The 71,274-nt window shown below is 45.2% G+C and overlaps 3 protein-coding genes, 4 non-coding genes and 1 pseudogene across 7 annotated transcripts in view; 7 read left to right on the forward strand and 1 right to left on the reverse strand.

Moving 5' to 3' along the window:
* The first annotated feature begins 1,101 nt into the window (after positions 1–1,101).
* Positions 1,102–1,175, forward strand: TRNAT-AGU (transfer RNA threonine (anticodon AGU)). Its single transcript has one exon. It is a non-coding gene; the product is annotated as a tRNA-Thr (tRNA).
* A 6,155-nt stretch (positions 1,176–7,330) lies between these two features.
* Positions 7,331–18,828, forward strand: LOC144103620 (uncharacterized). The gene is made up of 7 exons (XM_077636288.1): positions 7,331–7,484; positions 9,271–9,533; positions 10,572–10,765; positions 12,926–13,184; positions 16,361–16,432; positions 16,812–16,901; positions 18,626–18,828. Exons 1-7 carry the CDS (start codon positions 7,331–7,333, stop codon positions 18,713–18,715), a joined length of 1,122 nt encoding a protein of 373 aa, XP_077492414.1. The 3' UTR covers positions 18,716–18,828.
* A 1,508-nt stretch (positions 18,829–20,336) lies between these two features.
* TRNAT-AGU (transfer RNA threonine (anticodon AGU)) lies at positions 20,337–20,410 on the forward strand. Its single transcript has one exon. It is a non-coding gene; the product is annotated as a tRNA-Thr (tRNA).
* A 2,140-nt stretch (positions 20,411–22,550) lies between these two features.
* LOC144104208 (zonadhesin-like) lies at positions 22,551–30,093 on the forward strand. Its single transcript, XM_077637081.1, has 3 exons — positions 22,551–22,787; positions 25,577–25,892; positions 29,829–30,093. Exons 1-3 carry the CDS (start codon positions 22,724–22,726, stop codon positions 30,070–30,072), a joined length of 624 nt encoding a protein of 207 aa, XP_077493207.1. The 5' UTR covers positions 22,551–22,723; the 3' UTR covers positions 30,073–30,093.
* A 4,962-nt stretch (positions 30,094–35,055) lies between these two features.
* Positions 35,056–35,129, forward strand: TRNAT-AGU (transfer RNA threonine (anticodon AGU)). Its single transcript has one exon. It is a non-coding gene; the product is annotated as a tRNA-Thr (tRNA).
* A 566-nt stretch (positions 35,130–35,695) lies between these two features.
* Positions 35,696–35,768, reverse strand: TRNAA-AGC (transfer RNA alanine (anticodon AGC)). The gene has a single exon. It is a non-coding gene; the product is annotated as a tRNA-Ala (tRNA).
* Positions 35,769–57,732: 21,964 nt separating this feature from the next.
* The window catches only part of LOC144105415 (lipase member N-like), a 25,490-nt gene continuing 11,948 nt past the window's right edge, over positions 57,733–71,274 (forward strand). The window contains exons 1-3 of the mRNA XM_077638533.1: positions 57,733–57,854; positions 59,212–59,419; positions 67,659–67,773. Coding sequence (XP_077494659.1) covers positions 57,747–57,854; positions 59,212–59,419; positions 67,659–67,773 — 431 coding nt within the window. The 5' untranslated portion in view covers positions 57,733–57,746. The remainder of the gene's footprint in view (positions 57,855–59,211; positions 59,420–67,658; positions 67,774–71,274) is intronic.
* On the forward strand, positions 60,543–60,656 carry LOC144105769 (U4 spliceosomal RNA; annotated as a pseudogene).

Consider the following 71,274-nt stretch of genomic DNA (forward strand, 5'->3'; position numbering starts at 1 on the left):
TGTGATATTACCTGGCGCATCTTAAGGTTGTTCGCGAACTTTGCAGCTGGTAGTACAGCACGGTATCACGTGTTTTGCCTTTTCTGCTGTCAGTCCCGTCTGGATGGTACATAAAACTAACCTTGAATAAGGCTTGTTATCCTTGTGCGATTGCATACATTTAAATACATTCTAACAAGGGCAACATATCAGTGAAGATGAAAGATAACAAATCTTGTGTGCTTTCGTTTCGCTGCAAGTCCCATAATGGCGGATGCTCCAAGTTAATACGGAACTTTCTCCTACAGCGATACCTTATAATGAACGAGCAGATTTGAGAACAACGCCCCCTGAGATTTCCTTCGTTGGTTCTCACATTGAATCTTAGTGATCTTCATAGTTCACCTTACACCTTACTTTGCACGCACAACTGAATGAAAACTGCGTCAAATATTGATCCGTCTGAATATTGTACAAAAAGCGCCAAGTTTCCCCCGACGAGGAAAGGCCAGCGAAAAGGTATACACGCTGCTGAAAGTACATCAGATGTCAGCAGCGCAACAGTTGGAACCGGAGAGGCTGTGAATGGTTACGTACATGGTATTGAGAAGTAAAGGAATGTTCAGCCCTAGTTAACAGTAAGGCAGAAAATTGGCAGTACTTTTATTAAGTACCGTTCATTAACGTCTTCAAAATGTGTGTTCGTCTTTACGGGGCTTAGCCGTAAAACCAGTCCATACACGCGTCAGGAAAACAGTGACCAACGTATGGCTTCTTCCGAAAAAAACACCGCAACAAATCTCGTTTTTTATTGCGGTTTTAGTTGCCCACAAACTTTCTTCGGATACCAGCAATGCGTCCCAAGAATCTTAGCGCGCTCTTTATAGGTCACGGAAGGCGATGTAAGCGCCTGACTTGCATCGACAATTACCTTACCTTATAAAATATCTTCCTTGCCATTTCTTCCTATTAGCATCCAACACTTTGCATGCGCTACGGTGTGCATATTGTACGCATACCATGAATCCGAATGGAACCAAACCGTTGTTACAATTTGCTTAAAATACAATTGGTTTTGGAGCGCCGGTTTCGAATATTGGAGAAGTCGCGCCAGTTCCCATCGGCGCCGTGGCTTAGTTGGTTAAAGCGCCTGTCTAGTAAACAGGAGATCGTGAGTTCGAATCTCGCCGGTGCCTCATTTTTTATATCGTGAGTTTTGTTCTCGTTGTTCGCTGCGAAGGGACATATTGGACTGACTTGTATTGAAGACGCGGATGTCACAGCGGCCACCTTTTTGATGTCTGTGGAGCACTGCGAAAGGCCGCGGGCGTGTATAATGGGATTGTTGCCTCTTGCTCCGGCCTGCACTCGTGAATCTATGCGGCGGAGAACAAAATGGCGCCCATGAGACAACAGGGTACGGTAGGCAGCGAAGTGATGGAAGTGGTGGGAGTATACATTTACTTAGGACCGGTAGGGACCGAAGATTCGAACCACGAGAATGAAATAGCTAGGAAAATTAAAATGGAGTGAAGTGCATTTCGAAGGTACTGAAAGTTTATGAATAGCAGTTTACCAGTACCCCTCAAGAGAAAAAATATGTAAACGGGTAACGGAGTGGATTCAAAGAGGAGATAAGCGCAGTGAAGGATTACAGAGATGGGTGTGTGGGTGAGACGAAGTTTGCGGCGCTAAGGTTAATGCAGCGGGCGCAGGAAGGGTTAATTAGCGGGGTATGAGAAAGAGGTCTTTCACCTTGATGGGACGTAATGAAGCTGATGATGACGATACGGATGATCATGTCCAACATTCTCAGAGAAACTTTTGAAAATTGAAAAATAGTAATACGCTGTTATGGAAATATTGGAGTTAATGGTTCATTTTTATGATATGCAGCAAAATCTTTCTTTTACAGTGTTCCCATCGATCGCATCGAACAGTTAAGACTGCCATAGAAAACCAATGGGGAAAGCTTTTGACCGCAGCAATAACATCAATAAAAAAAATACGAGACTGCCGTTGGGTGATCTGCGGTACTCTTCGGAACACGTGCATACTTTTATCACTCTATTATTATCAGCGTGTTTACATTTTCCAATCACGCACAAAATACTGCGCAGTTGCTGGGAAATCAATATCAATCTCTTAGTATTAAACCAGTGTAAAAACAGGCTGACCACATTGTCATCTATGATCCATTTAATTTAGATGCTAAACAAGTACTTCGAAAACATGAGGCTCTTTGTATCAGAACTAGCAATGCCTCGTAATCACTTATCCCTGAGCCAAATTTGAGAAATTCTAATCCAATTATGTTTCAACCTCTGAAATTGAAAGTGCACAAAAACTACATAACGCGGCTGTTACATTTTCTTCATTGTTTATCTGGAATACATTAACAACCGAATTAAAAACACTTAATATGTAAACAAATTTAAAGCTGACATGAGCAATTTTATTCTCTTCAGGCCTTAGGCTGCATGATTCCAGCATGTTTCACCCGCTGTTGTTCTTCAAATGGTTTACTTCGTCCATTACTCAAGTAGACGAGACGTAGCTGAATCTTTTATGCACTGTGATTTTGTATTTTGTTAGTGGTCTACGCTTTTTCCGACTTTGCTTTTAATGTGTAATTTATTTTGGCGTTCTAGATATTTCATCTCAACATGCAAATCATGTTATTACCTGAATGTATTCCGACTTGCAGAATTTACCGAGGCGAATATTTCTGCTAGCTCAGTTTATAAAACTAATTTTTTCTTTTCTGTGAAAAACAACTATGTAAGCATAATTATTGTTTTCCCTACGTGCAGAATGTCTTAGTACAGTTTACGGACTAGGGGACATCCCTCTCTATCCTTCGACGTACCTATATGTTTTGCCTCATGAAAATCCTTCGAGGGCCGGACCCCGAGAGATGGTTTGGTTTGGTTTGGTTTATGGGTTTATGGGGGTTTAACGTCCCAAAGCGACTCAGGCTATGAGGGACGCCGTAGTGAAGGGCTCCGGAAATTTCGACCACCTGGGGTTCTTTTACGTGCTCTGACATCGCACAGCACATGGGCCTCTAGAATTTCGCCTCCATCGAAATTCGACCGCTGCGGCCGGGATCGAACCCGCGTCTTTCGGGCCGGCAGCCGAGCGCCATAACCACTCAGCCACTGCGGCGGCCGAGAGATTAGTCGTCCAACTAGTGCGACGCACATGGTGAGCATCACATGATTACACCTTCGGCGATATTGCCCACTAACAAAGCGAAGCAAAAACTACCTCCCCCCCCCCCCCCCCTTCTCTCGCCCTCCCCAGGTACACACGCGCGGGCCCGCCCACACACAAAGAAAGCCCTCTTGAAGCTAGACGCCTCTACCAGATGCATGCTCCAAACCAACTCCTACACCAGTCTTCACATTCCCCAAATTTTTAATGTACAGGAGACGGAGGAAGGTAGGGACAGCAGGCCTTTCTTACGTCCTTACGTTTGCCACGCTTTACGTTTACAGTGGGGACATGACGCCGATCATTTCTTGCTGCAGCAGTGTATGAACGCATGCAGCTGTAGCAGTGCCCTACTGTAAACCGCAGCCTTATTCACAGCGCATTAGACATGCAAGGCACATCCGTACTAGGCCATCTCCGCACTATGAACCTTCGATATAGTCACAGTTCGTAATAAAAATGTCCTATACATTGAAAACCCCAGCAATTCCTGGCCGCACGTGCACATTGCCTTCTGTCTACCATCGACGAAGCAACACGCGATGTATGCCGATTGCTTCATAAACCTTCAGGCATCCTCTGTCACCGGTTCGCTGTACCTGCGCAAGCGATTGCATTTGTGTACGGTTGGTTTTCAACCTGACTTCTTTTCCTTCGGGATCTGCACTCACGCCTCGAGACTTCTTTGAATGGCGCGTTATAATGTCGCGTCATTAATTTTGATTAGTTCTAGTGGCATGAACGGCGCATAGCAAAAGTGTCGATGTTGCAATGGCTGGTTAGAGCGTCCGGCCACGTTAAAGCTCCGCACTGAGGTACTCTGTATTAGGTGGCGTGTTCTGAAAGTTTTCTTATAAACGGCTGCATGCCACTTACTCAAGGGACTAAATAGAAGGAGACTACGAGTGCTGATCTATCTTCCGACTCAACATATTTGCATTGAAGTGCAAGCTATATTTCTACGGTCACCTATTTCTCACGTGGGCTGTTTTCTAGCGTTCACCAAGGATGTCAAACGCCTGCGCCCCCTAGCGTAGACTCTAAAAATGAATACACCTGTATTAGAGTAAAAAGGAAGTATGTTGTCCTCTGCTTTAAAAAAATATGAAGTAAAAGGGGTTTACTCCCTTTTCACTCCTTTCTGTTTAGAGTGTAGATTGTCGTGCACTGCCAATAAGTTACAAAACGCAGCACACAGTACTTCCACTGCAACTTGTTTGTCCACATTCTTTTCAAAGATCGTTTGCTTGCGGTACCCACGCTGACAGGCGCATTCAGAGTTTCGATAATCTCAAGGCCACAAGCACTTTTATATGTTAGCCGCAATTCCTATGGGCCTTTAAAACAAGTTTTTTTTTTTTGGAGATGCGTAAGATGAAACCGAATTTGTAAACTGCGGCTCGATGTCGTGCATTGAAACTACATACTTTAGTATGTAATTCCCAAGGTTAATTTAATTTCCAGGCAAGCTTTGCAATGCATCACGCCTGAATATAATTCCGGCATCCTTTCCTTATTGTTATGCATGCGTTCCGAGTTAATCAAGCAGGTGTTCGACATTTATGCGCTCATTATACAGTAGCCTTGCGTAATGAGAAAGCAGACCTTCCTATTCATCACCAACTTCCCCCTGAACGTCACGTTTCAAGCAGAGAGCCAGCCGCCAGAACTTTTTATGAATACCGGAGCCAAAGTTTCCGCCAAGTGGCAGTAGCTTCGCCACACATAGGCAGAACAAAGCTAACAAGTCGCCTGGCCAGATAGGTTTCAGCACGGTGTTCGTGAAACCACGCTTCGTCTCAAGGATTAGTTTTGAATCAGCCATACGTGAAAGACGCAAGGGCGGGCCAAGGATTTTATTGTGCCATCAGAAAGGTGTTCCGATGAAGGTCTGTAAAGCACACCTTGCACTGGAGAAGTGTGATATTTGCCACTTCTTGCATTACGCGCCTCCCTTCCGACCCTTCTTCGATCTCGCTCGTTACGTGAGACGCCGCAGTGTTCAACTTATTACTTCCCCCATAGCTGCCTTTAAGAAACGAATTGAAGGTAGCTTTTCTATCTAGGTGACAGGCACAGAAACGAGCCTGTCCGTGCTGCAGTGCTAGCAGTTTGGACGGTGTACAGATGGACGTATTTGTTCTGATTACTACAAATATTCAGAACCGGCTCCAAGCGTCCCTTTTGGCTCAACAGCTTTCAATATGGCGAATTCTAACTTAGATGTTCTAAAACACTGAATTCGAATTAGCCTTAAGTTCGAATTAGCCTAAGTTCGAATTAGCCATATTAGCGCTAAGAAGTCAGCCTTGCCTTAGATGGCGTCCAGAAGATAAAGTAGACGTCAATGAAATGCCCAACTTGCTCTGCTCGTTTATGAGAGCTGTAGAACACTTAAATTAAACCCAATTGTTTTTGAATGGTTAAAAAATCTAACCCGCTACATTGAGGTTGCCATGGTGGTGGTGGTGGTGGTAGTGGTTTTATTAAAAATAATAGTAAAAAGGAAGGAAAAGATTTTTGCTAGCCCCGGCATCTGCCATCGATACTGAAGCACCTGAGCTGGGGCAGCGGAAATAAAGGACAGCAGGCAGAATGGAGAAATGAAATGAAAGAGGTGAGGGGACAGGAATAGAGGACAGGGGGAGAAGTAATATGTACAAACTATTGTACATATTACTTCTCCCCCTGTCCTCTATTCCTGTGTTAAAAGATGTTTTCTAGTCTTCATCGACTCTGTACTGCCTTTAACGGATACGTAAAAGCAACATTTACCTTGCCTGTACGCCATTTAATTAAGCACCACTTTTTTTATTCCCTTTCATGACATCAGAAATTTGAAGCGATGGAAACGTAACGGTAGGCGTACCTCCAGCAGAATGTGTTTCAGGTTGAACTGTGCCAACAAGCAGTTGGCTGGATGTCGTAGTCCCCCATACCAGCGCGCCCGAATACATTTTTTTAAGTAATCGTTGAAAAGGGTCGATTGAACTCATGTACAATAGTGAGCAATAGGATGGGGAACGGATTTTTTGCACCCAATCGCAAAATTTTTGGTTATTTATGCACTAAATTTGAGAATAATTGTTTGGATATATTGCAAGAAATGAAAAACTTGTTAAAAACAAAAAAATATGCGGAGACAATTAAGGCTCCTTAGGCGTTGGAATGCGAAATCATTACTGTCCCTGGATGCATTGTTTACACGTAATGTTTACACATGCATTAAAGGCAGTACTCTCCACCCTCTGCGCCGTTTACGGTGGTGCGATGTATTACACCCCCCCCCCCCCCTCTCATGTACACACACACACGAGCGTATGACATTTTCCGGAGCACTATACGACGAACGGTTGCATCAAAATTTTGAAACAAAGGTCTGGGGAGGCGTACAATTGACCGTGCTTACGTCGTCGGTTCGAATGCTTGTCGCAAGCTAGGCTGCAACTTGACTAGCGCATGTAATCTATATGTAACGAGAAATCATGTGACATTACCCGGCACGCTGTATGACAAACGCCTGCGTCTAAACGGTGGGAAAAATCGTCACGATAATTGACATCCCATGGAGGTCCGCCAGCGGCGAGTATATATAGATCAATGAACGTCAAATACTCGATTGTCAGAAGCGGCGTTGGTCGGCTTTCTTTATGAGTCATACGGTGGCTTGATAACGTCGCCCTATTTTTCTTGCCATCTCTGGGACTTTTTGTACCACCGAGAGCGCGCGCGCGCGCGCACACACACACACACACACACACACACACACACACACACACACACACACACACACACACACACACACACACACACACACACACACACACACACACACACACACACACACACACACACACACACACACACACACACACACACACACACACACACACACACACACACACACACACACACGCCGCCAGCTTTTCTCGTAATGGGGCTAGTATGCTTTCACGTCAAAAAATACACACAATTTTCGATCAATCACTAAATCAATGGTCAACCTCTGTTCCCTCTCATATTGCTCCTGACTGTACCTGAGCATGTGAGCAGACATTTGTTGCAGCGTCCGATGTTTTTATCCCTCATGCAGAACCATTGCAAAGACGTTTCGGCTGGGGAGAGCAGTCCGTTCATGGCCGGCTTCCGCGTCGTGGCGACATTTCACTCCCTGTTCGCTTGCAACGTGGTCAGGAACGTCCGCTCCAGAGACCTGGCTGACATCGACATTTACCAAAGGCCGAGCCTCTACGTCGGCTTTGTCACAGTCTCCTTCATCGCCTTCATCAGTAAGCGCATGTGCATATGTCACAAGCCCCTGAATCTTCAGTCGCAATGCATTCCAGGCAATCTGGACCGGTAGTTGTAGTTCGTGCAGCTGCCACCACAGGATGCACGGCGCTGAGCATGAACTCCTAGGCCGGAATTTTGAATGTTTGGTACACCCCGCTGATTTCCTATCGCCATCCAAACTTAGTCGGTGCGAGCGTAAGATGCATTATTATAAGCGAGATTATGCAACGCGTAGGGAGAGTAATCAATCAGTATCAATATCTTAGCGAGCCATTTCACGGGGGCATTTAGTTTTCTCTCATATACAAATGAAAATACTGTCATTCGGTAAAGCGGTGATCGCTATCGGCGGCCTGTCGATAGATGGCGCCAGTTAAAGATAGGCAGTGAAGTTGGCTATGAAAAGCGTCTACAAGTAGAACCATGAACGCGTCGCTAATGTTTCTGGCACAGGGCAAAGAACATTAATTAGTTTTTTATTTAATTCATTTCGTTTCGCAAGGCTGCATGTAGCTGTGCGGTCGCAGCAGTAAAATTTGCATGCAGTCTGTAATTATAGACCCCCTTTGAACATTGGGGCCCCGCATAGGACCACAGACTTAGGCAAAGAATTGCATTTATCAGCGGCTTTTGGAAATAAGCAAATTCGAACAGCATAATCCTTGCTAGGTACAGTTGAACTCGTCTTGAGTTCAACCGTCTTGAGTTCGTCTTGAGTTCAATTATTTATCCTCTTCGTCATCTTTCCGGAGAGTTCGGCAAATATTTATGCCTTTGTAAACTTATTCTCAGCGGTGAAGTAAAGAATAAAATTTAACTTTGCCATGTATCATTGTAAGTGGCTCTGTATGATGAAATTCATGATCAACCGTAGTTCATGCCCTGTTTCTTCATAAACAGTATGGCTTTAAAGGCTTTGGGCGACGAACTCTCAGAGCATGGTTTGCGTTAACTACATGCGCTGGCTTGGCCGTGAAGTCTAGGTTACCTCGTAGTTTACAATCAAAGCAGGAGTACTCCGTTGCCCTTTAAAATGCCTACATATTCGCAAGGAGGCTGCTGGCGTTCAATTACAAGCGTACGAACTTCTTTTTTTTTGTGTGCACATAAACTAAAACATGGCCGCTCTTCGGGGCACTAAATCATAGTGTAGGTCGCACATAAACATGGGTAGCTGCGAGTCGGGCGCATCTGTTCACATTACTACACCGGCGCATTCAAATGAAGCCACAAGGGACGATTGAAAAAGTGTTTCTCTATTTACACTACTGGTCTAAAAGGAAGAAAAAAAGCGATTGCTTCTCCTCCAATACGAATGAGAAGGAGGCAGACTCTAAAGAATGCTGGAGCTGTAAACTCGCGAATCCACTGGGCAAGCTGCTGAGGGAATTATGGCAGTGCAAAGAACACCGGCACAGAACACTCGCGCAAACATATACGCTATGCTCACGCGCTCAGTTGCACCAATATGTATTGTTGCTGTCCTAATCAGCCATGATAGACCCATACTCTAAAGTGGGTACGCAAAAATCCCCGCGATTGATGCATTAAGAAACCGATACTTCTAAAAAATTAAGTGCTATCACATGTTTCAAACACGAACACTCAGTGCCTTTTCCTTGCGATTAAGAGCAAAGCCCAATGTCCCATCTGTTGATTCCGTAAAAAATGTCTGTACTGTATATTCAGTGTATAGTGCGTTTCTATTTTTTTATGGGTCTGCCCCTCACACACCTTACTGCTTTTCTCGTCAGAAAAGTCGCACATCATCTCTTCCCTCAGGTGTTAGCATCCGGGTGTCTAAGGAGATGATCGAAGTGATGCTCGATGAGTCCGGCAAGTATCTGCTGTACACGGCCTACTTGATGCTCTTCCTGGTGCTTGCGGAGGTCAATGCCCTCTTCAACGGCACCCTGGCCTTCATCTGCGCCTCGCACTACGTGAAACTAATCCGAGCATGCTATGCCATCGAAGAACGAATCCCTCTGCCTCCGGAAGAGGCCAGGATGGCAGTTCGATATGCCTATGGTATGATAGCATGGCAGGTACGTTCTTTCACAGGCACTAGTACATTAACCAGTGGTCATTTATGCAACAGACATGGAAGTATTCACATTGGACAGTAAGCAAAAAACAACATTCCTTACTGAAAACGACTTGTTGGGCTAATTGGTATTTCATGCTTCTACTTCCACAGCGCAAAAATGGACAAGGCCGACAGAGGGACACTACACACAGCGCTTTTCAATGTCGCTCTGCCGTCCTTGTCCGGATGCGGGGAAGTTTGTTGGTGCTGTCAATTTATACCAATAGATCAATCAATCAATCAATCAATCAATCAATCGGTCAGTCAGTCAATCAATCAATTTTCAATATCAGCGGTTTAAACGGTGAAGTTTTCAACCTCATCAAATTCATGTTCCCCAATTTGTCGTGAGCAGCTCGGTCGGTCGTCATTGTCTTCTGGCAGAGCTCATAACCGGCCGACGCAACTTTTTTAGGGACAGAGAGGGAAAGTCTAGAAGAGCGTGCAAAGTTTCTATAGAGGTCCCAAATTTTGGATGTTAATGACTTAATAATAAAAATTACGGGGGGCACTTAAGACTTCTTACCTGATTTGGATGCGAAGGAATTGACACATCTAATCATTAGCATAAAGTCGTAAGGAAACGCACATACTAGTTTCACTCTTATTTGCCGAGAAGTAACATAGTTTTGTCGCCGATGGGTTCCCTGCTCACCTCGCAACCTGAAGGTCCTTGGTTCTATAAGCCGCATTTTCGGAACAAATGTTATTTTTTCTTCTTTGCTATAGACGTCACTATATTATGGTCTACTGCTTACGTCATGCGAGAGCATGGTGACGTCTCTGAGGAATTGCGTGCCCCGGACGGCGACGGACACCGGCTTTTGTGCTAATTGTACATATAATGCTTTCGCATTAAAAGTTCACCATAATTTTGCAAAGTTCTACTCAGAAAGAATTTAACCTGCAAGCCTTGACTGCTTCCTTCTTACGAAAATACGAGCGGCCAATGCGTTCCTTTGTGTCTGAAATCGAAAAAAAAATTCTATTTTCGCAGGTGTTCGGATCTTCATGGTCTTTCTTCTTTAATACCGGCGGAGGTCTCGATGTCGATATTCTCGGCAGTTTCGCTGAGACCTCGCCGTTCATCCACAGCCTTATTTTAGCGCTGAAACACTACGGCGTCATTCAGTTGTCTATCTGGACAATGATTCCAAGACTGTGGATGGCATACTTCGCAAGGACTCTCAGGTTTGAGACTACTGCTCACCTACACTCGAACCTCGTTATAACGGAATTGAAGGGGACAGGCGATTACTTCGTCATTGCCGTAGCATCGTTATAGCAGGCGTCTACCGAGCTTGCAAGGGGAATCGTCAGTCTTTCGTTATATACGTTATTTCGCTATAAACCGTTTCGTTGTAAAGAGGTTCGACTGTATCAAGTTCGTGTGAACGTATGAACTTTCGATGTTTTGTGTGTGCGTGATGTTTCTGTCCAGTTTTCTGCTTTCTTTCCTGTCACGGTGGTTTTATGGATATATATGTACTTTAGCTGGTTTAGTTGAATTTGTGACCTCTACTTTAGCCGCGGTGACCGCACTTCGATAGAGGTTAACGCGAGCACGCTTTCGCGTTAATGCTTGGGTATAGGTCAACGAACCAAACCTGTTCGAAACCAACCCGGCGTCTTTCCCTCAAGCGTGTGTCTGAGTACACAATGGCGTCTTAGACAACACAATGCCGATGTATGCTCTGGCTGTCTAAAGCTAATGAAACGCGGCACAAGGTGATGAAAATTTAATTTTATTTGCATCAAAGACGCATTGCTTGAAATTTGAAGGTATGATGTATAATGTGTGCACCCCTAATTATTCTGCATATATTCTGGGCCTCGTGTAACAACGGTGAAGAAATTAAGTTTTGGGTCTAATATATTCCATACACTTTATTAACGGCAGCATGTCAAATAAATTGCCCACCTGCTTGCACGCGTTTACAGTTGAGCAGCTGCGTTGGAGGGTTATGTACACTTATATTTCTGCATCTCTGCTGCCTTGCTTGTTTTCCTCACATTTTCATCGCATTATCTCATTCCTGCCGAAGCACGCGAAGTGAAGCACCCATAATTAAAGGATTAAATACTTCTCCTCTCAGCTTAACATTATAATAAGAGCTATTAGCCTCATCAGCCATTGTCAGCATTTACATGTCATTTTTAGTCTCCATGATAGAAGTTCACCATTGATTTATTGAAACATGTTTATTGTTTATTTATTTTATATATTTATTTCCTTTAGCTATTTGTTCATCCTATAAACCCTGATTAAGGCTTATGACGGGAAGGAAATAAGAGGATTACAACAAAAAACACCCCGCAGGCTATAATAGCTTAATGCACCGCTGATGTGCCACGCGGATCTTGCAACACGGAAAGAAAATCCACATAAGAAACATTACGAAACGGCACATGGTCGACAAATTAGCTCCGATTAAAATAATGATCACAACATGTTTCAGATACTTCCACACTGGACCAATGAATGAGACGACTAATTAGTTGATGTTATAGCTCCGTTCATAAGGACCTGTAAACTATCAGTTGCATGTTGTCCGTAGGGATAAATATTTATTACGCCTTGTTACCATTGCTTGCTCGGCATAAAATCTCAGAACTTCATATGTGTGTCAATCACGACGTGACAATTCAGGAACCTGTTTGTTTTTCGGTGCCTCATAAAGGAGTTACCTGAAGGCGATTGGTCGTGATCTAGAGAGGGCCATAAACTCTAGGGAAGCGTCGCCTCAAAGGTGAGTGAAAATTTTCTCTAACTATCCCAGAAAAGTAGCATTTTCATGATGGTTTTCTTCATATTAAGACTCCTCTGAAATTTCTAAAACAGGTCTCCGGTGAATCTAACTCATTTAGCGACCTTACCAAGACACATAAATATATAGAAAGCAACAAAAACACCTGTCGCCCATGTTAGCTTTGAGGTTTCGTATCTTGGTCTTAACCGCGCATAAACAAAAAATGATTACAATGCCCGCGACATCATGCAGTTTATTGCTGTTTAGTGCACGACATGACAGCAAAAAAAAAAGATACCAGATGTTCAGAGTTCAGAAGCCTTCGTCATTCTGTCGCAACTTATACCTCTGCGCCACCGCTCCGTATCCTCAGCATCAAAGTTTTGATTTGTTCAGTACTGTCAAATTTAATTTCTTTGTATCATTCCGGTTATAGAAACATGAAATTGATGTTCAAATACTATTTTGTCTTGATATCATGGGAGTAGCTTTTTCTGCCCAAGAAAAAAAAATATTATTCGGTGCTTGACATGAAAACCGCCTTACTACTCTCGTGGCCCTTATTGCCAACTGGCTCTCGTAACTCTTTCCTTTTTCGCAGAATAATAAGACACATGGACATAACGAAGTCCAACCTGGGACGCATCAAGATGGCATCCAGTCTCGCCTCGCGCATCGTCTCTTTGGGATTCATGTTCGCCTTGGTCATCAGTGCCATCAATGTCAGTGTGGCCGTCCACTGCTCCTCAACGGGGACGACGCTTAGCCCCAGGACCCGAATCTACTTCGCCGGTTGGACTCTGTTGCAGGTGGTCAACCTGCTGTGGCCCGTCCTGTCATGGCAACGGATCAAGCGCCAGGTACACTTGTCCTTGGCACGCATGTACCATTGCGATTGCTTGCTTCAAAAAGAGAAGCTAGCGACAGCAACGAAGGAGACGTCGATGTTTAGAACGCTAATGGCAGGAGGCGATTTCTTTGGGGTCAACGGTGGTATGTCGCAGCAAAAAAAGGTCCGCCTCCACATGTTGGCTAGTAGTAAGGCTGGCCAGATTAAGCTTGGGCTTATGGGTCATGTGTTCTTTAGAGTGGGTTCTGGTAAGAATTTTCTGCGAGATATAATGCATAATAAACGTAGGCTGAGTGTCGTAAGGAGTGTGTAGTCAGCATAGATGGCTCTCTAAAGGATGTGCAACCTTTTTTCATGAGCTCCAGACAGGCTTGGGGACGCTCACTGTTGTCAGCGGAGCAGTAAAGGCATCTCTTGCCCTTCATTTATGACATAGCGAAAGGTCTGTAATTTTTCTTCTGATTTCTTTTTCGGGCTTCGACTACCGCCTGTAGTCATGACTAAAAGAAAAAAACGGCTGCTGGAGGTGGGTCTTACCAACAATTGTACGATGATTCAACAGAAAGGAGAATGAGGCGGTTTCAGATCTTCCGTTCACTTTCGGACACATGCAGTCCGCGTGAGCAGTGTACTGTGACGTATGACTTCAATATGTTTTAGACCGCCAGCTCCTAAGGCGAACGTTCCCCAGCTACGGGTAGTCGTGGCTGTCAACATCAAGCATCTGCCTATTCAATTCTGATGAAACGAAGGACGCAGCAAATTTCCCAATTTTCTGTCGACACGCCAATCGCGATGTAAATGAAGGATGAAGCAGGGAGCGAAAGTAGAGAGGCAGAAAAAAAGGGCGCTGTAGTGGAGGGTTCTGGATAGATATTGACCACATGAGGTTCTTTAACATGCACCGAGCTCCAACAGAACATGGACGACATTTTGCGTTTCGCCTTTTCCAAAACTTGACCACCACGGCAGTGACTGAACCAGCGTAGAATCCGGCCGGAACGCAGGACGCGAAGAAAAAGCTGTTTGCACGATGAGAGACGCATATAGACGCATATATTATGTGCCATATACCTGGGATGAAGAAGAAGAAGAAGAAGAGAGATGCATGCCTGGTTCACAGCGTTCTTCTTCATCGTGGCCTCCGCCTTTCACTGATTCCTTAAATCCTTCACGGCACAGGCCAGGTGCAAATCTAGTAAGAGACTGCTCCGGGTCCTTTTATTTCCTTAGAAAAATATACTAAGAACCCAGATAGAGATTCGCAGTCAGGGGTTTGAATGTCTCTCGTACCTTTAGAGGTTTTTTAATGAGAGGAAATGACTCAGTAACTGTCTGACTTCTCAGAGAACACCTCCACCGCGCCGTGAGGAAAGTTAGTAAAGTAAGAGTGAAAGAAGAAAAGAAGAAAGAGGTGCCGTAGTGGAGGGTTCCGGAATAATTTCGACCACCTGGGGATCTTTAACGTTGAGTGACATCGCACAGCGTGCGGGCGCCTTTTGCGTTTCGCCTTCAACGAGACGTGGTCGCCGCGGCTGAGTAGTCGAGTACTCTAACCACTGAGCCACCGCGGCGGGTACACATTTAAGCGATCGGATGCAGCCTTTGCAAAGCGAAGACCCTCGAGTCGCGAGCTATGCTATGACTGGTGGCATCGCAGCACCACTCTGGGGCCGCCTCACAGTTGCTTCCTTTTGTCGCTTGGGTATGGCTTTCAAGGGCTGCTGCCGGTCTGTAAAATTCCAGGTTGCCTTGTACGTGGGAGCGCTTACGTTTCACTGCCAGTCCCATGGCTGCCGTATGCGGTGGAAGGTAGCGTCAGTCACATGGGAGGACCAACGCCGTGCAGACGCTCGGTTGAAAGCCATAGCGCGCAAATCAGAGGCTATAGGGCTCGCAAGTGGGAATTGGTTAAAGCGGTGTAAGGGCCATGGCGTCCATATAGTCGTTCATGGCAGAAGCAATTCGCAGAGGCGAAACGTAAAGCGCGAGCGAACAACAAGTTGCAGGCGCTCGAGCTCCAAGCCGCCCTTAAACGACACCAAAATCTTCAACTGCAGCCTAGCCAAGAAAAAAAAAACATCCTTTGAAACTCTCCAGGGTCCTCAGGTACTGTACCGCGAGGCAGATGCAACTCGTGAAAGATGCATCAAAATAAATTTGTGGCTAGCGCAAAGGTATAAATCTCAGATATAAACATTGGCAAGCACAGTGAGAAACCTTCTAGCGCTCAACATCGGCATTACTACGAATGTTTAATTCTCTTATAATTCTTTTAATGTGACAGCATTAGGAGGTCCGTGCAGGTGAAAACTGTGCGGTAGCATCGGCGTCTGTGGGAAACCTCCACATGGCAGGTGCTGTTTAGGGGGATTTCCCTGTCTCCACCTGCCACTTGACAACCTTCCCCTCTCCCCTCACCACTTGTATGGAGAAGAGGTAGGCGCTGGACGAAGAACGACTAAGCAAAATTGAAAATTACTAAGACGAAAATGACCCGGACAACAGCAGGCCTATGTGCAGATAGCTTTTGGAAGAACTATCTGTGCATAAATAAACCTTCCGGGAGCTATTCCTTGTAGCATTGCTCGGGAAGAGCAGCCTGGGTCTCACGAGCCCCACCTGCCGGTGCAGTGGCGCATCGCTTAACTGGTGAGCCACGGCGCTGCTTGGACCCGCCGTGATCTACCAATGATGTGACACGTTTTGCGTAGTTTCATACTAAAAAATAAAACAGAATCAGAATTGGGATAGATTGAGGAGTGAAGCCAATCGACTCAGAACTTTTAAAAAATTGAAATGAAAATTGGTTTTTGGGGAAACTAAATGACGCAGTATCTGTCTCACATATCGGCGGACACCTGAACCGCACCGTAAGGGAAGGGATATAGGAGGGAGCCAAAGAAGAAAGGAAGGAAAAGGTGCCGTAGTGGAGGTCTCCGGAATAATTTAGACCACCTGGGGATCTTTAACGTGCACTGACATCGCACAGCTAACGGGCGCCTTAACGTTTGACGTCTCCGCCTTGACGTCTCCGCCTCAAACGCCAAAGGCCCTGGTTCGATTCCCAATACTTTAACAGAATAAAAAATGCTAGAGACATGCGAGTGAAAGAAGAATGCTATCGCATTTTTATACCCGCAAATCCAATTGATCACTCCTAATTTTTTTCATCGCGTCTTACAGGTCGCCAAGATACGGTACATCGTGCAGAGTTTCGAGCTACCTGAAGGAGCCCCTGCTGGTCTTTCAGAATGTGTGAGCTTGTGGTGTTTAATTGCTGATTTTATGTTATAGTTGGTTTGTTTACAAGCATGGAAAAATTAACTGTGTGCAAAAGGCGGAGATCTTAATCTGCCACTCATCTCGCTTTTTCGTATTCGTCAACGCTCTTAATTCCGCTATGCGTAGTCATCGCTAAAATGCCACTTGAACAATGGAAATCAAGAAAGAAATAGAAAAGTAATGCAGGGGGTCGACCAGAAAGGTGTTCAGTCTGGCTACCCTGCACTGCCTGAAACTGTACAGGAGGCGTGAAAAGTGGACAGAGGGCTGAGTCGAGCAGCAAGCATATCAGGCAAACATATGCGAGCTGCAAAGTCACAATGATCACTCATGACGAGGTTGCCCTATGCAGGTTCTGATGCTGCTACAATGTGTGGACACCGACGATTTCAAGAACTCATTCGGTGGATTCTTCGCTATCGAGCCGTCTATGGTGGCTGGTGTAAGTAGACCTTGTGCTTTACTTTATGCGAACGGCACGTTCGCGCTTTTATAAGCATCAACATGTTTATCTCCGTTTCGTCATTTCAAAACGCTAGTACGCATAAAGGCTGCTCGTTAACAATTGTTGCGGCCGTGAAGTTAAAGATATGCACTAAAGAAAAATGTGCGCAACAAGTCATTTCACCGAGCATATTTCTCTATGTTAGAGTCGTATTTGTGAATGAAACTGCTGAAATTTCTAATGAACCAATACCTTTCACACCGGCAAAGCGAAGGCTCATTTTGTTCTATACAGAACAGTGCTTCGTATTAATCGTGTGAACGTTTTAAAGAAGGCAGCTAAGGTTACTTCTTAGGCTCATTCTCCTGAAGATTATTTTCGACAGCGACAGCTGTTGAGAGCCCATTGCGGGGTTTCACACCTTAGTTGTCGGTGTAACCGGTGGGTGCGTTGTCGTGAGAACCGCTCGGAGGGTGCTAACCGTGCAAGGAGCAAGGTATGACGTGAGCGAAGAAATGCGTACCCTGTGGGTGGTTACCACAGTAACCATCCGGGGGGTAGTTACTGTGGAAGGAGCAGGGTATGGCAAGAGTTTAAGGCTCAACCCAACCAGCACAGGTCATCGGCCTAATATTGCAACAGGATGGTCCCATTCTGGTCCTTTGTAGGACCGGCTTTTGCCAATACGGTTCCAATGTTAGGCCAATTACTTGTGCTGCTTGGGAACCAGTCGGCGGTTGCCATGGAAATCACTCGGAGGCTAGTTACCCTGGGAGGACGAGGAGGGTTACCATAGAAGGAGGCTTTATGGCGAGACTGTAGGAAGACGTAACCATAGGATGATTACGGCGGTAACCGTCCTGTAAGGTAATTTCTGTGGAAGGAGGAGGGTGTTGCGGAAGAGGAGAAGCACCCAACCGGAGGATCATCACCGTGGAAAGAAGAGGGTATGGCGAGAGAGTGAGAATGCGCAACCAGTATGTGGTTGCCATGTGGACCAGCCGGAGAATAGGTACCCTAGGAGCCCAAGGATGGTATGGCTAGAGTGTAGGAAGGCGCACCACGGTAATCAACTGCAACGTGGTTACTGTGGGAGGAGGAGGAAGGGCATGGCGAGAGCGGAGGATTGTAGCACGGTCCGTGGCAGCTGCTGCGAAACGCGCGCGAGGAAAGGTTCATAGGCGGTGCTACGCTTCTAGAGCGGCGGACCTAGACGAGAAACGACTCTGTGTGAAAGCTGAAACAAGAAAGAGCGCCCTAAAACTATAGAGATGCGAGATCGCATTAATATTCTCTACCGCGAGATATCGTAAAACATAAATGCCTTAACAGCTGTCGCTGAATCTCGCGTTGTCTAGTAGTAACCGTCCTGTCGACTTTTTGGTCACTTTAAAAGTGGTCATGAAATCGCACAAGGACTTGATTTGCGCGTCATCTGATTTTCTGTACGTTGAAAGAAATCGGCTCATTTACAGAACCTGCAACAGTTGCAAAGATGCAAAGCGATATTTCTTTTCTGTATTCTCAGGCAGGGGTACAGCTGTGGGTACTGTTCTGTAAAGTACTATCTACGCGTGAAACGAGCAGGAAAAGACTCGCCCTATAGTAGATAAAATGCAATAGGGGAGCAGTCTTCAAGGTGCAAACATTTTTGCGCAGTGTCTTGTGGTGGGGCTGCCGAATGTTGCCTTCACAAGCTTGTTCTGTCTTTACTTTTCCAGGTGATCGGAGCAATAGTGGCGTACATTGTTCTCCTGCGGCAGACAACGGAGGTTCTCACGGCGTCTGGAGCGCCGCGGTGTCGACCATAGCATCCACAGTCCAGAGTTCATCCAAAGTCCAAGGAGGAGCACCATGCACTGACGCTAGACAGGAAATGCGGTTGCACAGAAAACTGTGTGCTGGGTGGTGATTATGAAAAGGAAGGTGCATTGCTAGGCCTAAATTTTAAAACAAAGGCGTAGCCTACTAATACTGTTGTTATTAAATTCGAGACACTCCACTTACACTGTATATTTCGTGGACTTAGGTGAGATTTCACCGCAGTGTAAAATACTTCTATTGGTTTCGCTTGGCTCAGCCATTCCCCGGTTTCTTTCAGTTGGTGGGGAGCTATTCCTGGACGCGCAAATGTTGACGTGTTACGATAAGTTCGCAGAGCTCTTGCTATATATAAAACGACACTCAATTCCACAAGTGAACAGTTAACTGGCTTATTAAAACGAGCACGCTTTTCTTGGCAGGGCGTACAGTGCAAAAATTGAAGCCGAGTTATACACTCGCTATAAGTGTTCCCAGAATTCCCATTTATACAATAAAGTATATTCTTCAAGTGGCACATCGTGCTGTACTCATGAATAAATAAAAAGATTTCTGAGTGTTATTTACTTTGAACTTTACAGCTGGCGAGAAAGGGCGCATACCACCTTCACAAAAACTTCAAAAGACCGTCTACTGTAGATAATAATGGCATAAAGGCTGCACACTGAAAATTATTTGAGCGTAAATGCCTTTGATCAAATGTACACAAAAAGTTCTTAATAGAAATCGAAAACATCAGTAACTTTCTCACATTTCGGTGGACATCTCAACCATGCTGTGAAAGAATGGGTGGAGGAGGGAGTGAAGAATGAAAAGGGTCAAAGATGTGCAGTGGAAGGCTCCAAACTTATTTCGACCACCTAAACTTTTTTACCATGCCCTGACATCGTACAGCACACGGGCTTTTTTTTGCATAACTGCGGCAGCCATGGCCAGGATACAAGGATGCAGTTGAACTTTGAGAGGCTCTGGTAGGTGCGATATTGAGGAAGAGTAATATGTCAAGCGTAAATTTAGGTAGCCAGCAGCGACACACTATACTACAAATTCCTTGAGTGCTATCCACGTACTTGTTCAAAAGAATGTTTACTTGCCGGCACCTTTTGTACCGTCGAAGTAATCATTATACGTAAATATATGTGTAATTTTACGTGTAATGAATCAGTAATTAGACGTATCAACATAAAAGTGACCAGCCAGTCCCATCTTTTCTCAAAACATCACAAAAATTCTTGGAAAGCTATGCGTCGCCGGTGACCCATAGAAGCTGTCCTGGCACCTCCAATGCGTGTCGCTAATCTTAATTAGAACTTTTCGTACCGTCTATAGCAGAAAATTTAATAACGTGGCTGCCATCAGAAATCACCTGGCCGCAGGGAGTCTCACTCTCGTTTCTTTCCTGCTTCTTTCACTTTGAAAAGTTTAGTATTCATGAGCACCTGCAGCGCCGGCAAAGACTGTGCCTCGAAAGGAAACGAAGCTTTCGACCTACTTTTCAAAAATACTAAGAATTGTCTTTAGGCCGCAGTCAGCGAATATAGGAGATGTTCACTGACCAACAAGCCCAAACAGCCGCTTTAGTTTATAGGAGATGTTCCCTACATTGCCGTCGGCGCCGTGGCTTAGTTGGTTAAAGCGCCTGTCTAGTAAACAGGAGATCGTGAGTTCGAATCTCGCCGGTGCCTAAGGATTTTTTTCTTCCGTCACAGTAAAAAGCGTTTATTTGCTATGGTGTACTTCGGTCTAAAGTCTCGTACTTACGCAAACTTAGAACTAGGAGTGCTTAACCGGTAGGACGTGTAATATGTTTTGACCATGTTGGTTAGCATGCATATGGTCTCGAATAAGGGGACGACAATAAGAGACGGAGTTGTAAATCCCAGACCTGCGAAGAAAATGATTTTTTTTGCAATGCATACTCAACCAACCTAGCACGCGTGCTATGGCTTTTAGTATAAAGAAACAAACATTAAAAAGCTTCGTGCTAACATTACAAAGCTTCGTGCTAAACTCAAGGCCGTGGCGGTTGACAACGAAGACATCTTGGTCTCGCTCGATGTGAAATCGATGTTCACATGCGTTCCAGTGAACTTCGCTGTTGAATGCTGTGAAAGGGCACTGGAAGAAGACCCATCACTACCATCCCGTACGCCTTTTGAAGCTGTTGATCTGCGCCGCCTCTTATGCTTCTGTCTTCAGAACAGATGTTTTGTGTTCAGCAACGTATATTACAAGCAGGTGCTTGGTACGGCCATGGGTGCATCTGTGTCCGTAACCTGTGCCAACCTCGCGCTGGAGTGTATTGAAAGTTCGGCCCTACAATCGTTTCATACTCGTCCGAAACTGTTTTTACGATATGTGGACGATTGCTTCTGCGTAATTCATCGCAAGGATGCCAAACCTTTTTTGGACCACCTCAACTCTTTTCAACCAACAGTTCAGTTCACAATGGAAGAAGAAGCCGCCGGAAGTATTGCTTTTCTCGATGTTCTCGTTTTCCGCACTCTCGATGGGCTCGCCACTACCGTATACCGAAATCCCACAGATACCGGCAAGTACCTCGATTATAAATCTGCCTCCCCCATAGGCCACAAACACTCCGTCGTGTCCGCTCTGTTCAAGCGAGCTGGTCGTCTATGTTCTAGTCCTGGCCTTCTCTCGTCCGAGCAGCAGAAAGTTCGCGTCGACCTTGAAAATAATGGCTACCCCCGTCAGATGCTAAACAATCAAGAACGCCGCTGTAAGGAACCTGCTCAGCCCCAGTTTCTTGGGCAACAGAAACGCGCGACTGTCCCGTATTCCCGGGGTACAAGTGAGGCTCTGGCGCGAATATTTGCCAAATACGGCGTTCGAATTGCGCACGTACCGTCCAGCAAGCTGAAACAGCAGCTGTGTCACGTGAAGGACCGCCTAGAGCGCACATGTTACCCCGGCGTTGTATACAAGATCCCCTGCAAGGATTGCGATGCATCATATATTGGCGAGTCAGGCGATTTTAAAAGAAGAATAAGGGAACACAAGAATGACGTCAAGAAAGGTCGCACTTCCTCCAACGCACTTGCAGAGCATGCCCAAATGATGCAACACTCCATTGACTGGGAGAACGCCACAATCTTGGACACGAAGAAACCTTTATCTTCACGATTACTTCTCGAATCATTTTACATACAGACGACCAAGAATGCTATCAACAGGACGAGAGGGAATCTCCCCGATATCTACGCCCAATCACTGTGCAGTCAAGTCCGCTTATAAGTAGCGGCCTATTCCGCCCATCCTCATTGTGAACAAGGGACCCGTACGGGTCTCGAAACGTCATGTGTTAAATATTTTTTCTTTGGCAAGTGTATGTTTCTTGTGCTTCCAATATGCTTCCCCCTCGCCAGACAGGATTCTGTCGAACCCTTGATTAAGAAACAGGAGTGTTTCTGTGCATTGAACTTCGTCTGTTACAGTGACGTTCAATAATAGCTAGCGATATGTTCTTAAGGCTTGGTATGCGTTTTCGTATCTCTAAGGTATATTGTAACAGTGGCCGCGAGTGTAGCGTGTCCTAAACGGCGAGCCTTATGAGCCATTGGTTGGTAAAAGAGAAGTTTCACAAAACCCTTGCAAACAATGCCATTGCGAGGTTTTCAGCATTGCCCTGACGAAGGGACAAAAAAAAATGGAACTGAACCTGCATGTCGACGGCAACTGCATTGAGTTGCGATGCATTGTTCATATTCGGGAAAATAACCGCACGCAAGTCCAGCAGCCCTCACTGCGCAGTTCTGATTCGAAAGAATGCAAACCTTTCTGTTTACTTTTCGCAGGCCGTGACAAGAACCCCCGAGGAGAAAAGGTTGGGGTGTGTATTTTTTTGCAAGTGTAAAAAGAGCGATCGTCTATTGTCCGAAGCATACAAGCGCAGGCCACACTTTGTACGCATAGAACTGGACGAGGTGCGAATGATCAAGATCTTGGATTTTTCGCTCTACAGAAAGCTCTAATTAAATATGTATATGATTATGCTAGCTGTCATTCTCATGGGAATAGCAAGTGCAGGGTCAAAGACTGTAGGTAAGTAGTATATATATTCAATCCACTTAGGGAAGGTAGTTACCGCTGATCCGGATCATTAGAGGGAAATAACTAGGAGAATAAGAATGGGGTGGAGCGCATATGGCAGGCTCTCTCAGACCATGAATGGCAGTTTACAAATATCTCTCAAGAGGAAAGTATACAACAACTGTACCTTACCGGTAATCACCTACGGGGCAGACACGTGGAGGCTAATGAAAAGGGTTCAGCTTAAGTTGAGGACAACGCAGCGAGATATGCAAAGAAAAATGATAGGAGTAACGTTAAGAGACCGTAGGCGGGCACAGTGGTTGAGGGAACAAAAGCGGGTTAATGACATCCCAGTGGAAATCAGAAGGAAGAAATGGGCTTGGGCAGAGCATATAATGCGTATACGCAAGATGGCCGCTGTTCTTTAAGGGTAACTGAGTGCATTTCAAGAGGCGGCAAGCGTAGCAGGGGCGGCAGAAAATTAGGTAGGCGGATGAGATTAAGAAGTTAGCGGGTATAAAGTGGCCGCAGCTGGAAAAGGATAGGGTTAATTGGAGAGACCGCCTCCTTTGCCTCTTTGTCTCCTACATCAGTGGCACTAAAGCTGTGGTTGTTCAGCAGTAGTATATGCATATATATATATATATATATATATATATATATATATATATATATATATATATATATATATGTGTGTGTGTGTGTGTGTGTGTGTGTGTGTGTGTGTGTGTGTGTGTGTGTGTGTGTGTGTGTGTGTGTGTGTGTGTGTGTGTGTGTGTGTGTGTGTGTGTGTGTGTGTGTGTGTGTGTGTGTGTGTGTGTGTGTGTGTGTGTGTGTGTGTGTGTGTGTGTGTGTGTGTGTGTGTGTGTGTGTGTGTGTGTGTGTGTGTGTGTGTGTGTGTGTGTGTGTGTGTGTGTGTGTGTGTGTGTGTGTGTGTCTACGTACAATATGCGCATGTAGGTATATACAGGCTCTGGTTGCAGACTGCTTGTGAAGTCAGCAGTGTCACGCGAATTGCGCGCTTGCCGTTCGAGTCCAGGGCCCTGAGTGCATCAGAATCGTAATACAAAGTAGGCAATAATGTACAAAAAGTAAACAGCTGATGAATAAATTATGAGGCCTCTTGAGTCAACTGAAAAATGAAATACGATAGGCTTAGACATGTTTATGCGCCTGTGTCAGCTCTACCCCACACGCAACGTTGTCACTGTCATTGAAACGTTATTTTTACACGCATAATCAGACGCTGAGTGAGCCTGACGAGAACCTGTGGCAAGCTAGTTGCCGTCACCCCCTCGAAAAGTCAGCGACTATTTGGACTAACGCAGGACTCGTAATTGCATGTCGTGGGCTGCCACTCTGGACAGGTGGCAATGACACTGAATCTATTCGAATCGATTTGATTCCCACCGTTAACAGTGGGCAGCTTGCTCACATCCCGTTTGGCAGGTCTTGATGACGTCAAAAGGTCACGTCACCTCTCTCCACCATTCAGCGACTTTTATGACAGATACAGGCGCTTGATTTTTCGTGACGTGAATGGACGGACACAGGCATTTCTCATGAACGGGAGCTATAATGCTGTCGCAATATAAGAGGATATTCAGCAGTGATGAAGGTGGAAACAAAAAAGATGGTTACACGTTATGATTAAGCCAATAGCATCACTTCAGCAATGAAAATTTTGCCTAATGTGAGGATCACGCCCTGGTCGGAGTAAGCAGGAATTCGGGGACAACGTTTATTACTCTGTCTGGGCAAGACAAGGCGCTCGCGACTCTCTCATTCGCACCACGGGGTTTGAAACCTATTGCGAGGTCGGGCCATTATACAGCTCTCGCTCTGAAAAAGAAATTGCTGCGCTGCGCACAAAGCCGTGCACGGGAAGATGAAACGTTCTTAAGCAGCGGGTGCATCGGTTGAAAAGTTGAAAACCGTGTGGTGCTTTCGGCACTGTACCTAATTGGCATCTGGCATGTCGCACGGCTGTTGGAGTACGTGTGGTAAATAAAGTTTGGGCTCACACTCCTGTAAGGCAAACAGATGCGCTCAATTCACTGCATCAAGACGTGCGCAAAGCAGTTTCTAGAATGCTTGGTGATAAAGAAAATAAATATTTGCTCATAAAAAAATATGCCTGTTGTGGATTTGTATTGCTCCCCGTGCTGCGGAATTTGATTTTGAGGACTTGAAGAAATCGTTTTGCATTTTATGAAGAAACGTCGCCGGTAAGAAAGCAAGGGTACATTCACGGACGTGTCCCGCGTCTAGGTATTAGAGTTGTCGGTCGCAGGTTCTTAAGTCATTTATGTTCTTATTGTCCTGCGGGCTTTGTGCTGACAGTATTTTCCGACTTGACTCTGCCACTTTTTTGCACTCAGTCAATCCAGGAGAAAAGTGTTCGAAAGAGAAACATCTGCATAATTGGAGACACGAAATTCAATATCTATTGAATACGAGAGATTAGCCCCAGGGTGCGAAGTTAAAAGACAACTAGTCACCTATAATGAAATCCCGTCTTTCTTGCTACATTTTTTGGCATTACTAACAGCAGTCTAATCGTAACTGGATATCAGCTCTGTCACCTCAAGCGATTAGGACAGCTTACTACTCGTACAGTAAAAGTCTTCGTAGGCTTCTCGTAACTCATTTTATGAAACACATGCCTGAGAGAAGTGCCAGACTTCTTTAAAATGCGAACGCTATGAGTTTTCAGTACAAAACATCTTTGTCCTGCTACATGTCTAGTAATTTTGCTTAACGGTACCATAAAAAGTGAAGACTAATTTTCCTTCCAGAAGACCGCAGCTTGTGCGCCTACTTCGAAGTTCCTGTCAAGGGCACTAGACCCCAGCGGGACCAGTTCTGCAAGCCTTGGATCACCCCTCAGACTGAGCTGGTTAAAGGCCGCTGGTGTCTCTGCAGACCAGGATACATCCGGAATAGCTTTGGACAATGTATCACGCTGCGGGAGTGCTTCAGATGCGCCTACAGGCGCAATTCTGACTACACTCCGTGTTCTTCAGCATGTCCTCTTGTCTGCGGCAGGCCCTTGCCCCTACAGTGCACGTACCAGTGCATAGCAGGCTGCGCCTGTGCTCCGGGATTCGTCCTGTGAGTAGATACATGTTAAGGAAGTGCGTAGGTATAGTTAGTGCAGGCTGTGTTAAAGGACGTGTTTGTAGTCGTAAAGTTATCACTGGACGCAGTCTCATATCGATCAGTTCACGCGGGTACAGTATTGAACGCGAGCTATGGTTTAAATGTGGACCTTTCCTTTCTAAAGAAAGGAACATATATGAGTGCAAAAGTATGTTATGTGGAAGTGTTTAGTAAGTGTGGCATTGTTAGAAGTTTCAAACTCTCTGACCTCATGCGCTTTCTCGGGGTAAAATGAGGCTGGTAGACGAACCGCACACCAAAGCCTGTTTCCATGCATTTGTACTCGTCCATGTCAAAACTACAAAACATGACGACCAACGTTAAGTTCGGCAGATTGCCATGTGTCCCTTAACTATGTCCCAAGTGAAGCCAGGCAATCTTTACCATGAGCAGGGCTAAATGGGAGACCATTCCATTGCAGCAACCCATGACGCGGGCGCCGTCAGGTACTCAAAATCAAGCAGTTACGAGAAAACTGTGCACAGTCACCTTTCTCGTACAAATCACACTAATTCGATAACTTCGTTTTCAGAAAGCTGCTCTTGCGTCTCTGTAAATAGGAGCGGTGTGTGACATGGCGGCTATTATTTCCTCCGGTATTGCCCTTGGTGAGTTTAATGACTAGTCGCCATATTAGCGATCCTGTGGCCAGTTTACGCAATCGACAGCCCGTCAGATATCCTTATCACGCGCGAAGGCATAGGAACAAATCCGTTAACCTTTGGTTAGGAGGACTAAACTCCTGCTTCGTAATTGCAACGTCTTTTTTTGCCAGATACTATGACTGGAAAAATGTTTGACTGTTTTTCATGGCTGGTCACCGCGCTTTTGCATTTTGAAATCACGTACCACGTGGAGTTTGAAGAACCTCCGTCAATACGCTCACTTAGTTTTCTCTCGTTCTCGTACAATGTTGTAAATAGAGGCTTCGATCTTGTACAGTGCTGCTGTTTTTTGACTAAAACACACTGGGTCCTTAGAAGAGCTCTGAATACACTTTAATAATTGGTTAGCCCTAAAGCGCATCTAGAAGCTCGTGGAAGAAAATCAGGGACATTTTAATGTAGCGCAGACGTATTGGCGTAGGCGCACATCAAATTACCGGACCCCTGCTGCACACACGCAGTGGCCCCGCACATATCACTGCGCGCGCGCAGGAGTAATCTGGTACACGGTTTTGTTAATCCGTCTCTGTTATGCTACAAAAAGTTGATAACTCCTGACTGGTCGAGCACATACCTTGGCCAATTAGAACAATCTGGTGTTGGACATGCAAATGTCAGCACTTTACGGATAGTTTTAGAGAGCAGATATCAGGAGCCCGCTCTTGCATTCCCCGTCGTCGTCGGCGCCTTCGACGTAACCTGTTGTCTCAGTAGCAGAGCGGAGCGCCACCTGAAAGGTGGATGACATGTGGAGATCCTGGAGAATGGGCAAGGTACCCATTCCCGATGAGTACCTTCGTTACTATCATTTTTCCTGCATAAGCTCTGTACAGAGAAGTGTTCTGTGTTCTTTTGCTGGTAAAGGATGCATCTCTTCGTGGTCTGACACTGTGTTTGGACCAACTGTGCCTGTGACTTAATCTCTGCTGACATTTTCTGTGACTTTATCTGTGCTTCTGACTGTCTGTTGTGTCTGGACCAACTGTGCCTATGACTTTATCTGTGCTGACATTCTCTGTGACATTATCTGTTGTTCTGTCTGTTCTGTGCGTTTGGGGTTTTATGTTTTCTTTTGTTTGTTTGTTGTTTCTATTTTCCTACTTTTCTCTTTAAATTAAGTTTTTTTTGCGTTTAGCTCCTTTTCTTTTTTTTATTGACTTTAAGCCCGGTAATGCATTGCTTGTCCGGGCTCCCTCTCTCTTTCAGTTATGTTTTTTTTTTCCCGAGAGGACCAATAAAAGGGTAGCAGCATAACACACCCCCTGCCAGTGGTGGCAGGTGGCGTATGAAGAGCGGCACTCAAATCTCGCATTACCGACTACCGCCACCTGTCAAAATTTTTAAGCACGAGCAGCACTTCGAGGCTCGCGTCTGAGTGTTCTGCAGTTCAAAGTCCTGTAATGAACTTTGAAGCGCTTCTGAGGGCATATTATTTAGTACAGTTTCCCCTAAGAAAGCTTGCTCAGCCCTGCTAATTGGGCTGGTGGTAGTGGTTGTTGTTTATTTAAAAACACACAAATAAAAAGGGAATGAAAAGAATGTTGCCGGCTGCGGCGATTGCTATCTAATATCTTAAGTACCCGAGCTGCAGCCGGCGGAAATGGAAGGGAAAGAGAGTGTGTAGCGAGGAGAAATATAGAGGGGAGCTAGAGCAAGAAAGAACAGGGGAGATCTTTTTACACTATATACAAAATACATAAAGCAATCAAATCCGCGCCGCTCGCGCGCTAATGTACAGGCTGTAGCAAATTGGACTTAAAATCTGTACCACGGCTAAAATAATACTTCGACTGTGTTGAAAACCTATTTTGTCTTAGTTTTTCGTACCTTTATCTTTACTGGATGAAAAGACCCCACGGGCCCCTACCGCTGGCCTAATGTGGCCGAATGAATATAGTTAAATTAAAAGAGCAGCCATATTTTACAGACTTAACTTTAGCTTCCTCTTCAGGGCCTGCAATCTGCGAGTGTCCCAGTTTTGGTGGAATTTTAATCATTCGAACAGACGCTCCCTGCAAGTGGTTGCTGAAACGCAATGGGTTTCAACTATTAGCGAGGAGGATGTGATTGAAAAATGACCTCTGAGATGAAAAAGGTTAGGGTCAGGGCCATCAAAGCATTGCCGCCTGCTCCTTTGTGGCTGTTCGTCGGTTGCTGGGCGCTGCTTGGACAGGCATCAGTGATTTTTGTCCGCGAGCGGAGATGATCGGACTCGTGCAATCGTTGGCAAGACAACTGCGCATGGGCAGAGGGTTCTTCGTCGCTGCTGAAGTGCATGGGACACCAGCGGCGCCACTTGCGAACCAGTGGCTCACTGGGTGAGAAACTACGACGTGTGCTAGGCACCAACTCGGAGCCTTGCTATGCCTGTCGAGACTTTGTGCGGAAGGAATGCCTTGTCAGGCTCGAAGTCTTTAGCTATTCCTTCGCTCTCCCTGCTTCTGAGTGTAACACGAAAATAAATAAATAAAAAAGCATAAAGAGCACCAGTTATAGATCTTGTGTCCTTCTTGAATCCGTTGCACAGCTTCACTGGCAGGAGACCCTTAGCCTGCGGCGGCACTTGAAGCTCTCGGCCATGACGCCAAAAAATCTTACTTTTGTATTGGCCATAAACTGGGAGTCACGTTAAAGTTCGTGTCATCCCTCCCCTTCTTCCCTATCTTCCCTTCATCCCTATCTTCCCACATTTTCATCCGCTCCCTACACTCCTGTAATCGCAAACGTGCGCCATAAAAATACCTTTTCGTCCAGATTTGCACAAAATCTCGAATTCTTGCTTGCGTTTGTGATATTTATTAGGTGAACCTGATTTCGCAGGAGCACTTCCTTTAAAGGAGAGATACCGTAATGTATCCTGTGGGAGAATATATTTGCTGCCAGCGGAACCGACTCAAAGCATAGGTACTGAGGCCTTCCGAGACAGCAAATCTTTACTTAAACTGCCATTGTTAGAAGGTACGAGGGCCCGAATAAATTATATTTTCAAACTAGCATCTACGCAGCGACGAAATTCTATCGAGAGCTTTGTGGTTTGAAGCCCCAGCCTTGCGTGGTATATTCTTCACAAAATCTACGGACACCCTTTTTCTCGACTTTGTCATTCCCTGTGGGCGTTCTTCCCCAGCATTTAGAGCCGAAATCAAGGGATGATTGCCTGAGACCTTTTTTGCAGGTGTATATTTTACGGTTCAAATGTATGACGCAATGGTTTCTTTCACAGTGACCCCTGGTACAGGCGGGAATGCGTACCGGCAAGCTGGTGTCCCCCACAGTGTCCTCGCCACTCAACCTTCGGGGCATGCTCTAACACTTGCTCGCCGATATGCGGCTTGTCTCGACCAGGCAGATGCGAGTCGGAGTGCTACTACAGCGAATGCGTGTGCAAGGACGGGTTCGCTATGGCGATCCACAACGACACAGAGGTATGCGTGCGGAAGAACCGGTGCTGGTCGATACAGAAATAAATGTCGGCGTGAAGGCGGTCACCATTTGTGCCATGTGTTCTTTTCCTGAGATCATGATTTTGAATCCCTTCAGTTATACCGATTCCCAGACAAATGCGGGTGCCATCATACCTTGCTGCAATATAATATGAAAGCCTCACGTTCCGTACGAGCCACCCAGAACCAAGTATAAGAAGTGAAAGAAGCGTGCAATGGATGTTCACTAACATTTTCCTTCCTCGAATGTGACCTTTTCAGTAAACAAAGTTGCAACATTTATAAGCTTCTTTAATAATCGGCTATTCGTAAAGTTAGTAAACCTAGATATGGGTGACTTTTTCGACAGTTTTGAAGCAGCCGGGTGCAGCAAAAAGTCATGGGGCGTGAGTCACGACCAGCGGTGAGTCACGCCGGTTACCATGAGTCGAGCACAGTCCCACGTGGTCTGCTGTCAATTCATTTAATAACGCGAGCAATCGGAGGGAAAGACGCAATGGGGCCGAAACAGTGAGAGTGGAAACTAGTGGCTTCATGGACGTCGTAATTGTGTTCGAACCAGTCAGTAATAATGATAATAATAATAACTGGTTTTTGGGGAACTGAAATGGCGCAGTATCTGTCTCATATATCGTTGGATACCTGAACCGCGCCGTAAAGGAAGGGGTAATGAAGAGAGTGAAAGAAGAAAGGAAGAAACAGGTGCCGTAGTGGAGGGCTCCAGAATAATTTCGACCACCTGGGGATCTTTAAAGTGCACTGACATTGCACGGAACACGGGCGCCTTGGCGTTTTGCCGCCATAAAGACGCAGCCGCCGCGGTCGGGTTCGAACCTGGGAACTCCGGATCAGTTGCCGAGCGCCCTAACCACTGAGCCACCGCGGCGGGTCGAACCATTAAGTGATCCAGTACGCATTACAATGTCGTGTCAATGGCAATGACTCAAGATAAACCAGTCAGTGAACCAGTACACGTTACAATGTCGTGTCAACGACAATGACTGAAGATTAACAAAAAAAAAAAAACGTGGCCTTTACATATATCTGTTCAAATCTATACCAGCTTTTATGCTTCGTCGAATTGGTCTTTTAGAGATCGCATGTTATGACTTAGGTATTGGTCTGTACATGACACTGCATTTAGATAGCAATTCGAGTTAAGGCATTAAGAAAGCTTCGTGAGCACTTGAGAAACACACATAACGTATGCTTCCTGCATTGTTATGCCTGCGCCTTTTGTATTTTGTATTTTATAACTTAAAGCAAGAACTAAGGGATTAATTTTGCTGGCTACATGTCCTTACTGCAGGCATGCGGTGTGCGTGACGATGTCTTTTTTGTATTTGTAGCGATACATATTTGAGTTTTATTCTATGTAATCTCGCCAGAAAAAAAATAAGATAATTATGGTTTTATAAAGATACTTCGAAATTCGGTCGCAATGGAATCGCCTGCCTGCTTCGGTTGTTGAATGTACTAACATTAATACCATTGAGCGTTCTTTGCAAGCTTAATTTTTGTAACCCTCTCCTGACTGGGCAGCACTGCTGCCTGCAGTATTTTGAAATAAATGAATGAACAAAAAAATTATGTGCATGCTACAGGGTTTCAATTTATGGTAAGTGTCATCGGGCACACAAGAATAATGCGGAAAATTCCACTGAGCACTTAAATATTTACCTTCGGCCAGCAGCTTTCAAATTTTTCTTATGTGTATCGATGAAAAATATTCTCCGCACAAATCTCCTTGTTCTCATGAATGAACGAAAGCTTTGCGATCTGCTGTTTACAATGAACTTTACTAAAAGTGTTTCAGCTTTTTAACAGACAAGGCCAGTAAATCTGGACAAATGTTTCACGTTTGCACGGCTGCCGCCACGTGCCTAGTGGCGCTGAACACTCAGACATTTCTGGAATTTTGAATGTTCGATACAATTTATTGATTATTTATCCTCATCAGAAAGAGTTAGTGTGAGTGAAGGAAGTATTTTATAGGACCCACCAAAATAATTTTACAGGACTTCAACTGTCAAAGTGGAAACAGAGCCATCTACAGAGGGACAGACATCATGTTTAGAAAAACTGCAATAGACAGTTCTTAGGTGGCATATATCACAGTATGAAGGATACATATTAAATTTTTTGTGAGGGTAAAAATTCTTAGTCAATGGTCGGAGCACTGCAGTCAGAGGTAAGGCTGAGCCTATTGTTCTCAAATTATTAGCGATTAAGAAGTAGTTACCTTGAGGGTCATCCACTTAACTTGATCGCAACAATTTTCACTCGTGGTTACTTTTTGTGAGTGAATGTATTCAGTATGTGCATCAGCAGAGAAGTGACCACCAAGCCACGTCTTTATCAATAAACTGAAAGCAGTTTATGGGAAATCCGTGCGTCTTCAGGGGCGCATAGTTTTTTTTGATACCACCATTGAGTGCCTTGAGACATAATCCGTGTGCTTCGCGCTGTACATGGTAGGCGATCTAGGCACGTGGCTTCCTTTCGAAATCACCTTCCCGTTTATAGATTCGTATTCTTGCTTCTGCCCTGCCTTTTTCACCTTGAGAAATTAGTCTGTATACCAAGTCACAGTGCCGGTACAGACTGCGCTGGAAAGGAAAAGCTTTTGCTCTACTTCTTAAAAATAGCTGTCGGTTTAGCATTGATAAGCACGGGTTATTGTGCGAAAGCACGGAGGGCCGCCAAATTTTGGGGTGAGGCAAACTCATTCTGGGAGTGTCCCAGGTCGGTTACCAACGAGGGTCAACTCAATTTTCAAATTTTCTGGAGTCGGCCACTCAAATTTCGGGGGTTGGCCCGCCACATTTTTGGAAATGGGTCAATTCCATTTTGAGACTAGGTCAAGCATGTAATACACCTGACCACACCCACATTCACCGGCAGTCATACTCGGCCAGAATCATCCCAAGGTAAAATTTCGGCTGTCCTAACCATATTTAGTGCATACCTCATATGCCATACCATGTGTTAGCATCCTAATCCTGCAGGGCCATCCCCGAATTTATCTGTGCTTGGTGTCTCACACGTCTTTAAATTGGCCAAGGTTATTCCAAGGCCGAATTTCGGGCGTTCCTAACCAGGTTTGGGTCATGACTCATATGCCATACCATGTGTTGCCATCCTAATCCTGCAGGGCCATCCCCAAATTGAGCTGTGCTTGGTGTCTCACACGTCTTTAAATTGGCCAAGGTTATTCCAAGGCCGAATTTCGGGCGTTCCTAACCAGGTTTGGGTCATGACTCATATGCCATACCATGTGTTGCCATCCTAATCCTGCAGGGCCATCCCCAAATTGAGCTGTGCTTGGTGTCTCACACGTCTTTAAATTGGCCAAAGTTATTCCAAGACCGAATTTCAGGCGCTCCTAACCATGCTTGGGGCAGGACTCATATGCCATACCATGTGTTGCCATCCTAATACTGCAGGGCCATCCCCAAATTGAGCTGTGCTTGGTGTCTCACACGTCTTTAAATTGGCCAAGGTTATTCCAAGGCCGAATTTTGGGCGTTCCTAACCATGTTTGGGTCATGACTCATATGCTATACCATGTGTTGCCATCCTAATCCTGCAGGGCCATCCCCAAATTGAGCTGTGCTTGGTGTCTCACACGTCTTTAAATTGGCCAAGGCTATTCCAAAGCCGAATTTTGGGCGTTCCTAACCATGTTTGGGTCATGACTCATATGTTATACCATGTATTGCTAACCTAATCCCGCAGGGCAATCCCCAAATTTAGCCGTGCTTGGTGTCTCACACGTCTTTAAGTTGGCCAAGATTATTCCAAGGCCGAATTTCGGGCGCTCCTAACCATGCTTGGGGCATGACTCATATGCCATAGAATGTGATGCCATCCTAATCCCGCAAGGCCATTTCCAAATTGAGCTGTGCTTGGAGTCTCACACATCTTTAAATTGGCCAAGGTTATTCCAAGGCCGAATTTCGGACGTTCCTAACCATGTTTGGGTCATGACTCATATGCTATACCATGTGTTGCCATCCTAATCCTGCAGGGCCATCCCCAAATTGAGCTGTGCTTGGTGTCTCACACGTCTTTAAATTGGCCAAGGTTATTCCAAAGCGGAATTTTGGGCGTTCCTAACCATGTTTGGGTCATGACTCATAGGCTATACCATGTGTTGCCATCCTAATCCCGCAGGGCCATCCCCAAATTTAGCAGTGCTTGGTGTCTCACACGTCTTTAAGTTGGCCAAGATTATTCCAAGGCGGAATTTCGGGCGCTCCTAACCATGCTTGGGGCATGACTCATCTGCCATAGAATGTGATGCCATCCTAATCCCGCAAGGCCATCCCCAAATTGAGCTGTGCTTGGAGTCTCACACGTCTTTAAATTGGCCAAGGTTATTCCAAAGCCGAATTTTGGGCGTTCCTAACCATGTTTGGGTCATGACTCATATGCTATACCATCTGCTGCCACCCTAATCCTGCAGGGCCATCCCCAAATTGAGCTGTGCTTGGTGTCTCACAAGTCTTTAAATTGGGCAAGGCTATTCCAAGGCCAAATTTCGGGCGCTACTAACCACGTTTGGGTCGTGACTCATATGTCATACCATGTGTTGTCATCTTAATCCTGCAGGGCCATCCCCAAATTGAGCTGCGCTTGGTGTCTCACACGTCTTTATAGTGGCCAAGGTTATTCCAAGGCCGAATTTCGGGCGTTCCTAACCATGTTTGAGGCATGACTCATATGCCATACAATGTGTTGCTATCCTTACCCCGCAGGGCCATCCCCAAATCGAGCTTTGATTGCTCGATTGCCATGCACACCCACTCCCTTACTGAGCCTGACTGATGCTTTATTTTCTGCGCATGAGACATCGTTGAAATTTCTGGCGATGGGATTGAAGTGCTTTCGCAATAAAAGAGGTAGAATGATTTTTGAGAGGCAGTCTGCAAATACTGAAAAAGAGAAACAATGGTCTTTGAGAGGCAGTCTGCAAATATTGAAGCGGATCCAGTCGTTCCCGTCGGCGCCGTGGCTTAGTTGGTTAAAGCGCCTGTCTAGTAAACAGGAGATCGTGAGTTCGAATCTCGCCGGTGCCTCAGTTTCTTTTTTTTAATTTTTAGCGGTTCATTCGTCATTGCTTTGCTCGTCAGCCGGAGGCATAATAAACATCACGGGTACTGCATTGTATGGCCACCCCCAAAATTCTAAACACTCGAGGTACCATCAAACATGGCAATAGATTCCACAGTCCATCGTCTTTCATTACATCTAGTATATAAACGTCTTCAGGTAGTATGCGAGAGCGTGAATTAGCTGTGACGCCGTACTATCCAAAAAATGTCGACCGGGTGTACTTACCACAAATTCTCTCGCGCACGCAACTGCCAGCCAAATAGATAAGCAGCGTCCTAATGTACGTGCAAGGCATCATGGGAAGTCATATATAAGAGAGGTATCCATAATTCAGTAGAGTGGTGAGCTGGGCGAGTCGGTACATGATTGCAGAAAGGAAACCAGCGCAAAAGACGGAGGCACAGCGTTGTCCTGTGTTCCTGTTCTGTGTCTCCGTGTTTCGCGCTGGTTTTCTTTGTGAAGGATTCATAGTATACACCACAACAATGCGCTGAAGTGCAAAATGCTTAGACGAAAAATAAACTAAAAGTGGAGGTGCTGGGTATCGATCCCAGTACCTCTCGCATGCTAAGCGAGCGCTCTACCATCTGAGCTACACCCCCAGACACTCTTCCCCGAGTTAGCGGGACTATGTCAAGAACTTAGCGCGCAAAGAATATAGGTCGAACGACGACAGCCGAGGAAGCCCGAAGAAACCGGTTGCCTCCGGAGGCCTTCTGCGTCGCATCCGCACGTATTTGCATGCAGCAAGGAAAACTACGACCGGTATTGGAATGAAATCTAAATGTCCCTTGAAGTGAAGTAATTCGATGAAAACAAACGAGCGAGAAATAAGTAGTTAATCACTAAAACGTTAACACTACAGGCTGCAAGATTTTGTGAAGCTTACAGCGCTAAACAAGACATCCACACACATACAAAAGAAGGAGCATAAGACAAGGCAAGGCTTTGCGTTTTTCCTCCTGTTCTTCTTAGTGTACCTGGACTAGCGCTGCAAGTTGTAAGACAATGACGTCAAAGCAGCAGCGCTGCTCTATGTAGCAGATGGTCGCTTCATCGATCTTTTCTTTGCGAATGCTCTGCCCACATGCGGCTCTCTAGACTCTTGTGAACGTTGCTTTCACCGACTACTCTCTGGGTTTTTGGTTCCAAAAAGGAGTGGAGCCGAAACCGAGGATATCTGTATTCGTTACCGACGTTTGTCGCCCTGTTCGTGTGCCAATAAACTGTGCAGCTGGCGATCTTAATAATCGTTTCTTTATAAGCCTATAATTCCGTGCGTATACCGCTTGCGCTGACCGCCACAAAAATCTCTTATGTACGCCGGTTTCTCCAAAACACGACTCGTAATAAAAGCGCCTCTATTTAGTAACAGTTTGTCTGCTGCATTTACCACCACTAAACGGATGGCGCTGACGCGCCCGTCCTTACCGAGCAGTGTACACCCCACCCCACTGTGGTAGAAGCTCTCCAGTGCTGGCTTGGCTTTGTGCGCGATAGAGCACAAGCGTCGACTTAGCGTGGATGGCGAAGCACCACTAGTTGCTTTCCAACTCAAGCACGTGCTTCTGCCCCGCCTAACTACATTTATGATTCTCTTTGTAGTGAAACCAAACTTAACTCACTCGGCTTTCTATATTACGCATCCATTTCTGAACTCCTGACAATTGCAGCTGCTGAGTGAAGAAGGGCCCAACGACAGCACCACCCCATGATAAAAAAACTGAATCGCTAAATGAACAAGGCAAAGGCAAAAATACTGAAATAGTCATTTTATGAGTGTCATATTATTTTGTGTGAAACGTTACCTATACGACAAAGTTATTTTTTTTAAACATTCCTTATTGCTACTTCACATGGTAATTGTGTAAACGTGTGCTCACGTTTGGAAAGCCTTGTGCAGTCAAGTGCGGTCTCCTGAACAAGCGAAGTAATTATAGCGCTATTTAACATGACATCGAAGTGTGCCGCCTTATTGAAAACTCAGCTGTGCAAGGCAGCTGCAAACACGCGCTCTTTTAGATCAAAAGAGAATTGAGGTGGCTCGTAGTCAAATTTCGTAACTGGAGTTCGGACTTACAGAGTAAAAAAGAAAAGTAAGAATTTTCGTAACAGGTGAACCTGCTCCCCAAATGATTGCCCGTGAGCATTTCATTGACACTTAGTAGATATACAGCTATAAAGGCAATAAGTTCGATGGCTCAAGTGAAAGATTAGAATGTCGGAAATGTATGAAGCGAGATTGTAACATATATTCACCGTCGCGGTGGCTCCAAGCTTACTGACTATTATTGTCGGAAATGTATGAAGCGAGATTGTAACATATATTCACCGTCGCGGTGGCTCCAAGCTTACTGACTATTATTGTTTAGACAATCAATTTACAGAATTATTTTTTGTATGTGCTCTCGAGTGGCGCGTGTTAAAAACGTTACTCAGTAAAATAATTGATGTAATTTCAGCTCACACGTCCGGGCGGATGTGGTATCGCTTTTCACATGAGAATTCACATTAGTGCGCAGGGAGTGGCGCAACCCGTTCGCACGTTCATCAGTTGGCAGTTTGTAGCATGTATAGAACCACGGTGCCCTGGTGCTTGCAGAGATCTGGGGAACTGCAATATTTTTTCACTTTCAAACTCTCCGGATTTTTTTGCTCATTTCAGAGCTCTCGAACAGCGCCACTGTAAGCTTGGTGAATGTTAGTTGTGTCTTGGTGGGTGGATTCATTGCAGGACTGATTGTTTATTTCTTGGAGGGAAGGTGGGGTATTGCGGCAGCTTCTTCCCTAGTGCAGGGAAACTGATATCTGCCAAGTAAAGTTCAAACATTTGTCTAAATTGCTTCCCTCAGGGGCTCTTTGTTAAAAATACACTGAAGAGGGACCTGAAACCGATCGAAAGGCGAAGCTTATTCAACATAAGCTTGTCCTACGAGCGGCAAAAAAGAGCTGCACATATCGTCAACATTTCTTTTCGCTCGTTTTTCCGCTATCCACAGAATGCCTTATTTTTGGTTAATTATTTCACACACAACATGAAAATCGCGGGTTCCAAAAATACCGAAAGGGACACTTAAGATCCGCCTTTAGGGTATGGCGAAATAGCGGTGATGGGTTAATTCTCACATACTGGAATCGATCATACTCTGCACTTATAGTTCTCTTGAATTCCTCGTGCCACTGCAAGAACAGTGGTACAGAAGTTAAGCGATGCACTACTTCGATGTGACGGCAGGTGCTACCACCGGTGGTGGCTTGCACGACCCAGGTCAATCATTAATTTAGCTTCCATCTGCCATGGTGGGCAGTTTTGTCACAATTCCTGTGAGCAGGTTATGATGACGCTCACAACGCCACGTGACCTAGGTGGGCCAACATGCTCCGGCTGCGAGGCTCCAAACGGTCGCCAACACCGATGCCGGACAAGTTTAGCGCCAAAGCACTACTTCACGAGGTCAAATTGGCTCATCGAGTTTGTATGAAGCTTTACCTTGAGAGTGACCATGGCTAAATTTCAAATAAACATTGCCGCAACTGGGGTTCGAACCTGCGGCGGCGAGAACAGATTGGCTTCGCTGGCCACTGCACGAGGGCACTATGCTACCGCCACAGCCGATCGCGCATCGTGTTAAACTCCAATACACTCTCGCGCTGTGCATTGCACATCATCGTCTTCATCAACTACTACTACTACTATCGAACTAATATACACATTCTCGCGCTCTGCATTGCACATCACGGTCTTGATCTACTAATACTACTATCAAACTAACATCGCCGCAAAATCTGCCGACGACCCAGCAAAGCGAAATCGTCAGCCAACCATGCTAAACACATACTTTCAAACTTCTACTCGTTTTAACTATGTTAAAACCCTGGAACGTTTTTCTTCCCGACATAGGGTACAGACTCTCGTGTTAAGACGCTCCACGTCACCTCCGCTTGCGCCCATTTCCACGGGCAGTGACCTAGACAGTTTTTTTACCACAACCGTCCGCCTTAAAAGGAGTCTGAGGATAACACTATGCGATTACTGTTGACGCTAAAAGTACAATCTCTCAGTGTTTTTGGAAGTGGTAGCATCTGTTCGCCTGAAAAAGACGCATTAGTTTCAGAGAAAATAGAAGTTAGCATTTTCACTCAACCTGCTTCAAACCTCAGACATCGACACCGGAAAGGAATCCGGAATCGTCACCTTACTGAAAGTTTCCATATGAGTACTTATGATTTCATACTTTCGATAAAAATTTTTATGAAGTCAGTATGGCGCTTACGGAGTCGGCATGGACTACACGGAAGCACTTATGGAAACTGGAGGACTCTATATGACGTCATGTGCACTGTATACAAATCGTATAGAAATAATGTGGAATGACTACGGACTCCACAAAGACGAGATATGAATTTCCATATATATTTCCAAATCTTATGTGCTCCATATTCTTATAATTGCATACGACCGGCTCATATGGAATGCTTCAGTAGGGCAGTTTGAAGTGGTTGGCGGCATATCGTAACCTCTGGGATTCGTAACCGAAAATCAGTGCCTTTGCAGGTAGTTTAATTGCAAAATCGGCCTGTGATGGCTACACGTGTTTCTTTTGTTGTTTTGTCGTCTTTAGTTGATAAAAGCTTCGTTCCAGGTAAGAGTGGTATCTTTGTGATTGAAGTATTCCACTGTATCGACACATACGAAATTCAATGCCTTCAGCGTCACTTTAATACTACAAGGAAAAGTAAAATGCAAGAATCAATGCATGCGAGGAACATTGTAATCACCCTAGCGGCGAGCATGCAGGCTTGAGGTTGCTTCGCACACACGCAAGCACTCACATACACATTGACTTATACACATGTAGCCGTTTACAAACATTCTTTTTGACTGCGAAGAAGCGACAACGAAAGGCGGAAACTCTTGAAGATAGAGTTGGTGAATGCACTAAGTAGCTACTACCCAGAAAGTCTTCACACTGACTACTACCTTCTTAGTAACTGGAGGTAGTGAAAGTACACCTAGGGAAAGTTAATATAGCTTAACCATTTTAGGCATTTTGTACGCAACTGTGTGCACACCGTACTGACAGGAGGAGTAGGAGGAGGAAAGGAGGAGGAGGCAGTACTCACAGCTTTTACTGAGAGTTTAGTTGTTGCATCTAGCAGTGATTGTATTATTTCTAATAATAATATTTCGCTAAACAGCCAGCACGGTAACATGTCGTCCGCCATTGCAGACAGATTTTGTCACCAGGGATCACATCAATTGTTTTAGATCAACGTCAAGCAAAATGTGCATATTCGAAAAAGAGTGATTCCACGATAGCTCGAATGGTTACTTGCCAAATCCGGGCATTTTGATTTAATTGTTTCTTATACCAGCCTGAGTGTTTTTTTGAGGAATTTTTCTCATCTTTGTAAAGTTTATCCGATTGTCTTTCGCTCAAGAAAACTAACAAATTCCCTTTCTTGAGATTTGAATATACTGTTTAGGCAGAAAAAATTATTGTTTTCTATCAAAAACAAAACAATGGCGCCTGAATGGGTAAAGAAGCTAGTGATGAGCACTACAGTCATGAACAAGAATTTAGTAGTATTTACTCAAAAAGTGGGTATGAACTGTTTTCGCATATGTTGCTTTTTTATAACGGTGTATTGGCTTGGTTAGGAAAATTTTTATACACAGTGGAAATATAAAAGACCAGTATGCTCAATGCGTCAAGTTTCCCACACCGATGACAGCTACCAAGGTGCGCTTGCTGTAAATAACACACTCTGGATTATACATAATGCGAATTACCTGCAGAAATCATGCAAGGCGACGGCATCACATAACGCTACCGGGCACACACACACAGATTCAGAATGCAAGAAAAGCATATACTAGTACGCAGCAGTGAGAAAGTCACACATGTGCGACACCTGCACTGGGCGTTCGACAGGTAAATCTTTCTCCGTCCTATATACTCCGTAAATCCGTGTCTGAATTCCGGGCTAGTGGCTCTCACCCGTTCAGAAAAGATGCGAGCCTTAATTATGAAGGCGAAGTTGTAAAAACAGGTTAGTCTACCTGATCGCACGGCAGTGTACAAATTTTTAATTAAAAACCATTTGATTGACGCAGCAGTCGATGCCAATTATCTTCTACGACTTTATTTTAGCGCTGAAGGAGCGGTTACTAACCAGATACTAACTAGCGACCATGGGCAGTAAGAAGGTAGGAAAGGCCGGCTTTTGCTAACTAGCTTGAAGAGGGTAGTAAGTATTTAGTAAAACAGTAGTAAAATACAGTATGAGTTCGTAATTTCTGCACTCACTATCTTTTTAATGCCCCTTTTCTTAACAGTGAAAATCTACCCTTCAAAACCGGGAAGTCACCCACTGCAAGAGATCCTACATAACCCGGCCCATTGTTCAGGGCGAACACCCTTTGCTCCATACGGCCGTTATCGGCAAGGCTCAACTCGGTGACGTTACTAGACAAATAAGTAACCGCGGCTATTTCCATTCATAGCACAGCAGACGGCACAAGCAACATGGACAATGTTTAACTTGTAGAAAGCCTATTATACGACAATCATTCGAAAGACAAAAGAATAAAAAGCAACGCTGGGTGGCCGTTGCAACTGACACAAAACTAAGGCTAATGACGTACTCCTCAGCGCATGCAGTCACGTTGACGGAACCATCATTCAATGTGCCTGATGTGTGGCTCAGTGTTCGGTGTGGTGATTATGTTGTTGTTGTTGATGGTTCTGGAGATGTTCCCCGGTTTGCGCCAGGATGACGGTGTACGTGATCAGGGCACCCATCATCTGCGAAGCGAAGAGATAGCAAACGCAAAGCAGGAAGTGTAGGATTCCCAATCACTTTGATGCGTATTTACAAAACACAACACACAGCCACAAGAATCGCTGTTTCGAGCTGGTTAGTATCTTAAAAATGCGCAGATGTCAACAGAGAAGGCTTTCTTGTCCAGGTTAAGTCCCATGTGCAACGCAGTTAATTACAGTTTAAAGTATACCAGCAGCAAGAGACGCCTTTATAGCCGAGGAATTTGTAGTTAATGTTGCAACAATTTTCCTAATGCTCTGACTGAACTGGCCAATTTAAAGATGGTGGAAGCTTTATCTTGGGCTTCCAGGAGCTTTAAACAGCTCCCTAACTGCCGCAAGTGCAACCACAATGTGGTGTTTGACAGCTATAGACGTTAGAGCAGATTCCGACTCACCGAGACGATGAGAGGTCTTCCAAGACGGAAGAAGCCCGCACCACTGATGCACATGTCCTCTGGGTCGATGCTGTCGTGCAAGAACTGGATCTGCGAGACGGACAGTGGTTAGAGCGCTCGGCTACTGATCCGGAGTTCCCGGGTTCAAACCCGACCGCGGCGGCTGCGTTTCTATGGAGGGAAAACGCTAAGGCGCCCGTGTGCTGTGCTATGTCAGTGCACTTTAAAGATCCCCAGGTGTTCGAAATTATTCCGGAGCCCTCCACTACGGCACCTCCTTCTTCCTTTATTCTTTCACTCTCTCCTTTATTCCTTCCCTTACGGCGCGGTTCAGATTTCCAACGTTATATGAGACAGATACTGCGCCTTTTCCTTTCCTTAAAAACCAATTAATATTATTATTAGACGGACAGTAATATTAATAAACTTCGTTGGATCTGGTATGCAGATGTCTCACCTCCTTGCAGTATGAGTCCTCTGCTTGAGTAGTGGTCGCCGCCTGAGCTGCATCTTTCAATTTCTGAGCCTGGAAAAGGACGAGTTTGAAGCGCGACTTTTCCTTCTGCCGCTTGCGGACGGCCATACACAATGAGACAACGATTTACAAAAGAAAAAAAATTCATACTTTTGTACCCCCCTTCCTTGAGATAAATAAGTAGTAGGGAAAATGATGCAACCCCACGAACCGTAGCCCGTGGGATACCAGCTGGGGCACCACGAAATTGCCCACGCAATGTTCTAGGCTAAGTTGCATTTTAAGATAACTGAGGGGACATTTTCAAGAGCGTCCACTATTAGGCCAACTTGTACAACTTTCTAATTATGAAGCAAGGGAATAAAGCCGGAGATAATGGCACATACTGCGACGTTGATGCCGTTTTGCAATGCAGAAAATGTTTGCATATAAATCGCCTCCAAATGATTTCATCGGGAAAGTTCCCATCCTTTTCATCATTTCATTCTTTCACGATCATCTGCTTCATTACAAGATGGATGGGGCCTAACTAAGCACCGCCAGCCACAGAAGACCGATGGTTTCGAAATACAATACTGCCTAAAGACCACCTCTTGATTAACGTGGACAATCTAAGCGGTATACGTGTACGTTAACTCTAAGACATCAGTCTATAGCTCGGGTTCCTTCAGTTTTATATGAGTGCCAAGACGTCGACTTGAAGTTCGATCGTTTGATCTCCTTCCAAGTGTTAAAGTGAAGCCACAAATTTAACTCATAAGGTTAGCCGTAAGAACTGCATCGTAATTGTCAGGAGGAAAAAAAAATGTGTGATATTTTATGAGTGCACTGATGCAAAACCTCTTAGTACTTCGCATGTTTTCACAGGTGTCTTTCCGTCTTTCTAAATATTTATAACTACGAACCTCAATTCGCCATGTAATGCCTGATGTATCGTGTTGACATTGGCTCTAAAAATGGGAATGATTTCGATTTGAGCTCAAAAAACAACCATTATAGCAAAGATATTTATAGAAACGCCGTCTCGCTACATATCCTACATATCACCACAAGAGAGAGTACACAGTCAACTTCGATAGATGCAGGAGGCCAGCTAAAGGGATACACTGATAAAAAATCTATCCCTACGGTAAAAAAAAGCCCAGAATACGTACGATCGTAAGGCGCATTAGCAGGTGTCGGAGCAGTTTAGAATGTGGCTCTTGAATTATTCTATAAGCGTGTTTATATGTCGGAGCTTTGGTGGTTACACAGTCAGCAATCATCAAGGGTTAGTACAATTTATTTATGCTCTATTGTTTCTAAGTAAACTTTAGTTTGTACACTGTTATAATCAAGAGACCGCCAGTGATAAAACATTAAAATGAATAACTTTGATCGGAAGTCTTCAGCGTCTGGGCATAGCAGACTTAGAATAGGGGGAGGGAAGCATCCACACAAATACTTCCCACCAGAAAGCGACACAATTTCTGCACTGCCTCTTCTGGTCTATTAAATTGTGTGACCATGTTAGTCACAATAGTAAAGTTGTTTCTTTCTGCTAATGCGCACCTTCTACTACTGTGCTTTCCCAGTTCTATTTTCTCTTTCAGACGCTTCTACGCCTAGCAGGGGTAGAGCAAACCCCATAACGCGCGCTACAAAATTTCACTCTGCCCGTCGCTATTCTCCGACCATCTTTCTTAGCTTCAAGGTTAAGTAAAAGGCTTGCTTACTTCGTCACTCATACACTGGCTGATAAAAATCAACTCTAGGAACTTCAGAGAGCCGAGCGATACTTGAAGGGACGTCAAAACCGCTGGTAGGTCGTAGCCCTTCAAGGTGACGACCTCATACAGTGCGATGCACTTTCCCAAAAGCACGGTCACTGAGGTGAAGGCAAGCGCCGGGCTCCAGATGTTGTTGATGGCGTTCTTCAGCTCCCTTATCCTGCACATGTTGAGGCGCACCAATTCAACCTTGAGGGTAACCGGTAGCTTGAGCTGCGGAGACACCGAAAAATCGACCGCTCCTTCGGCGACTTCCTGCAAGCATTCTTCAAAGGACTGTCGTTGGGCCCTTACGTACCAGACAAGGACTTCGCAGGTGGACCTCAGGACGAGGTACATGAGGAAGTGGGAAAGCATGTACCCCGCTAAAGAGAATATATTGCCAACCTTGAGGAACACGTTCCAGAGTCGGCGAGTCCCTCGGGGACCGTACCAGGTGTACATGAGTGCACAGAACATCAAGATGGCATTCGTCAGAGCGGCGATTCTGACAAGTCTGACGATGAGGTCACGACGCCAGACTTGGCGGAAGGTGGGACCTCGGAACCCCGTGCACTTTTCGTATTGTGCGCACTTCCGGAAGAAGTCGAGCAAGCGATTAGTTCCGACTACCATGCAAGTAATGTTCACGGCCACATTAAACAGAGTAGCCACTTGGAGTATTGCGGAGGCCATGAGGGTTAACCTTAGGGTAGATTGGGCCCTAATGACTTCATTGACGACGCGTCGTCCTTCAAAAAAGCCCACGTTTAAAAGCAACGCGATGCTGTAAAGAGTGTGCGGACTCTTCCATGTCGTCATGGCTCTGTCGTACGACTGTTCGGTGAGGCCTTGAATGAAGAAGCAACCGAAAAGACGGAAAAGAACTCGGTATATTTTAAAATTTAGTATCATGTAACAGCCTGCTTTGCTTTTCTCCGGGGTTGTCATCCGCCCAGGCTGACCAAATGTAAGGTGATTCTTGGAGTGTTCGTAGAGACCTGCAGAGAAATTTCTCTTTACAAATGTACGACATTGTTTTTTTTCCAAATTCCTAAAACACTCACAGCGTTACGGTCACTCATGCATTTGTGCCGTCTGAAGAAAGAGATGTAAAAGTAAGTACTGTTTTATGTAGCTTCTCTGTTTTTGTAACTTTACTCGACATGAGTTCAGTAACAGCGCACAACATATAGGCCATTACACTGCATCCATTAGAGCTACTGTTAGAATTTTAGTTCTACCATGGTATAATATTGCTAAACAAAGTGTCGCATTTCAAAGAAAAAGAGGGGGTTATTAGGGAGTGTGCATTGGTCAGTCCTGAATAACTAAAGCTACGTCACATTTTTTGCCCAGCAGGTAGCATGCATTATACATGGAACAAATGACATAGCCGTGTTAGGATTCAGTATACGGTTTTCAGAAACGAACTCTTGAAAGGTCAGTGAATAGTAGGGCCCGTGAACCATTCGACTTTTATAGTTAAATAGCAAACGGTTCGAGCATATTAACACTGTTGTTGTTGTTGTTGCCTCAAAAGCGAGAGCACATTAAAGTGAATCACTTCGACTTGAAAGTGTGATGCTTTGCCTTTATCGGCGCAAGTCGACATTTCCACAAGCAATTCTCAGTATTCTCGGAGCACCGGCTTACGCAAGACTGTTTCTCCAAATAATAATCGTTGTCTTCCTGTAAATTTGGTTGTGGTACACAAGTGTTTGATCAGTACGTGGTTGATCAGTAAGACTCCTCTGATAAATAAGTGTTGGATAAGAAGAGCCAACGTCTTTGGTAATGCCTCTTCCGCACCACAAGAGAGCAGAACAAAAAACAATCGGGGATAAAGTAACTATGAAATTGGGCTAAAATAAAACAGGGAATGAAAAAAATAGGAGAAAAGAACTCACAACTGATTTCTCAAGCCTAAAGATTGCATGTTGTGACCAACAATGAGTAGGCAGAACTCAGGAATTCCAAGTTTGCTGAGATCTGAGCAGCAGATAAATAATTAAATATAAGCGAAGAACTTTGCTCTGTACGTCGTGGCCGATACTCTGGGTGGGTCGCACACCTATCAGGACGGCATTCCGGTGGTGTAGTTTATCGCAGTCGCATCACAACAGAGGTATCACGATTTCTGAAAACTAGTGGCTCACAGAGTTTTAACTGAGAGTACCAGATTGCGGGCAGAAGTCGGGACATAAGGCCCGAGTTGAGAACAAAAATCATTCAAACTCTTTAACCAATGCGCACTTACTCTCAAGGTGCGTTGCCATTAGCACTGATCAGTGCATATAAGCAGCACGCTTTACTGAGAGAATTTCAGAACGTCAGTCGACTGCGTGGTCCTCAGAAGCATTGAATCAGTGGCAAAAACAATTTCTTTTCCATCCCTTTGTAGAAAAGACACGGCGGGCACAGAGGGACCAACGCGATCTCTTAGGTGGTAAATATATCTTCAACTCTTACTGCAGAATGCTTGAGCTACCTGCCATGAGGGGACCAAGGCAACGCTCCACTGGGTTGGTGCCATGCAGCCAATACTAGCACCCCAGAGTGACACGTCACAATTTTTTCGGCGTATGCAAAAAGCTCTCCACACCGCGCTGACATCACGTGGTCACTAATCGATGTTCATCACCGATACAGTCCACGTAGCGTCACGCGCTTCGCCAAAGACCGCGTTAAACTTTCACAGTAAGCTTGTGTTTCTCGCATCAGCCAAGCTAGACTCGGCACCTACAGGTCCAGCTTTGCATCAGCGTGATTTGTAATCAAATCAATGCATATTCGTGGTTGTGCGTGGAGGTCCAAAACGATCGCAGAGTCTTTTACTGAGTATAGTTGTAAAAAATTCACGCACAAACTTTCCATCGTTAGTCAATAAATCAATTCCCCCACAGAGCCACTGTCTGAATTAATAATTCAGCGCGCCGCATATACGATCGATGGCAAGACTTCCGTGGCTTTCAGTATTTGACGCAGCAGTTCAGTTATTGTTCTCTTTTCTGAATCGCAGTAGAAGTACCGGATGATATCGAGGAAACTTTTCTCTGCAAGCACGATCACAGAGAATTACACCACGCTGTTGAAACTCAAAACTCAGCACGCAGGACCAAACAAGAAAGTAGGAAAAAGAAGGACAGCAGAAGTGTCACGTTTTTGCTTTCCTTCGTTTTGGACAGCGGGGCTGGCGTGCGTCTCCGCTGAGGCCGGTCGATCATGATTCAACGCCGTTATTGACTGATGTGATGCGACCTCTCTTGAGCTTAGTTTTGAACAGACGCTCACCTGTTATTAAAGAGATGACAGAGGCGCTCCGGTCTCGTTTCAAAGAGAGGAGAGAGATAAAATATTGCTAGCGACTCTACCGCGCTCTGTCGGATCACCATGGCAAAAGTTAGCCAAAAGCGCCTCCCTATAGTGACCACACCAAGCTTAAATAAGCGAAGATTATCAACATCCTTCCGTGCTGCGTTAAACTACAAGTACTTGGCTTGAGCGAAAGTTGTAAAAGTTGCTCAAGTAGAAATGCTAACCATGCGCATGCCAGACAGCCTTGCGGAGAATGTCCGGCTAAGCTAGCCTCTTTTTTTTTTGTAACATTAAGGCTATTTCCGAATGAGATCAATATTTTTGCTTTCATGGGAGTCTTTAACTCCTCGTGTTACCGAAAGTACCACTTTGTACCTGGCGAAAATACTGACAAGAATTCAGGAGAGCTATTAAGCATCTCTGAAAGCGCAGGTCTAATTGGTGTCTGTCCGCGCGCACATTTTCCACGAAGTACATGTGTATTAGAGAAACCTCTGACGCTAGATTTTGCTTGATTTACGTCTCTGCGGTAAACCTTAATATATATATATATATATATATATATATATATATATATATATATATATATATATATATATATATATATATATATATATATATATATATATATATATATATATTAGCAGACAAGTTAAAGGAAATGAGGGGCCCGTTTGACAAATTTATGAAGGGGGCCAACAGTCACCGAAACCAAGGTGCATAGGGGAACGTTATTTTTTTTTTTAATGTGTTATGCTTATGAGTGGGATAATAATACTTAGATTAATAAATTGCTTAAAGAAAATTACTTATAAAGCAGCAGAAAAAACAACCATGCCGCCGGTGGGATCCGAACCCACGACCTCCGAATATCGCGTCCGGTGCTCTTACCAACTGAGCTACGGCGACGGCTGTCCAATCTGCTGCTCTCGTGGGTATTTATGTTTACTGGGTGTAAGCGAGCCTTGAGAGTGTTCACCAGCGCCACCCTCGACCATAGCGGCGGACGTAGCACGTCCTGTAATACCGCGAGCGTGACGTAGAACGTCATCTAACGGTGCGGGCGGAAACTGTGCGAGAGCCCTCTTTAGCTACCTATGGCATCAAGACTGCCAGAACCGAGACCCTCGTTAAGCTATTAGCAGACAAGTTAAAGGAAATGAGGGGCCCGTTTGACAAATTTATGAAGGGGGCCAACAGTCACCGAAACCAAGGTGCATAGGGGAACGTTATTTTTTTTTTAATGTGTTATGCTTATGAGTGGGATAATAATACTTAGATTAATAAATTGCTTAAAGAAAATTACTTATAAAGCAGCAGAAAAAACAACCATGCCGCCGAGGGTGGCGCTGGTGAACACTCTCAAGGCTCGCTTACACCCAGTAAACATAAATACCCACGAGAGCAGCAGATTGGACAGCCGTCGCCGTAGCTCAGTTGGTAAGAGCACCGGACGCGATATTCGGAGGTCGTGGGCTCGGATCCCACCGGCGGCATGGTTGTTTTTTCTGCTGCTTTATAAGTAATTTTCTTTAAGCAATTTATTAATCTAAGTATTATTATCCCACTCATAAGCATAACACATTAAAAAAAAAATAACGTTCCCCTATGCACCTTGGTTTCGGTGACTGTTGGCCCCCTTCATAAATTTGTCAAACGGGCCCCTCATTTCCTTTAACTTGTCTGCTAATAGCTTAACGAGGGTCTCGGTTCTGGCAGTCTTGATGCCATAGGTAGCTAAAGAGGGCTCTCGCACAGTTTCCGCCCGCACCGTTAGATGACGTTCTACGTCACGCTCGCGGTATTACAGGACGTGCTACGTCCGCCGCTATGGTCGAGGGTGGCGCTGGTGAACACTCTCAAGGCTCGCTTACACCCAGTAAACATAAATACCCACGAGAGCAGCAGATTGGACAGCCGTTGCCGTAGCTCAGTTGGTAAGAGCACCGGACGCGATATTCGGAGGTCGTGGGTTCGGATCCCACCGGCGGCATGGTTGTTTTTTCTGCTGCTTTATAAGTAATTTTCTTTAAGCAATTTATTAATCTAAGTATTATTATCCCACTCATAAGCATAACACATTAAAAAAAAATAACGTTCCCCTATGCACCTTGGTTTCGGTGACTGTTGGCCCCCTTCATAAATTTGTCAAACGGGCCCCTCATTTCCTTTAACTTGTCTGCTAATAGCTTAACGAGGGTCTCGGTTCTGGCAGCCTTGATGCCATAGGTAGCTAAAGAGGGCTCTCGCACAGTTTCCGCCCGCACCGTTAGATGACGTTCTACGTCACGCTCGCGGTATTACAGGACGTGCTACGTCCGCCGCTATGGTCGAGGGTGGCGCTGGTGAACACTCTCAAGGCTCGCTTACACCCAGTAAACATAAATACCCACGAGAGCAGCAGATTGGACAGCCGTCGCCGTAGCTCAGTTGGTAAGAGCACCGGACGCGATATTCGGAGGTCGTGGGTTCGGATCCCACCGGCGGCATGGTTGTTTTTTCTGCTGCTTTTTAAGTAATTTTCTTTAAGCAATTTATTAATCTAAGTATTATTATCCCACTCATAAGCATAACACATTAAAAAAAAAATAACGTTCCCCTATGCACCTTGGTTTCGGTGACTGTTGGCCCCCTTCATAAATTTGTCAAACGGGCCCCTCATTTCCTTTAACTTGTCTGCTAATAGCTTAACGAGGGTCTCGGTTCTGGCAGTCTTGATGCCATAGGTAGCTAAAGAGGGCTCTCGCACAGTTTCCGCCCGCACCGTTAGATGACGTTCTACGTCACGCTCGCGGTATTACAGGACGTGCTACGTCCGCCGCTATGGTCGAGGGTGGCGCTGGTGAACACTCTCAAGGCTCGCTTACACCCAGTAAACATAAATACCCACGAGAGCAGCAGATTGGACAGCCGTCGCCGTAGCTCAGTTGGTAAGAGCACCGGACGCGATATTCGGAGGTCGTGGGTTCGGATCCCACCGGCGGCATGGTTGTTTTTTCTGCTGCCTTATAAGTAATTTTCTTTAAGCAATTTATTATTCAAGTATTATTATCCCACTCATAAGCATAACACATTAAAAAAAAAAATAACGTTCCCCTATGCACCTTGGTTTCGGTGACTGTTGGCCCCCTTCATAAATTTGTCAAACGGGCCCCTCATTTCCTTTAACTTGTCTGCTAATAGCTTAACGAGGGTCTCGGTTCTGGCAGTCTTGATGCCATAGGTAGCTAAAGAGGGCTCTCGCACAGTTTCCGCCCGCACCGTTAGATGACGTTCTACGTCACGCTCGCGGTATTACAGGACGTGCTACGTCCGCCGCTATGGTCGAGGGTGGCGCTGGTGAACACTCTCAAGGCTCGCTTACACCCAGTAAACATAAATACCCCCGAGAGCAGCAGATTGGACAGCCGTCGCCGTAGCTCAGTTGGTAAGAGCACCGGACGCGATATTCGGAGGTCGTGGGTTCGGATCCCACCGGCGGCATGGTTGTTTTTTCTGCTGCTTTATAAGTAATTTTCTTTAAGCAATTTATTAATCTAAGTATTATTATCCCACTCATAAGCATAACACATTAAAAAAAAAAATAACGTTCCCCTATGCACCTTGGTTTCGGTGACTGTTGGCCCCCTTCATATATATATATATATATATATATATATATATATATATATATATATAATTGGTTTTTGGGGAAAGGAAATGGCGCAGTATATGTCTCATATATCGTTGGACACCTGAACAGTGCCTTAAGAGAAGGTATAAAGGAGAGAGTGAAAGAAGAAAGGAAGAAAGAGGTGCCGTAATGGAGGGCTCCGGAATAAAATCTACCACCTGGGGATCTTTAAACCCGCCGCGGTGGCTCAGTGGTTAGGGCGCTCGACTACTGATCCGGAGTTCCCGGGTTCGAACCCGACCGCGGCGGCTGCGTTTTTATGGAGGAAAAACGCTAAGGCGCCCGTGTGCTGTGCGATGTCAGTGCACGTTAAAGATCCCCAGGTGGTCGAAATTATTCCGGAGCCCTCCACTACGGCACCTCATTCTTCCTTTCTTCTTTCACTCCCTCCCTTATCCCTTCCCTTACGGCGCGGTTCAGGTGTCCAACGATATATGAGACAGATACTGCGCCATTTCCTTTCCCCCAAAACCAATTATTATTATTATTATTATCTTTAATGTGCACTGACATCGCACAGCACACGGGCGCCTTAGCGTTTTACCTCCATAAAAACGCAACCACCGCGGTCGGGTTCGAGCCCGGGAACTCCGGATCAGTTAATAATAATAATAATAATAATAATAATAATTGTTTTTTTGGGGAAAGGAAATGGCGCAGTATCTGTCTCATATATCGTTGGATACCTGAACCGCGCCGTAAGGGAAGGGATAAGAGAGGGAGTGAAAGAAGAAAGGAAGAATTAGGTACCGTAGTGGAGGGCTCCGGAATAATTTCGACCACCTGGGGATCTTTAACGTGCACTGACATCGCGCAGCACACGGGCGCCTTAGCGTTTTTCCTCCATAAAAACGCAGCCGCCGCGGTCGGGTTCAGTTAATAATGAATAACTCGTGTTTGGGGATATGTGAAACAGATACTGCGCCATTTCCTTTCCCCAAAAACGAATTATTCAGTTAGTAATGAATAATTCGTTTTGGGGGAAAGGAAATGGCGCAGTATCTGTTTCACATATCGGCGGACACCTGAACCGCGTTGTAGGGGAAGCGATAAAGGAGGGACTGAGAGATGAAAGCGAGAAAGAGGTGCCGTAGTGGAGGGCTCCGGAATAATTTCGACCACCTGAGGATCTTTAATGTGCACTGACATCGCACAGCACACGGGCGCCTTAGCGTTTTACCTCCATAAAAACGCAACCACCGCGGTCGGGTTCGAGCCCGGGAACTCCGGATCAGTTAATAATGAATAATTCGTTTTTGGGGAAAGAAAATGGCGCAGTATCTGTTTCACATATCGGCGGACACCTGAACCGCGTTGTAGGGGAAGCGATAAAGGAGGGACTGAGAGCTGAAAGCGAGAAAGAGGTGCCGTAGTGGAGGGCTCCGGAATAATTTCGACCACCTGAGGATCTTTAATGTGCACTGACATCGCACAGCACACGGGCGCCTTAGCGTTTTACCTCCATAAAAACGCAACCACCGCGGTCGGGTTCGAGCCCGGGAACTCCTGATCAGTTAATAATGAATAATTCGTTTTTGGGGAAAGGAAATGGCGCAGTATCTGTTTCACATATCGGCGGACACCTGAACCGCGTTGTAGGGGAAGCGATAAAGGAGGGACTGAGAGATGAAAGCGAGAAAGAGGTGCCGTAGTGCAGGGCTCCGGAATAATTTCGACCACCTGGGGATCTTTAACGTGCACTGACATCGCACAGCACACGGGCGCCTTAGCGTTTCGCCTCCATCGAAACGGAGCCGCCGCGGTCAAGTTCGAACCCGGGATCTCCGGATGAGTAGCCGAGCGTTCTTTGCGTATGTTTTCTCAAAATATCTGTTGAAGTCATCCAGCTCTCCCAGCTTCTTTGGAGCAAGGCGATGAAGCTGCCGCTCTTTGGAATGAATACTAACCAATGCAAAGAGCAACTGTTGAAACTCTCTCTCATCTGTGCACTTCATCAGAGTGTGTAGCATGTCCCTTATTGTACTCTTGCGGTACCTGTTTGTGATTGTATTCAGGCGTGTGCTCCAGTTGTGTAGCACATTCAAGCTGCAAAGCAGTGACTCTTCAAGGCACCCATCACCTGCTCCCATGCATTGCCATAAACAGGGGCATCATCAGATATAAATGCCTCAAACTGTATTTTGTTTGTTTTGTATTTGATGGCCTCGAGAACCTCACCATGGTGCCCATATTCACCATTTTTGCAATCACGTAGGCACACGGGATACCAGATCAATATACAGAAATTGTGAGCAGGGTTGTCAGTTGGAATCTGTACTTACACATTTTCATTGTTTGCAAAAACGCGTCTTATAGTCGCAGAATTGCCACATTATGGAAACACATTGTGAATTGGTAAGAAACTTGCGGAAATTTGGAAACGTACAGCCGTTAAAAGATAATGCAAGGGAAAGCACTGCGACCTCGAACTGTGCTCCATGTGAAGTTTTAAAAATGAGTAGAAAGGCATCACAAATATTAATTGAAAATTGAAGCAAAGAAAAGACAGCGTTCAAAAGTAAACTATGTTAGTGCTGAACTGTCCGTGAATCTTAGTGGGTGGAATTCTGATATTGCATGGTCTTCATTAAAAACAATCGATCTGTATCAATAGCATTTTAAGAGGTCAAACAAGTGTAATTTTCAGATAAATTATACGATATCTAGGACTTAAGAAAACATTGAGCTCAAGAAGAATTAGTGTTGTGATATTAAATTTAAATTCAAATCAAGTTTATATAAACTAGCTCAAAGGCTGCCAAAATAAATTTATAAAAAACTCTCAGAGTGAGCGCCCTTACAGTGTGGTGACTCTGTCATCGTTGTTGCGTCTTCGGCACAGAAGAGAGCGAAAATCTGGGAGTCTTCTGGGCAGTAGTCAAGCGCTGTTGTGTGTTCATCCAATGGACGTATTGTGGCAAGCCTCTTCATCCCATGCTGTTTTCTCTTTTTCTTTTTACAGTGTAAGGCCAGCCTTCCGGACAACTAGTGAAGACATTGTGGTGTCAGGACAAATGAGACAGAAGAACACCAAAAACCACATACTTTGAACATATCGTGTGGAAACATTAAACAGTTCACTCGACCTATGCCCTAGACATCTGCTTTCGTTCACTGCGCCCTTTATGCCTCCTTCAGGGCTTCGTTCAGGTGTCCACCAAGAGGCACCTGAGCACCAAGAAGCACCAAGAGGCGCTGGAAAGCGGCTATTGCACCTTACCTTGTCTAAAAAAGCATTTCATTTTTTTTTGCATTTTATTGTACACTCTTCAGTGATATGCTGGTCAGCTAAACGGCTTGCGAGATGCTTCCAAAGCCTTTACATGATCTCTCTGAATTTCAGTGGCGGATCCTGATAAAATATAATGTTAAAAAAGTGTTACTCTAGACTGCTGCCGTTATGCCTTCAGGTGCTTAGTGCATGCGTGCGGTTTGTGCATTCACAGTATCTGGCCAGCTGGCAGTGGTAGTGGAGCAGAGGAAAATGAAACGCTCTGCTACATAAAACACATGTGCGGAACTAGAGCCTGACGGCAGCGGTAGTGCTTGCGATGTAACGTAACACTATGTTGAAACTGTCTGAACCGTACTGCCGCAGCACCGTTATTCTAATCAACTTTGTTCCTTGCCCTGTTGTTATTCATAGCGGCATGCGAAGACAGTGCATGTATACATGTTATTGACGGTTTAAACTCAGGACATCACAAGAATGCGTGTTACTTAATCGCTCAAATACATTAGCGTTGTTTCCATTCCAGTCAGGTCAAGCCCCTCTTTCTCGAGAATCTGGGGCTAGTAATGGACATGCTGGGTGTCTGATTCATTGCTGATCTCTTTAAGCCCTGTCAATCCAAGTTTATTATAGAGAGCATACAGACCGTGGTACCATTTGAGGCAGTCTTTATTTCAAAGAGGTGATAAGAGGATGTTTCTGCGGCTTTAGTATCCCTTCAAGACTGTCCAGAAAGTGCGCTTGAGCATAGCCTTAAGACAGTGATTTAAAGCTACAGTGTACTGGGAATTTAGGAACTATGTTTATCGGATCTGTAGAAACAAAATACTCTCTCTCATTACTACTCCTACATTTGTAACAGAACAAATATTTGCTTTTGCAGTAGAGGCTCATCTGAGCAGCTTATGCATAAAAATATCGCTGGACGTATTCATGTGGATATAGAGCAAGGTAAATCCATAATACTTTTTGAACCGGATAAGTTAATGACTTTAATAGCCATGCTATGGAGCATCGGAGCCAGTTGTACAGGGTGTACTGGTCGATAAATCTTGTACCGATAACTGCTTTCCATTTCCTTTACCTTTTCATGCAACCACCATTTTTTGCCTCTCTATGATGCATCCACTGATATACCGTGAGGACAAAACGAAATCAGCTGCTAGCTAGACCAGACCGCCACTTGATGCTAGAAGCAGCAAACCGTAAAAGGAAGCTGGCTCCAGAAGCCTGTTGATGTATGCACTAAAGCCCACAGGGGTCACATGATGCAAAAAAAAAAGATGCTCGAACCACAGCAGCCGGACCATACATTGCTTTCACAACTTATGCGGCTTCCCTGTGAATATTCAGGCAACCTCCATTATTGTGGGGCATGCGCTTGTAGAACAATATTTTCACTATTACTGTGAGAAGAAAAATAGCGCCAAGCCATGCAATATCTTTCACCTATCCTTTCACCAACTAGCCCAGAAACAGGGAGTAATGCTGCGATAGGTCGAATGTATTTTTGGGCCGTTTTTCGCGATCGGCACCAAAATTCTTTCATTTCGTTTCACTGGCCTGCATTGTGCATCAAACAAAGCGTTCGTAAGAAAGGATTGCTTGTTTCAGTATGTCATCCTGTGCATCCTGTCACTAAAGATGAACACCTTGCTCACTATTACACTGAACAAGTACATCACTATCGTAATATTATTCATATTATCGATGGCATTTTTGTGGTGCAACTGCATTCGCTTAGCGGGACAACTCCTGTTTGGTCATGTGTGGATGGCTCTCTGATTCCCCGCTGTGCATATAAGAGTTACCGGCCGCAAACAGGTTTTGAAGGGTTTGCAAACCAGCGCTGGGCTTGACCGAGATTAACGGGTACTAGCCATTTTCGTATGCCATATAACTTTAGCCAAAATATAACAGCCTGCAGCTGAGGGGAGCTGCAGGCTTTTTGCATAACAGCTTCAGTTCGCATGCGTGGTAGAAAAACAGCACAAGCGCACAGCTGTATAATAAAGAGAAAAAAGTCCACTTTGTTGCCTGAAGAGATCGTGCAGAAAAGGTGAATGTTTGTGACGTTGAACAGGTTTACCGTTTTTGCGTTTGTGAGTTCCTGTTGGTGAAAAATACAGCCACTTGCTAAGTAAGAAGCTCCTATGCGCGGACAGGACATTTTCCAAGAAGTTTGTTCAGCTTTACAAATGTAATGAATAACTGAAAGAAATAAATAATTAGTCACTTGTGGTAATTTGGTAAGGTCATGTGGTTTCGATTCTTTTGTATTGGACGACCTCGGAGCGATCATTTGTGCGAGCTCATAAATATACATACGTGTCGAGCATATATAGGTTCCTTCTTCCAATTTTACATTATAAATATTTGCATTTCAGATGTGGGTCAAGCCATGCCGGGTGACTTAAGCATAAAATGCAAAAATACTAATGAAGCGAGCGCTGGAAAATTTAAGGCTATTGTATATTCGCAACACTTGGCCCGGAAACAGAAGAGCCTATGCTTCAAACAGAACAGTTCTTTTATTTTTAAGCTGCGGGGTGCTTTTTACGTCGCAGATGTCAGGGCAACTGAAGAAGTATAGTCACCATAAATGTGCTACTTCGCAAAATAAAACGCACACGTTGGAATTAAAGCAACACATTCAGCCCATGAATCACTGCAAGATACAGACAGACAACGAAGCAAAAGCCAAAGCGAGCGCAGGTTGTGATTATCGCAAACAGGACAATTAAGTGGGCGGTAATGTCGACGCACTGCGTAGGGGAGCCACATGACGCCTGGGAGAACGAATACCGAATGCGCAGCATGCAAAATGCGTGGTCGCACGACATGAAATATTTTCGCGCACATCCGTTCAGCCATAGCGTATACAGTCGCTGAAACTGGCAGCTACCGACATGAGGCCTTGTCAAGCGGCTGCGCGGTTCGCCCTGTTGTCTCTCGTGGCTTCGAAATGGCTCAGCAGCGCAGAAAACGAATTGGAGCTGCAGGCACGCCTAACTCCCGTAAGAATAGCCTTTTGTGCAGTTTTGCGTTAATGCGACTCCCATGCATGACCATAGTTTGAGAGCACCAGTAAATGTATACGCGTAATTTTTCAAGTGAAAATTTACTTTAAATGATCAGTGTCTATCGTTCTTCAGCATTCTTTCAGCCACCTTATTGCCTCTGGAAGGTCGTGAATGCAGCTTGTTCATTTTTCATTTGTGCCTAGGATTGAAAGAGGCAGTAGATTGTGTTTTACACCTGGGCTACATGTTTCAAAGTGCTTTTGAATTCAAACGGCTGATTGCATTTACATTGGCCACACGGAAATTATATACCTTCAAGCACGTTACATTCGTCACTGTAAGCATTCACGCTTGCTGTAATTTATACATAACAGAGCATTTTATTGTGCGCGTGCATATTTTAGTTATAGCACAATAGGAACGGGTCAGTTTCATATAATTATTTCATTACATGTCGCAAACAGATCCCTCTCATTGTAGGTCCTGTTCCCAAATGCACCTTGCAATAGAGCTGAAAGATCTATAACGGTTTTAAGGCTACGAAGAAAGAGAAAAATCTAGACATCCTTGAAAGGCGCCCTACGTACAGTGGCTGACCAAATTAGAAAATGTTGTCGTAGTTTGTGATACGTGTATATTCATTTCATTGGGTGATTGAAGCGCAGGAATACAAGCAATATTATCAAGTGAATATATTGCAAATAGTTATGCAATGTTTCAACTTCAGTCTTTATAGGCACTATAACTAATTGTTCTATATAGCTTATCTCGTACGCGACAGCCTGGTGGCGCCTGCACTGGTCAACGAAGATATAGAGAAACTAATTCGTTTAAAGTTTGGCTAATCGTTACAAAAGCTACACGTACGCTTTGTGTACACAGGCCATATATAGCGAAGTTTTATTACTTCTGGATGCAAAAGCACAAAAACATATTGTTGAGCAACTCATTTCCGCCGTTATTAATACGTAAAACATTAGACCTCAATTTACCTCGCTTCTTTTCGATCTGTAACGTGAGAGATACTTAAATTATGTGTAGGTTCACCTGAATTCCTGAACTACTAAAAATTATTTTGGTCTCGGAACCTCTACCTTGGTAGGTTTTCTGCCTGCCGTGTTTGCTATGCATGTTTGTAGATTTACGTGTACGCGGCGTTTTAAAAAGAATGCGATAAATTTACACCCTTCAGAGAGAACTAATTTGGGAAGTAACTTTTCGAAGCCCGGTTAGGCTTGGTTTCAGCGTCGTTTTAGTCCTAAGCGAAAAGTTTTTTCTGTAAATCGTAGATCCAAGGTGACTGATCAACGAAACAAAATAGCATGCGATTGTTGCCCGCAATGTTACACAGTGTGAACTGGTGCGGTACTTCGGCTACCCCTGCGAGGTTAGCTACGCAACCACGGAGGACGGCTACATTCTGGAAGTGGACAGGGTGCCCCACGGAAGGAACGGGACGACAGGACAGAATGGCACTGCCCGCCATCCCATCCTCTTTTTGCCAGCAATTTTGACTGCTTCGGACATTTGGTTCCTCAACTACCCGGACCAATCACCAGGTGAGCGCTTAGGCAGCAGCACGGCGCTCTAATATCAGAAGAAAATTATCTGAACTTAAACACACGTTTAACAGACTTCAAAAGGTAGCAGGATTATGAAATCTTTTTAAGGATTATTAACCCCGCCCCTGGTCTCCTTTCCGGACGCCCGTGCATATGGTAACTCAACTACAAAACGCGAAGCATCACTCATGGAGTCACTTTTCTCGCTAGGAAGTCACTGTGTATACACCTTGCGGATCTCGCGGTCTGCACCTGGTGCTAATTAACCGTAATAACAATGAACTTAATTGAAACAACGTAGTCTAAGATCCAACAGAATCCCCTTCCAGCCTCGCACTCGAAGTTTTCGTTAAAGCGACATTACTGCGCTCTCCGTCTTTTCTTTTTGCAAGTTGGCTGCCCTTTCATTTACTGCATCTATTTTTTTTTAGTTTTTGCGGGGCTGTAAAGCATCTCGTTCAGCAGTGTTCCTTGGTTATACAAGCTCAAGGAGTATTTGTAGAGCTTCACGGCGTTTCCGCGCTATATTTGATCATTTTTAAGGCTTAACGTACAATACAGCGGCTTAATCCGGCTCGCTAGTGAATTAATTGGTGAACGGAGGCGTTCTGTCGCATTGCTGGCTTTCAAATTAACATTAGTTTGCTACTCGAACCCGACCGTGGCGGCGCCGTTTCTGTGGAGGAGAGAAGCAAAGGTGCCCACGTGCTGTGCGATGTCAGTGCACATCAGAGATCCCCAGGTGATCGCAATAATCCGGAGACCTCCACTACGGCACCTCTTTCTTCCTTTCTTCTCTCAGTGCCTCCTTTATCCCTTCTCTTACAGCGCGGTTCAGGTGTCGCCGAGAATTGAGACAGATACTGCGCCATTTCCTTTCTCCGAAATTAATAATTGGTTTTGGGGGGTGAAAGGAAATGGCGCAGTATCTGTCTCATATATCGTTGGACACCTGAACCGCGCCGTAAGGGAAGGGTAAAGGAGGGAGTGAAAGAAGAAAGGAAGAGAGAGGTGCCGAAGTGGAGGGCTCCGGAATAATTTCGACCACCTGGGGATCTTTAACGTGCACTGACTTCGCACAGCACACGGGCGCCTGAGCGTTTTTCCTCCATAAAAACGCAGCTTTGCGCAGAGGCGGTGTCGTACCCAATGAAGTGCAAACTGAGGGGCGACTATTGCTAGTTGAAACTTTCTCCGAAAACCAATACGACGTTTTTCACGACGCGACTGCGCACGCGCCAATCCCCTGGCGGCTGCGTCGCGAAACACAGTGAAAGTGAAATTGAACTGGATGCGTACGCCGTCTGCGTTACTGCGGTCGTCGTAGTGAGCATTGATACTTCTGACGCTGCCGAAGACTTGTGTCACGTGTGGCTGCAATTCTGAATGTATAAAGGAGGGCAGCCCCGATTTTTTCCGGTTTCCGAGCGATTTAAGAGACCGTCTTCGACTCGAAGCATAGACCAAAGCTTTCGTCAGATGGGTGATCACGGCCTCCGGTGGGAGCCGTCAAGCACGTTAAGACTGTACGCTAAACACTTTGTGACAGGTACAGACGACATACTGAGCTTAATAGATGCACACTCTAGGATGAACCTTTTACTGACAGGCCGGAAAACTCGTGCCATCCAGGCTTCGTCCCAGAGCTTTTCGGTTTTTCAAGCAACAGGCCAAACGGGCGAGTGCTCTGAGCACGCGAGTTCGATGCCGGCCATGGCAGCACCGTTCGATGGAGGCGAAATACAAAAAATTGGTGTCCTGTACCACAGCTGTGACTGCGCGATGTCAATGCATATGAAATAACTCCACGTTGTAAATATTAATACGGAGTCCTCAACTTCGGCGTCACATACAGGCCATGTGCCGGGACTTTTATGTTCATCTACCAATACCATTTCGTACGATCATCCCAGGGAACTTATTTTCAATAAAAAGAACCTAAAGTACGTTGTAGTGGTAGCCTGGGTGTATAAAGCACCTAACGCGTTACCTGTTCCTCACCAAAAAGGGGCTGAGGTTCTGATCCAGGGAGGGGCTACATTGATTCGGGCATATTTCAGTTCATTTTCGAAAGTTTTATAGTGCGCAAACCCGTACAGGCGGAAGGGCGGTTGGACGGACGAGAAATTAGCCGACACGCGAAGGAAAACTTTGGCCGTTTAATGCGTTCCCGCATTAAAGGCCCGTAAACTAAAACTGCGCAGGAGCAAGCATATACGAGGCTTCGCGTTCATGTACCGCGCCGAGTGTACAGTGATCGGACTTCTTGCAACGCTAGGATGCGGCACGATTTTACGAAGCGAAACAGCACTGCCGCCAATATGTGGATAAAGCGCTAACAACGTTTAAAGTGAGTTATAATGCAGGAACAAATTTGCAGAAGTAAATGATCAGGCAGTACTAAGAAAATTCACTCAACTTGCCGCGCAATGGCAGGGAGGCTCGGTGACACCTCTAGTCGTTTCTGCATTACGGCGTGCACGATATAATAGCAACCTTTCATAGATGGCCGACATATACAGCAGAAAATTCAGAATTCACTATTAGGTCTATTTCAATGAAAGTTCTGTTTCGTACGTAGCCGTCATCTCGAAAGCGGCGGCCATTGTTCAATTGGCAATCGCATCGCATGTCGGACGACCGGAGGTAGCAAAGAATTCGTCGTTCGGTGTGCAAAGCATTGTGTTTAGGAATTCGTACCCAGCCATCATTATCCTTTAGGAATCCGCCAGGCACTAGAAGCCGACCAGAACACGCTATCGTCGGCAGAACAAAGGAAAGCAAGGCAAACAAAAAGCGTTCCACAGCGACAACTTCGTACTCATCTAACCGGAGGAGGTCTCTCCTTCCGGCGCAGTACCCTACCAATCAGGATCCAGCATTGTACACCAGGTGGCCGCACAAGAACCTGAAGAAGGCAGAATAGGAGCCAAAAAATAAAAGGATGACATAGAACGTTAGTGTATAAGTTACAAGAACTAACCTACAAAAGCGATGAAAGATAGGAAAATGTTGGCTAGGACTACTAACAAGTATCGCGTCTTCTCGCCAGGCCAGCTGAGAAAAACGTCGCCAAAGAAGGGCAGCCCGGGGAAACACCAAGATTAAGAATAGTGTGACCGCATCAGGTTGGTTTATTCGGGGGTAACGGCAGGGCGCCAAACGGCGTTATCGCTTATTTGTGCCTCGAGTTCGCAGCTTAATGAATGGTGCACGACACTTTTTGTGAAGTCGCCATGGAGACATGACATCCGCAAATGCGGGATATTCGAACAGGTTTGTTGTTGCTAACTTAAGAACAGTTTGGAAAATATGCAATTACGCGAAATACGTTGTTTTATTATTTACTACTTTTCTCTTCAATGCAAACTTTCGGAACTGAAACATATTTGTGGAATTTGCAACTTAGCGCTTCAGTTTTCAGCACAATTTGTGCTACGAGTGGATAACACAACCCATGTGCGCCCGGTTACTAATTAATACCTATTCTAAAGCTCTCGCCTGTACATAACTCAAAGCTGCCGCACCCAGCGCTAATTGGTGGCATGTAATATCCCTTATCAAAATTCTAAATCTTTCTATTGAAAGCTGGGAGGAACAAAATCGGGAGCACAACGTAGCGAGGCGGCCAAATGAACGTTGGCCAATGAGAAAGCAATTTCGACCCAGCAACAGAGAAGCGTGGCAGGATGCAAGTGTATAATGGCCAATTCATAACGGACTGTAAGCCAGGTGGTTGTCACCATTTGTTGCAAACCCACCCAGCAAGGGTAGGGATATAACGAGGGGCGGGTGGAGATCGTGTAAAAAAGAATTATAATCGGAGGGGGAGGACATCAACGAAATATTGGAGCCACTGTTTCTCTATCTAAGGCGCTGAGCGCGTACGCCGAAAGTGCGTAGTGTACTTTCACAGTGAACTTCCGCATGAAAAGGGTTTTTACACCACGCTTAAGAAAACTCATCATTAAAAAACGCAATTTCTTGTGGGAAAATGTGAAAGGGGGGCATACAGAGGCCCACAAACGTTTACGGAACACGAAAATTGCCAAAAAAAAAACATAGATACTGGACAGCCTAAACATGCAGCCATGAAGTGAAGTGTGCGCTTTGTTGGCGAGGAAATAGAAGTTTTTCGTTTTTTCCTTGTTCTGAAAACTTTTGTGTGTAGCTGTACATGCATGCTTTTTTTGCTCAAAGGACATATAAAGGCTTCCAAAATCTTTCGCGCACTCTGCTCCTGATTTCTGCTATCGACTCGTGTTAGATTGACCTGGGGAGAGAGATCTTTAGAACTACTGCAGGGAATACAGAGTTAGTGTGGTCATGCAGACTGTCGTTAATGAACATTCCGTGTCATCTCGCACCTTGTGACAAGACAATGGTGTTGAGGAAGCATTTGTTTTGGCAATTATTAAATCACGGCTAGTGTTTTGGATCACAGCCCTTAGCTGCAGCTTTATCATTGTTTATCCGTTTAGACAGGGCGGCGAACCTGATAGCGTAAAAGATATTAGTCGTACTTCGACCCTTCCTGTTAAATAACTTGTAAATTTCAGGAGCTCATGAGGATGTTTGTGGAAAATTTCATTTTGGAAATGGCAGAACTGCGCTTGAAAGCGAAGATCTTCGATCCCGTACGAAAATCGTGAAAGGGTCTGAATGTTTAGCAAGATGATATATACACGAAACAAAACACATTGAGGAAACATATTTCCAGTCTGGTGATTATTTCTTATTCATCCAGTTTTTTTAATCATCAATGAAAAATACTTGCATAAAATGTAGAAAAAAAAACGAATGTAGTAACTAAGATAATAATGATTCAAAAGCGAGTGAAAGCTGAGAATAAAATCAAAGAGCTGTGTGCCAGGAAGTGACTGACTTTTTATTCGTTAACGAAGCTCTTCTTTCATTATGGCTTGAACTAAGATATCGCCTGCACCGCACCAATAAAGCTCAAGCGTGTTGCTTAAAAGTACTGCTGGCCGTTAGCTTAGAGCGTTCATTTAGGAAATAAATGTGCTACAGCTGCGATTATTATCTCCAAACCCACTGTCTGCACGCCCTTATTTTTTATACTTTCATAAACTGGGGCACACACCCACAAAGGCCTTCGCGCATATAACGAGGATCAAAACTTGAGTTATGCACAGCTGCATATGTTCGCCAAATAGTGCGCAGCCCCAGGAGAAAAACAAGGTCAGAGGAAGACTGTTGTTGTGCGCAGGTAGATAGCGCATTTTATTCACATCCACGTGTAGCAAGTTTTTGGAGGGCACTTCTTTCAGGTATTTTGCACATATCCGCCTGTCCCTAAATGTTCAGAATAGATGATGCTCATACGTGTCACGTTCCTAGCTCAAAACATATTAATCTCAATGTAGACGTAGAGTGCTATATTGTGTAGCATAGTAATTGGTAAATTCCGGATGGGGATGGCCGACAGCCCTGCCTGTGAGAGCTGTGGTTGTGAGGAGACCATCGCTCATCTTCTCTGTGAGTGCCCTGCATTTGTGAGTGCAAGACATACGCTGTGTTGTGCCCTGGACCGCCTCGCTCCTCGCCCATTAACAGAGCAAAAGGTCCTCGGTCCGTGGCCACAGCAGTCGACTGCCTTGAAGGCATACAAGGCACTCTTTGCCTACTTAAAAGCGACGGGATTGAGTGACAACTTGTGACAGCGTTGTGCCTGTGTGTGTGTTATGCCTTTTTCTCTTCTCTCTTCCTCTTTTTAGTCCCCTAATCCCTTTTTCCCAGTGCAGGGTAGCCAACCGGAACCCCTTTCTGGTTAACATCCCTGCCTTTTCCTCCTCCTCTTTATCTATCTATAAAGTGTAGCTTGCACAGAAGCCCATACGTTCAAAACATGAAAGCTTATCGGAAAAGGCAGCGCCCTCTTCTAAATGAGTGGACAACTAAAGTAAACAATGACATGTTAATTTTAAGAATAAAACTTCCTATAGCCACGTGATACCAGGAGTGAAAATAAATCTTCGAACGGCTCGACTCTGCCTCGTGTTTCGTGTTGAACATCGAAGTGTTAACGCCACAGCAAGCCCAACTATTTGCTTCGAGGCCCGTGCTGTGCAGTTAAAGATGTAATTTAAGCTCTATGTTTGGGATCGTTTCATGAGCACCTGAATTTGCCAATACGGGACTGATCATTATAAAATGGTTCTCGCGCGCATGCAAGTAGGCTGGAATAAGTGCGGAAGCACGAGTTTCTAATTGTCGTGCATGGTCGAGAGGAGGGGGGTGGGGGAGGAACCAGCTTTAGCCAGAACATGATCGCTATTGTCAGTGTCGGATGGTTGGAGAGCTCTGGCGGATATTTACTTGCAATGAGAGCACACTTGGAAGCGCAGAGCCCAACATTAGTCAAGGAGGGAGTGTTCAAACTCTCCGGAGGATTGAAAAAGAGCTACAGCAAATCACGATCACCTTTAAAATCGTACGCTGCACCCAATTCCCTAAGTATTTGCTGTATCCCACTTTCAGCATGCCAATCACTTTCCCTACAGCTAATCGCTTCCAGCTACACTTTTAACAAAAGGAGTAAAAAGGAAGTAAAACTGTCCTCTAGCGCACACCCTTTTATAAAAACATGTGTGCTAGAAGACACTTTATTCTCTTTTCACCCCCATATAGGTGTATTTGTGTTTAGAGTGTACGTGTCATGGGAGAATAGGGGTGTTTTCCGCTGGTCAACTCTCTCGGCTGCGGAGCCATTAGTAGATTTTTCCTTTCCACCAGGCTGCAAAAAGTATATGTCCGTTCGAGTACATATTCATTCCGATTACATTTGTATTTAAGCTGGTTAAATGCCAATGACACATATACATATAACAGCGCGATAGACTGGAAAAATAAAGAAGCGAAGAAAACACGAGCGCTGCTATTATTTTTATGTGTCATGAACTAACTACCCGGCTAATAGCACTCTTAAATGGCTAGGGTGTAGGTGAGTCACTATTTTTATTAACTTATAAGTACCTCACTATAAAATATGTAGCCGCTCGCTGGGGCTGCCTGGCACAGTACTCGCTGAGTCTGCTGCAGATGTCTGGGGATCACAGTCTCGCATCAAGGCAGCCAGACGCTGTTTTGAAACCGCTGGCAAACACCTGTACCGTCGCGTGGAGCTGCTGTGCAGCCATGGGATTCTTTCAGTCGAGCCACCCACCACACGGAGCCTTCATTGTTTCTCGAAGCTTCTTGTTGTGTTGTGGCCAGTCAGATCATCATCATCATCATCAGCCTTACTACACCCACTTCAGGACAAGGCCTCTCCCATGTCTCTCCAATTAACCCGTCAGTCAGATACTGGCCATAAATTTGCTTCAATTAAACGCTCCTCATACGCAATTCCCATCACCATCGGATTTCTTTACGTGTTCATTTCACCAGTTTCAACTTTTGGTTACACGTAGTGCCAACGTGGGTACCTTGTTTCGCCAAGCGTTGTCTGCCCGAGGATCTGCCACATTTGATCTCCCACTGGCAACTCTTCAACAACCATTGCAAGGCACTTTGAAGTGCTTTAAGACTCCGGCAGGATGGCCCCGTGCACCTGAATCATGTCCTTGGACCCTTGAGGGACGCGGCTTCGAGTGTGCGTGGGACAAAAGCATTTTTAGTGTTTTTTTTAAGAGACACGAGTTTGGTGGACATTCTTTCACAATTATGTATGTGTGTGTGTTTGTGAGTACGTGAGTCTGCTTGATTTCACCATTCACCCTTTCTTTTTCTCCTTTCCTTTTTCTTTTTACCATCCTCTTCTCTATTCTTCTCTTCTTCCACCCCACTTCATGCAGCATGCCAGGCCGACAACAAGGCAGACCTCTCCTGTTCCATTAAAGTTCTTCTCCTCCTTCTCCTATAGACATGGATCCTCAGATTGGGTGAAATCAACGCGATGCTCATTCCTTATCGGGGCTACCTGAAGAAAGATAAAATTTCTCAGTATTGTTTGCAATGTTCTAATACACTCGCCGACGCAAGACAGCAGCTCAGTCATTGCTCATTCGCATTTTTCTTCCCTTTTCTGTCCTACGTTGTCCTCAGATGAGAAACTGCCTCCCAATCTGCTTCGACCAGGATCTTCAGAAGAGGTCCTAGTATTACGAAATTCATATTTTTCAGGTGATCGTAAGGAGGTTATCTTGCCAATCATTTATCGCGAACTCTCTCCCACAACATGCACTGCAAAGATCACTATCGATATTCTTTGCAGGGTTCGAGGCAGCCGATGCCGGCTTCGACGTCTGGACCATGAACTCTAGAGATGCGGACCGGTACGCGAGCCACACAACGCTCTCTAAAAATGACCCTAAGTATTCGAAGTGGAGGTAAGTCACGCACTTTTTCCAGACTATATTTTTTGCGTGTTGAACGGCTTAGACCTCCATCGAGACATTCCAGGCATACCTCTTAAGCATAGTATGAGTTCGCTTCCCTTGTCGACAAAATAAGGCTAATATTGTCCGAAAACCGGGCCAAACCTGAACCGGACATGATTGACATCTTTAAGAGCCATTGGTTAGAGTGGTAAGAAGCAGAAAAAAAAAGATTTCATGATAACAATTTTCTTCAGAGGTTTCGAAGTGACGGTATCGTAAACAGAAGTGTGACGCTCGCCAATTCTTTAGACCATGCGGCCGTCGGCGGAGACTCTAGCGCTGCCTGGTTTTAACGGCGACTCATTATGTTCAAGACGTCCTTCTTCATCTGTCTGTTCACATTCTTTCCGGTCAGCGAACGTTTCCTAAGGGTTTCCTAAGCGAGGTCTGCGGCGTGTGAAAGAACAAAAGCAGTGAAAGAAGTCGTGCACGCTTTGTAATACTAAAAAACAAAAGACCGATTCATTGCCACAGCAGAGAGAGCATTAAGAGCGTCGAAGGAAGCCGAGCACGCTGCCTCGACAGAAAAAGCGGCCACTTGAGAGGCTCCCAGAGAGGCTAAAGCAGCCAGGAAGGCCAAACGCGTTGCTATATTTGAAGAAGGGAGGGAAAAGACGAAGGCATCTTTAGCAGGCAAAATACCATGCTGAAAGCAGGACGTAAAAACACTGTACAATATAGCTGCTAAAGGTTAGGTCCTTGAGGTGAGATACGCGGTCGCTGTAGGCCGCCTGAGTAACCGTTGGGTGGTTACCGTGGAAAAAGGCTGGGTTACGTTGGAAAGAGGAGGGTATGACAAGAGCAGAGGTGGTGGCATTTGCAGTCTGCTGCAAAAGACCCTCCCAAAGGGGAGAGTCGGCGGTACTGCCGCAACTTGCTTGAATCAGTGGGCTGGAGGTTATTGTGGTGCAAGCGTCTGTTTCTTGGGTTGACCGTATGTGTCGTCAAAGGATTCGACCTAACCGGCACAGCGGACAACGACGACAAAGCAATCTGCACGCTCTCTCCTCTCGCACCCTGCGCGGTGGCTGACCTAGGGCCGTTACTGCGCAACAAAGAAAGAAGACGCTACAAGCCCTACGCCTGCCGGGGCTGCTAAACCCGCATCCCGAGCAGACGCTCAGTGCCACCGGTGCCACTATCCATTTGCTCGCCACGCCGGATTGGGAGTTAAGGGACGTTGCCAAGAGCACCCAAGACATGGAGGAAGGAGTTTTCCTTCCTCCATGACCCAAGAGCACACGCCGCAGAGGCGGAGTGCCGCAGCCAAGATGACTCAGGAATGTGCACCGCCAAAGCAGACGCTAAGTTGTCGCCGTCTGGAAGAGTCGGCCGTTCGCGCGGCTGATATAAAGGGGAAGCGTTGTTACCACAGGGAACACCTTACCTGCCCTGCGGACGAAGCCGAACCCAGCCAAATGTGAATCCATGCAAAAAGTGCGATTGCAACATATAATTTTCAGCCTTAGTCCCAAATCAACGTTTTGAAAGCAAATGCGCCTTTCAATATGGTTTCTTTGAATCTATAGCCAAATTAAAATACGCACACAGTTGTGCTGAACAGTGAAATTACGTAGCATCGCATTCGTCGACGGCTTTTTTTTTTTGTTGCAGTGACTGTACCAGAATTCAGATACCTTGATCTCTTAGCCGTCCTTTAAAACGGTATTCGTTTCCGGCGATGCCCTACATCTGCTCTCGACGAATGTAGACTGTCAATTTTTTCAAAGCGCATAGGAGCGACGAAAATTTAGAGCGCCCAGAAAAAAAGTAGGAGCACTGGATATGTTGCGCATAGAAATATGTTGCCGCTCAATGAGACGGCGCCAAATACTTTGAAACTAAATAGAACCAGGCTGTCCTATCTAACTTCACTGGCCAAAAGAATTCACGATGTTTCTTAAAACTGGGCGGGGTGAAAGGGGGGAGGGGCGTAATATAACCAGATCACTGTAAAACAGCGCAAAAGAAGAAGGACCAGGGAAAGAAAGAAACAACACAGACGCTCACTGGCAACTAAAGGCTTTATTTGCTAAAACCTTCATATATAAACAAACAATCAAGGGCCTGAAAAGTGACGACACCGATTAAAAAACACAGTAAATAACAAACAAATGAGCACAATTTTCAAACATTCTCAAGGAAAGCTATCTCCTTATTGCTGAGATCAACCCATGTTTTGCTGATGCATGTCTGCTGGTTCTTTGCGACATGGGCAGAGCTTCCTTCATATAGGTATTCCTTTTTTGTATCAAGGTTTTAGCGATTATGCCTTTAGGTCAGCGTTTGTCCTGTGTCTTTCTCAGGTCCGTTGTCTTTTGCGCTGTTTTACAATTAACCTGCACCAGCTAGTCCAACTTAATCTTTTGCCATGCCAAATGAAAACTTGTATGAAAGCTTGTGGAAGAGGATGAGGATGATTGAGCTGGGTCTAACGTCCACAAGCCACTCATGCGCTATACGACGGACGCCGTATTGGAGGGCTCTGAATTAAATTAGGCCACCGGGGTCACATAACGTGCGCTGACATCCCACATCACATGGGCGTTTTTTGCATGTCGCCTCCAAGGAAATGAGGTGGATGCCACTGGGATTTCATCAGCAGCTTAACATCAGTGGCGAAACCCCGAAGCCACTGAGCGACCGCCATAAATCAGTTCAGTGGTGCGGAGGAGCATAATGTCACGAAGGGTCAAGGAGTGCTCCATCGGTTTCACGTGTGCTGCTGGCGCGCAACATGTTCTCACAGATTGTATACAGTATGCCTGATGCGCACAACGCATTGGCGCGTTCTAGCTTTTTGATCTCAGGTTGCCATTATATGTAGCTAGGGAAGAAAGCCGCAATCAGCCTTAGCCGGAGCGGTTGAGAGTATGATTGGTCAAAGTAATGAGAAGGGGGAATCTGGCATGGACAGGATTCATGATGGGCAGAACTGACAATCGGTGGACTGTTGCAGTGTGACAGAACGCACTAAGTGAAGGCGTCATATTGTCGTTTCTTGTGTTCGCGCCAAAACTGTAGTATAGCACCGCACTTCACTGCGCGCTGATCAAAATTACTTCGTGGACAAACGCTTTCAGCTTGTACGGCTGCCACCACATGCTGGTGATGCTGAACCATCGAATTCATCATGAGAGTGTTGATTGTTAGGTGCGTCTCAGTGAATTCTACTGCCGTCGAAACGATGCAGTATAAGCGAACAGGGAGTACTTCATAGCTAACATATTAAAAACAGAACAGTTTGTAATGATAATTAACACGTTCGCGCCGATCATTACTAAACCGTTTGCTTTTCTGAAATTTAAAAGATAAAGATATCCGCAATGAACTTCGTTCTGTCTGTATCTACGGAAAATAGATGAATCTAGTAGATGATGTCCCGCGAATTCTGGGCCTCTAATCTAAAGTATTGACTGCTGCCGCGAATGCACGGAGGCTCGGAAGTTT

This window comes from Amblyomma americanum, chromosome 9 (genome assembly GCF_052857255.1).
Source record: "Amblyomma americanum isolate KBUSLIRL-KWMA chromosome 9, ASM5285725v1, whole genome shotgun sequence".
Lineage (NCBI taxonomy): Eukaryota > Metazoa > Arthropoda > Arachnida > Ixodida > Ixodidae > Amblyomma > Amblyomma americanum.

What these genes read in the sequence shown, in the direction of transcription:
- LOC144103620 (XM_077636288.1), top strand. Translation starts at nt 7,331, where the DNA reads ATGGCCGGCTTCCGCGTCGTGGCGACATTTCACTCCCTGTTCGCTTGC. An exon ending in ATGGTATGATAGCATGGCAG is followed by an intron (nt 9,534 to 10,571) that starts GTACGTTCTTTC and finishes CTATTTTCGCAG; the next exon opens with GTGTTCGGATCTTCATGGTC. An exon ending in GGCAACGGATCAAGCGCCAG is followed by an intron (nt 13,185 to 16,360) that starts GTACACTTGTCC and finishes CGCGTCTTACAG; the next exon opens with GTCGCCAAGATACGGTACAT.
- LOC144104208 (XM_077637081.1), top strand. Translation starts at nt 22,724, where the DNA reads ATGTATATGATTATGCTAGCTGTCATTCTCATGGGAATAGCAAGTGCA. An exon ending in TGCAGGGTCAAAGACTGTAG is followed by an intron (nt 22,788 to 25,576) that starts GTAAGTAGTATA and finishes TTTTCCTTCCAG; the next exon opens with AAGACCGCAGCTTGTGCGCC. An exon ending in TGTGCTCCGGGATTCGTCCT is followed by an intron (nt 25,893 to 29,828) that starts GTGAGTAGATAC and finishes TTTCTTTCACAG; the next exon opens with TGACCCCTGGTACAGGCGGG.